Source organism: Columba livia, chromosome 4 (assembly GCF_036013475.1).
Source record: "Columba livia isolate bColLiv1 breed racing homer chromosome 4, bColLiv1.pat.W.v2, whole genome shotgun sequence".
NCBI lineage: Eukaryota > Metazoa > Chordata > Aves > Columbiformes > Columbidae > Columba > Columba livia.
This window is the reverse complement of record NC_088605.1, coordinates 8,462,679-8,534,767: the sequence shown is the minus strand read 5'-3', so window position 1 is coordinate 8,534,767 and position 72,089 is coordinate 8,462,679. Positions and strand designations below refer to the sequence as shown.

Below are 72,089 nucleotides of genomic sequence, written 5' to 3'. Positions count from 1 at the left end.
AAGAGCTGGCTAGTGACCAGAGGAGCAGAGGCAAGAGAAGATGAAAAATAAGGAGGGAGAAATATTGAACAGATCTTTTTTTTTTAATCTCAACATTTTTGACAGAAGCATAAGGATGGTTTTCATTTCATCCCAATTAGCTCAGCCTACCCCAGTGATGGAAAACTGGAAGCCACCCAAGTTTTTACCACAAGAATAATTCAGTAACATTAAAAAATATTTTTATTAATATCTTTTGTGTCTGTGTGTGTGTAACGTCTGGGCACAGATAAGTGTTAACGATCATTAATGTTTGGTTCTCTGCTGAAATAACTTAAACCACTCTCAATGTGGCCAAACAACCTGACCTCACTTTTCTATCCCCACCCCAGTTTTGGTACAAACAAGGTCATTATCACTGCCAGCAACTCAGGAAAACAAATCAAAACAAAAATGTAGGGAATAGATTAAAAACCACCTCCCTTTCATAGCTTGAAGCCACAAGAGCCTAAAGTAAGCTCATAAATAAGTCCCTGAGGGCCATTTTGATCTGTTCAAGTAACACAATGGCTTTGTGGTGACTTGTAGCTCTGTCCGGGTATCCTGTTTACCAGGAGATGGCTCTTTTCCTATTCAACAGGGCTAAGAATGGAAAGGAAATAATCCATATAGAAAAATAAGTGTGCTTTCAGCTGTCAAGTCCCCTACAGGCAAGACGATCTGGGTCCATCACCTGAACAGCATGGCTCAGAGGTATGGCCGAGGGCACATCACTGAAGGTACCTGGCCAGCAGTGATGTCTTACAGAAGAAAGGACACTACCTGATGGTAGATAACTCTCTTGTGAGAGTTTTGAGCAAGAGCCTCCAAACCAATCCTGTAAATTACGTTATGACTCCTTAAGCATCCATTAGAAATATTTTCTTCTGAAGACTGAATGAAGGGGGCAAGAAAAACAGGTGGGACTATTCCCACTTTTTAAATTTACTTGCCTAATTTAAATGTTCAAACTCAGAAGCTATTCCCCTTTATATTTAATGGAAACAGCAGTAGACTAATTTAAGATAAAGCTTAACTTAGGGCTCTAATTCCCATTTACAAAAGTGTCCATTGTTTGGCTGACTGTGCCTTTTAAGCCTGAAGGAGGTAGTCTGTATTCCCCACAGGGTAAAAATACTGTCAGTACCCTCCATAAAGATGGTCTTCATTATGTATGTTCAGACTTCAGTAGGACACACAATCTTTGGTGGCATTGCCACCAAGTGTTTTGACCTCATAAAAATTACCAACTTTAATTATATGGCAGTGTGTATCTTCCTTATTATTTTAATTTGCATAGGGACACTAGGAGAAGGAATTTAATCACAGGGATTTAATTATATATTCAATTAGTTTTCTAGAAGTCCTAGTAACAGTAGAAGTCATAACAATCCCAGCAGGTTTCGTAGTATAGTGTCATAAGCATAATACTAATTCTCTGAGACACTGTGGGAATTGACCTTCATGTGGTAGATTCTCATGACAGCTTTGTCAAGTGGGAATGATGACTCTCTCAGGAGGACCATACACTTTTCAGAAAGTGTATTTGCATCTTTAACATCAACACAAATGCAGATCTGGCTGCACGGTCGAGACTAATGACGGTGTTCATTTATTTAGTCCAACTGGCAAAGGATCGATTGTATTGCTACAATTTGAACACATTTGAATCCTCCTCACCCCAGACTGTCTCTCCTGCATTCAGGAGGCCATTTCATCAGTCTCCCATATGTCCTCTCCCAAATTTGTCAGCTCCACAGTAATATCTCAAATGGCACTGGACAAACTGTCCCCCTTAAATAGGTTGGATGAAATGTTCCTCTTCAGTGATTTTAAGCAAACTTCAGCTGGAGACTTTGGGTTCCTTTGCTTTTAGCCAGAAGATTGTGGGGAATAAAGCTTCTGTTTAGAAGTTAAGCACCACAGATGATAGCATACATGATTTGAATAGATATTTTGATAGAGAAACTCTTTAAACTAGATGCCCACCTAACAGTCTCTGCCTGCATATAATGTAAATGCTGCCCATGTCTCGTGGTTCAGCAGCTAAGTTCTCCTAAGTTCACCTGCACAGTGATTTCTTCCCTTCAGGACATAGATAAACCTCTTAACTTGGGGTGTCCAAGCTAAGCAGTATTTCCCAGTGGTTGGAGGACACATGCAGAAAACGTTGCATTTCCTGAAGCCTTGCAGACACACAGACACAATTCGTACCTCTCCCAAAGGAGTGTGAAGGACCAGTCATTGAGTTATTACACAGACCTGTTGTTGGGGCCCCTGAACGCATGCACTGGACTTAAGAGCAGGGGCAGAGCAGACTCTGCTTCCTACCGCTTATTTGTACAGAACAGGCACAATTTGCCCAGCAGGAATGCTTGTGTAAATGGTCATTTTACAGATAAACTAATGGTTTGGGGTTCTCCCCTTGTGTCCACAGCTGAATACATGAGCTATAGGTCTGTGAAGCTTTCAGTTTGGCCTGGGCTTCTTTTAGATGAAAACAAGATATACACAATAACTGCAACATAACAGTGACAGCACCATTCCAAAATAAACATCTTAGCAAAAGAGGCAGTAGTCAATCATTATGGCATAAACCACAGTCAAATAAAAGGGAAAGGCAAAGCAGCGGAAGTGTTTCCTTCCAAAGATTTTCCCTTCTACTCACAAGCCCTCAGAAGAAACTTTGAGGAAGCCCTGCAGTCTTTGTCAGCATGGCTTTACCAAGGGTAAGTCATGCTTGACCAACCTCATAGCCTTTTATGAAAATGTAACAAGGTGGATGGATGATGGCAGAGCAGTGGATGTGGTCTTGCTCCAGCAAGGGGATTGGACTAGATGATCTTTTGAGGTCCCTTCCAATCCCAAACATACTGTGATACTGTGATAACACAGGTTCGGTGTGTGAGAACATTGTCCTCATCTCTCTGCTTGTCAGCTTCTCCACTTTCTTCTTTTTCTCAATGTTTCAAGCACAGAATTGATTATGCAGAAATACATATTATCATCATCATCATCATCATCATCCTTCCTAAATCCTTGCACAGGACCCCTCCATTCCCCCTTGCAAGTGGGCTCATTATCTTGCACACAACTGGGTGGTGGCCTCTGGCTACAAGACCTCCTAACCCCCACGTACTGTGTTCATAAACAAAGCTCACCGGATGTTCAACATCCAGTTTGAATGAAACTTTGCCAAGTCTGTGAGGACTGAATGTTGAAATGAACTTCCATAAAGCGGGTCATATAATAAACTTCCATGAATTACTGTTGTAAGCTGCTATAAATTGCTCTGCTGCAGATTCCAAGCAGTGTTTTTACTGTCCTTTCACTAAAACTGTAGTAATCCTTATAAATAAGGACCAAATGAGACATGCTCTGCCTCCAAACCTTGCAGCCTTGATGCATGGTTTCTAGCTCACCTTCAGTCACATAGTGCAAAAAGTGAACCCACTGTTTGCAATATTGATTAAGGGAGTTTGTGTTAATCTCCTACACAAATAGGAAAAAATCCCTGGTTGTTTTAGAAAGTCAAGAAGAAAGTGGAAAAAATAGTCAATTGTTTTAAAAATGCAAAGACCTTGTCTTTAGACAGCAGTTGTTCACCTCCAGCAGGAGCCAAGAGTTCACAGCTTCTCTGAAAGCAAGTCCAACAGTGCAAGGGACTTTTACAACATCCAACTAGATTATAAAATCAGCTGTGATGTTACTTCTCCCTTAGCTCTCCCACCCTTAGATCAAGCCCAGACTCAAAGGACAGAGCAAATCTGAGAATTAAGTGAATACAGGTAGAAGTCACTTCCTTCTTTTTCTCTTTTCTCTCCTTGCCTTTCCCTACTTTTCTGTCCTAACCACCTCTCTCTGCCCATGAGCTTTGTGGTTGTGTACCACAGCTAACATGGCATCCTCCATCTACCTTATCAGGATGTCTTCTCCTCCAGAGCAGTAAACCAGAAACTTCAGCTTCCAATTTACTCCAATAACAAAATTAGCATTTTGTTGCCAGTATCTTTCACTTTGAAGTGCTTCTGCATGCTACAGGCTAATGGATGGGATATCCTGCACTCTGTTAACTAGGAGAGTGGTACATAGGCTTCAACAGAAGAACATGCCAATGAAGCCATAATGCTACCTGTTCAGCTGCCTGGAAGTCATGTAGCTTTTAATTATGGTCCCCAAATTACTTCAGTCTTTTGTCCCAAACTATTCTATGTAAATGTCCTCTCAAAGTAAAGCACGTAAGAGTTAAGCATGGCGATATGTAACTTTGAGACACTGATGTTCTTTCCTGAACTTGTCACTAAGTATCCAGCCCTGCAAAATTCCGAGTTCCCCCAGTTTTCCCTAATATCAAGAGAATTTGAGGGAATTTGGTGCTTTTTTGCAAGGACTAAGCAACCATCAAGACCAGGCTCTAATATCTGGAATAGATGTCCCAACCCAACTATGTGTCATAGCTTCTGATACAAAAAATTTTCCTGGACAAAAAAAAAGAGAAAATCTTAGTGCAGCCAAAACTCTGTTTATCATTTCCCTTTGCAAATTGCAGCCATACTTTGGTTATGCCTCCTGCAGCCTCCCTACCTTTTTTTTTTTTTTTCCCTTTGCTGGGTGACATTCAGTATCACCTGTTATAAGGGACATCATTCACTCTGTTTCTATTCATGAAACATCCTTCTGTCCCACATATGAGGCTAAAAAATTTTGCAAAAGCACAATCGCAAGCCATCAAGGAGTAAAAGAGATAGCTAGGAGCCAGGCAGGAGAGAGGACAGAATGTGTTCCATCAGCAGGTCCCATGGCAGCTGAGGTCCCTTTGAGGAACTCCATCATGTTTCATATCTTTTCCAGGCAATTAATTTTTAGGAGTTGAAGAAGGCTGCCAGGTCAAAAGGTTGTGAACACCAAAGTCCTCTGTTTGTCCTCTGCAACAGAGCAAGATTTTTCCCCAACACTGTGCCCATGGGCTCCAGCCTTCTTCCAGAGGAATCATCTCTACAGGAGAAGAGTTGCGTGACCTTGGGGCACGCTGCCAGCTCTTCATTCTGTGGAAGGCACTGGTCCCCAAGGGACCAGACAAACATTAGCAAACTCCTTCCGTGCTGACCACTCAACAGAAACCGCAAACAAGAACTAACTCTTCATTTATCCTCATTACACATGGGACAACTGCTGTTTTCCAGCCTATCAGACAAATGAATTCTTAGAATGAGTTTCATACACAAAACATTTAGACAGTAGATTATGTATGGACATATGAATCTTTTCTTATGAGTTTCTGTGGTGGCTGGCAGGAAAGCTGAAGCATTCTTCAGTTGATCAGAGAAATGTAAGGGTAGCTCATGCTGTCATTACAAATGAGTCTGCAAATGTTAAATGGCTGTTTAGGAAAGTGTTGCAGAAAAATACTGTGAAATAGAATACTTTTATTATTTCAGTATCTCTGCAAAAAAGGGATGACCATAGGCAATGATTAGGAACATCATAACCTATCCATGAGAAGGACTGGATCCAGCACTTAGCTCAGGTCTCAGAAAGCAGCAAACACAGGTGTAGGGATGCACTCAACAAAGACTTCGACACTGAGCACCAGCCATGCCAGGTGGATACATACTGCTTAGGAGATACCACCACCACAACAGGACTTGTAGGTGGGGAAGGAACAGAGAGTTGGGTTGTAACTGTAGTGGTCAATGACATCTTTGCTAACAGGATTGAACATATCATATCTATATTTTTCTAGATCTTAGTTATGTACACAGGCCTGTTTCAAAATCCACCGAAATAATTGGGACTTTCTCCATTGACACCATCAGGCTCCATATCTGCCCCATAAAGAGCTGTAGTAAGACTGCAACCATATGGAATTATTTCTGAGTCAAAGTAGTAATAGATATAATGAAAATATGTTGGCTTGTTTTAGCTGGTAAACATAGTCTTGGCAGGCTCAGCAAGAGACCAGATGCTAAGTGGCCTGGAAACTATCCTCTCATCCTTAGAGGTGCCTACTTCAGATCAGTGTGAAGACCAAGAAGATGGCAGTGTGGGTATGTCAGTGTTGCTACTGGCTGTTTTCTACCTGTCTTGTAGATGTATAGAGCTTCCCAAGTCTTGCAGTCTGAAAGCTAAAAATTCTCTGTATCCAAAGAAACCCATGGGAAAGGACATACTGAGCTAGATAAACTGCAGTTATGAAATACAAGTATTTAATTAAATCTTGTCTAGCTGTATTTTGTCCCTTCCCCCTCCCCCCCCAAAAAAAGTGCAACTTCAAAACTAATCTGGAACTGACTGCCTGTTTTTAAATTTACTAGAAAGTCTGTTGTCATCACTTCAGTTCATAGAAAGGAAAAATAAGAACAGCAAGAGCTTTTATCAGTTTCTATTTAAAACCAAACTGCTGCATTAAAACAAAACAAAACAAAACAACAACAACAACAACAACAACAACAGCAACAACAGAGATGGACCCAACTCCAAGTTTGCAGTTAACTGCAAGGAGGTCAGCCAGGCCAGTCACAGCGGAGAAAGGTGGGTCAGGTTAGCAGAGGGCAGGCAGGTTTCCCAGTGTCCTCCCATCACCTGGCCTGGCAGCCCTGGGATACCCCTCCTGATCTTGCCTTTGGCTGGATTAACTCCTCTGGCTCCAGCTGAGACAGGACATGATAGAACCATAGAATAGTTTGGGTTGGAAGGGACCTTCAAAGCTAATCCAGTCCAACCCCCTGCAATGAACAGGGACATCTTCACCCAGATCAGGTTGCTCAGAGCCCCAAATAGCTAACCCCTGAGTCTCTTTGTGATGCACATCCGTGTGATGGTGCATAAAACAGAGAAGACAAGAAAAAGGTGTTTTCTTGTCTGCAGACAAGAAAAAGGTGTTGGGCAGCTGGAGAATTACACCATGGCAAAGGCTCTGACAGATGTGATTTGGCTACAGAAGGCTGCCGCCACTGTCTTTGCTGCAAATGCCTTTTGGGGATCCTGATCGAAAGGTGAGTTACTCCTCTGGCCTCCATCCTTCCTATTTGGGAACCTTATTTATATTTCCAGTCTTCCTCTTAGCAGCTGTTTGTTCAAGACCTAGCAGAACAGCATCCAAGGCTTGTGAATAGAAGTATGATATACTTAAATAATTATAATGTCAAGAGAACAGCAGCATTGTGGCTGTTTTAGAAAGTCATTTATAAAATCTGCACTGTCCAGAGGATTTTCCCAACCATCTGCCTGACAGCTCAGATGGGGCAGCAGGGCCGGTGGCTGTAATTGTGGAAAGGCAGCTCCACCCCAGTTAACTTTTGCTGAGTAGCTCTCTGGAGGTCAACATTTTCTGTGTCTGGTTTCAGCCAACTGGTGAACGGTTAAAGGAAAATGTCAGCACACACCATTCCCCCACCAACGCACTGCTCAGCTTGGGGTGTGTCAGAAAACCCTGCTCACAGCTTCCTTTGAGACACTGCTTCATTTTGAGTCATTTATGGATGGACCGAGTTTATTCAGACTTCACTTGCTTCCATAAATATTGTCATGCAACAATGCATTATCCCCATTTCATGTGTGTGGTCAATAGATTGGTCAATAGATTGTTTATTCAGACCAAATGGTTCATGTGCAACAGGATTTTCTGAGGTCTTTGCTTGTCCCTTGCATGCAAAAATAGCAGTACACATCGTGCCAGTTCTGTTGTTCCTCTTTTTTTTTTCCTCTGTAAATAGCAATGGCATCAAGAAGAGCAAAAACAAGGTCCTTTTTAAACATCTCATCTGGATAGGAAGCATATATTCCTAGTGACTAGACACCTAATAGTGAATATTTATACTCACCACCTTTCCAAAAGGCTAGCATATAGCAAGTCACAATTTGTAAAGTAAATACAGAACAATATGGTAATTCAGCTTCTTCCCTATGACAGACTGCATGTGAGAGGAAATACATGTTTACCTAGATCCTGAGATTTCAAGATGCTTTTACAATATGGAAAATGTCTCCCAACATTCTGATTTTTTATGAAAAATGTAATTTTGGGGTCACATTAAAAAAAAAACTTTCAGCAAAGATTGTTTTCTATTAAAAGACATTTATCGAATGTAATTTAAAAATAAATAAATAAATAAATTGCCCACTCTATTTGGAAGCTCAAAACAAGATCAAGGCCTCTTCTTTAAGACACCACACAAACATGACAGCAGAAAGCTCATGGCCCAAGAGGGTGGTAATTTGAAAGAAGTAAATAGATAAGAAAGAAGCACCAGGACCATTTTCTGATAAAGAACTAAGATGCAACAGGCTTAATTCACTTACACAAGGTCACTCTGGAGAGAGAAGCACTAAACCTCAGTCTCCTGACTCCAAAGCCAATGCCTTAACCACAAGACAGTCCTTCGACACTAAAAGAAGGATTGTTTTTTTACTGTTGGAAGATGTTCTTTTTGTCCTACTGGTGTTTAAGAACTAAACGTTTTGTTAACCATTAATTTTGGATGAGTTCGCCATCTGAAATCTTATAGCACTTACAGTAGTTTTTGGAGATTTCCCTTGTTGGACCGTTCATACAAGTAGATATATCTTATTCCTTCTTTGGATTCTTTCTGTGTTTGTTTTGGCTACCAATACATTCTACTTGCAAGAAGAATACGGGAAACCGTTCCAAAAAATTAGCACACTTATGAGAGAGTTGAAAACATATCATGCCCTTGCAAAGAGTGAGTGACAGGGAGAATTTCTCTTTATAATTATTTTTCCTAAGCTCAGAAGAAGCAAAATATTTGAGAGAAAGAAAAACTTGTGTTTACCATTCCCCAGATTTGGCAAATTTGAAACAGGAGAGGGCTGCACGCACTTGTGTAAAGTGCCAGCCTCAGGGGCAGTACCAAAACTCATTCAATACTTGAAAAAATGACTTTCTTTAGTTGGAGGCCAAACACAACAGCAATGAGTTTCCCCATACACACACTCATTTTGCTTTCATCTGACAAACACAAGTCAGTGAATTTGCATTCTAACTATTTTTTCAGGGGAGTCAGTACTTCTTTTTACTTTGCTTATGGCAAAACACAGGAAAATATCCAGTGGAGGAGGGTCTATGCAACTCCAAAGTCCTACTTAAAGTAAAATTAATTTGTAGCCTGTATAGGCTTCATGTTGGATTTTTGGTTTATTCATTTTCTTCTTTTATGTCCATGGACATTATGACATAATGGGACCTTACTTAGAAGATCTATTTAATCTATTTTCCATTGGATATTTATTTTGTCCCGCCAGAGATCTTGGGGTGTCTGACACCAACACTTGTCTTCAAGTCAGCAATGTGCACCAGCTACAGTAGCTGGTTCATGAACATGTTGCCTTTGTAACCCAGAAGGCTGAAGGCAATGGCCAAATGGGGTTTGCCCCACAAAATCGCCAGCTGCCTTTTCAATTGTTTTATTAAATACACTGGGTCAAAACTACATTTTGCTGGGAACAGTCTGGAAACTTTGAGATGACTCAGCCTCTTGAGATGAGGTTGCAAAAAGAGGCTGAGACATGAATACACACAGTGATTCCCACCATCAGATGTCCCCTCACCCACAGAGCTACCCATGTCCTACAATGCCTTATACCTGACTACAGGAGCTGGGCCATAGAAAACCTTCCTCCTTTCTTCATCCTGACAGTTTAGGTCTTACAGCAGGACAAAACAGTCACTGATGAGTTCTATACAGCCTGTAGGGAATGGTCTTTGGCTCATGTCTCTTCTGCATTCAAGTTGTTTTAGAGGCATCAAAGCCAGACAAAGGTCTAAGCTTGGGAAGGTCTAAGCTTTTTCTGGTATCTCCTCAACACCCACCCACCCCTCTGCATAGCACATGGCTCTAAGTGCACTGCCTCTAAAGACAGCAAATCTGTTATTGACGTCAGCTTCCAGGCAGCCCTTCAATGACACTGAAGACAAAAACATCCAGTGCTTGTGGTCTAGTGTTTACCAAGGGTTTGCCCTTGAGTCCTTGACTTATTCCCACAGTAGTTCGGTTTTCCATGCGGTCGCCTATCCCAAGCATTATACAGCTCCAGTGCTGCTTTGCTCCTTGGGCAAACAAGATGAGGTGGGTTCAGCCTAGGATGGAAAAGGAACCAAACAGACCTGTTTTCAACCAGTGGAAATGTTGCCACCGTCCTTACATGCATAGTGGACCTAGAGAACCCCTTCCTTTTCTCAGGGTTGGGTATAGGACTGACAAGTCCAGAAGTTCAGGGTCAGGTTAGGTGGGATCAATCCCTCCACGAGGCATTAGCCATCCCTTCCTATTTTTATTTTCGATCTATAGGAGGCCAGTCATAACTTTTTTTCATACTCTAACTATGAAAGTTATTAGTGTAATATTCCAACCAGAAACACACTCCTTTAACAGTGCTTTTAATTAATTTCAGAATCTTTAAATCAAGTCCATATGAATGGTATATAGAGTTTGATCCTCAAATGCCCATGTGTATTAATTAAGTTCTTATTTTAATAAAAAGAATCCTCACATAAGCTATGGGAAATTGCAGAGTGTGCATGAACATGATCCTTGTACGCATGCTGTTTTTTCAAGTACATTTACCTTGCACGCACACTCATGCAAAATGAAGCTAATGGCCCCGGTTTACCCCTCAGGACTCTGCAGATGGCAGAGTCTAGTCATAACCAATTTCTTTGAGAAAGTACTAGAGGAGCATAAAGAAAAGATCTCTTGAAAAGGAGGAAGGATAAAAATGTAATCAAGGTAAACAATGTTATTCTGCGCTGCAGAAGGAGAGTAAGAGAAGAAAAGTGGAAATATCTCCAATTCAGTTTATTTGTAGGCTACTTTCTGTAGCCAGTGGGTCTCCTGCCATATGTTTCCAGGTCCCACACTGGATTATTCTACAAAAAGAAAGGTTCAAAAAGGAAAAAATGTATTTCAATCCAGAAGAAATTGCTAGAATAGAGAGCACAGATCGTGAAATACTGGTGAGATGACAACTGCGCTTATCAGCACATTATTTGGCTTTAGACTCCCACAGTTTTTGAAAAAGGGAAAGGGGTATTTTCCACCTCATTGTGACAAGTAGTAAGTTAAAATCAATGGGTTTATAAAAAATAAGCACATGTAGAACACTTCTTTTAAATTCCTGAGTGGTTTTTTTTTTGGGTTGGGGTTTTTCTTTTTAGTCACAATTGTGAATCTTTGAGATCCCTGAAGCACTACGTAGATCTGTTGCTAAATATATCAAAAGAACTATCTGCTTGATGTCTAGAGAAACAAACAGAAGGAAATTGGGTTTGAGTTCTTGACTATGGCACCCTCATACAGTCCAACTTATTTAGTCCTCATTTCATTTTGGAAGCAGGTACTTCACAATCAGCAAAAAGGCAGGTCCAGCTTTGAGGGAGGTAAATAGTTTGCAAAATTGCAAGCTTCACTTTTTCTTTATGTTTTATTATTCAATTTATGAATCCAAGTCCAGGTATTTGCAATGTGGTGGTTAACCTCTGCAACCCAGCTTTATGATTGTGAATTCTGTGCTGGACCATGAATCCATCATGTTTTATTGAGAAGGAGACAGTCTTGCATTTTAAAATGTGCAACAATGATCTTTGACTTTGTCCTTTTGATTTGGGTCAGCTAGCAAAACTGGAGGAGTGTTTATGATTAAGGGAACTTATAAATCAGAGAGAAAGGAGACAAATTCATTAGTTATTGGATATAGTGACTCTGAAGTTCTTTTTTCTTTCTTTTCTTTTCTTTTCTTTTCTTTTCTTTTCTTTTCTTTTCTTTCTTTTCTTTTCTTTTCTTTTCTTTTCTTTTCTTTTCTTTTCTTTTCTTTTCTTTTCTTTTCTTTTCTTTTCTTTTCTTTTCTTTTCTTTTCTTTTCTTTTCTTTTCTTTTTCTTTTCTTTTTCTTTTCTTTTCTTTTCTTTTCTTTTCTTTTCTTTTCTTTTCTTTTCTTTTCTTTTCTTTTCTTTTCTTTTCTTTTCTTTTCTTTTCTTCTCTTCTCTTCTCTTCTCTTCTCTTCTCTTCTCTTCTCTTCTCTTCTCTTTTCTTCTCTTTTCTTCTCTTTTCTTCTCTTTTCTTTTTAAAGTTTTCAAATAAAATCTATAAGGGTCTCTAAATAAAAAAATATCCAGAACAGATTCACCATGTAGGTTCTTTGAGATAAACTCCATATCTGATTTAACCACATTAACTTGAGCTGACATTTGTCTTTAGGAGAAAGCCAAGGCTTGGCTTTTTTGTTTCTACACTCACCTCAAACATCTTTCTTGTATTTGAGCTCTTCTACAGAAAGTAAACAGAAATAATAAACTAGACCATGATTGTATAAATCCTCTCTCCCTGTGGAAAAGTTCTCAGCTATTCCTGTACTATGCAGCCTTTAAATTTTCCAGTCAGTTTTGTTTGGCTAAAACAACTCTTTCAGAAAGTCATCCAGTTTTAATTGAAGACATTGAGAAATGAAGGAATCTATCAATCTTTCTATGGTTCATTGCAACAGTTAATCAACCTCACAGTTAAAATGTGCCTTATTTCTAGTTTGGAATTGCCTCGTTCTAGCTTCCTGCCCTGGATAGGCAGCACATTCCTCCTGAAGAAAAACAATGAATTACACACTCTTTCAACTTTTCTGATAAACTGAAATAAGGAATTGGAGTTCACTGAGGGCCTCACTGCACAGCATTTCCTGCTGTCATCAAATCATTTGAGTTTTGGTTTTGTTTTTTCCTACACTTGCTCTGATGTTTCAGGAAGATTTTGAAAGGGAAAACGTAAGAACTGGATGAGTTTCTCTCCCAGGCTGGGATGGAAATACAGCATTCCCTGGTGCCATGTGGAAGTTGAGTTATTTTCCATTGTCACTGTCTCCTTCCCCTTTCCATGCCATGTCTGAAGGTGGGGTCCATCCTCTGCAAATATTGACATTGTGTTTCTGCTCTCCATGGCATGGATTTTCCCTAATCTCTCTTGTGAATGATCCCAACTCTCCACTTTTCCTTGGAGTTTGTGAGACATCTCAACAAATCGCAGATAAATGACCTTAGCATAACCTGTTTCCCTCTGTTTTTTTAAGCACCACAATAGCTGTTTCTCTGGCATAACACTTTAAAAACCTTAGAAATGGGGACAGTCTCTGCTATCGTACTGTGGTGTTTTCTGTAAACAGCACTTGCTATTTTTGCAGCACTCAGGAGCCTCAGCCAAGCACCAAACCTCCACCTTCTCTCCTTGGGTTGGTGCAGTTTTTCAAGATGGAAATGGGGGCTGAGGAGACTGAGTCTGTAGTGGAAGCTCTTCCCTGACTCGAGAGCACCCCACATCTGGAAAAAGGAAAATGTAACTTGGTTGGCTGTTCCCAAAGATGTTCCTCAGCAGCAGATACTTCCTACACAGCCGCCGAGACTGCCAAGGTGGGATGAATCCCCCCACCTCACCAACTTTAGGTGTGTTTGTGATAGATGTCAACATCTTAGCTAGCCCCTTTAGAAGATGTCTGTATAGTCAGTGGACAAAAAGGTATTTTTATGGCATAGTTCATCAGGTCTTTATTGAACATTTATTTCACGATAATACGAATCACATCTTGTAAAAGATTCCTTATGTCCTTTGTCTATGAAGAATATTTCTGGACATTAACTCAGACATAGAGACCTTTACAGTCAAGCAAGGTTAATTCCACAAACTTCAACAGCCATAGATGAGCAAGTAATTTTGATTTTTTATTTTTATTTTCACTGAGAAATAGATTATTTACTAAGCAGATGTCTTTGTTTGAACACAGTAGTAGGCATAGATGTCACTCTGATTTCTTTGCAAGTGCTAATAGTGGTGGGAGAAAAGGGAAAGAAACCTTCAAACCTGTGCTGTATCTAATCACAGGAGTTCCCTGTCATATCTGGGGCATGTCTTAACAGAGTATCATGTTTTAGGGCTTACATGGACTCAGGTATTGGAACATATGTTACAGCTTTGTAAAGGGTAATTTGATATGGTGTCAACCCTGTGTTATCATGTGCCTCACTGGCATGTTAAGCCTCAATCATGTAAAGCTATTGAGGAGCGAGACAAAATCAATATAGCTGTACAGTGATGAAGGTACCAAGCCAGAAACCATGAGCTATCAACATCTACTTTACAGCGAACTAATACAGCAGAATGTGTGCGCGTGTGTGCCCAGATATTTTAAATACTCGAAGAAAACTGGACATTATGCCAATTAAAACCACAACCAGAAGAAAAGAAAATTATATTTTTATAAATATATATATAGTCATGGCTTTTACATTATTCAGTTGGGCACAGAAACTGAGAGAACCTCAACCAGCCTTTGCTGTCTGGAGCAAAAGCTGCTGGCTCTGAGTTCACTGTAAGTTCACTTCTGCTGCTTGGGTACAGCAAGGCTGAGAACATGGTCAATGGCTCAGGGGAGGCAGAAATGGATTTTCCATCCAACTGACCCCTGGCAAAGTCTGGGCTGGGAATTAGGCTGTACCTACTGCAGAAACTAAAGTTGACAAACAAAAATTACAAATAACCTTCTGCCTCTGCTGGGGAACCCCAGGAAAGGATCGTCTCCCTGGTCAAGAAAGGAAACAGGTAGGATGGAGCACAGCACCGAAAACAGGGGTCACTAGGAAACCCTCAACATGCAAGGTTTGACACACTCCCACCAAAAGTCTATGTCACAAATTGAGGGGGCTGATATGAGAGCAGCCCAGATGGGTATGTCTTCCTTTGGGTATGAAGGAAACCAGTAACAGCTGCTCTATGTGGACAGACAGACCCCAGTAACACAATTCTCCAGGTTGGTGTTTACCTAGGAAGCACCCTGCACTGTATCTTACCTTGATACAGTGCCACCAATTCACCTGTTTGGTGAATGCCAAACTCTAATAAAGAGTTGGGGGAGGCTTAGATTGGGTATTAGGAAAAATTTATTCAGAGAAAACGTTGTGAAGCACTGGAACAGGCTGCCCAGGGAAGTGGTGGAGTCACCATTCCTGGAGGTATTTAGAAGTTGTATAGATTAGGTTCTCAGTGACATGGTTTAGTGCCAGAGTTAAGTTAATGGTTGGACTCAATGATCTAGAGGGTCTCTTCTAACCAAAATGGTTTTATGATTCTATGATACTAATGTTAAGTATGTACCACATAGGAGTCCACACGTGTATCTGTTTCCTCAATATTCAAAGGAGAAATAAAGTGCGATTAATTTTCCTAAACAGTCTTGACTTGTGCAAGATGTCCTAGGGCATTAAAGACATCTGAATAAGCCTGGCATATATCACACAGAGGTGTGTCCTGCTAATTTTGTCTTTGTCTCATACAAGCAAATATACATACCCATGAAATCCCTGACCAAACCCAACTCACCCTTCCAACACTTGGATGGTGAGACATCACTCAGAATGTGAAACCAAAGGTTCAGTTCTTGTCCTTGACTGAGAAGGATTAAATCCAAATTACCTCCTCCTCTGAACGGTGTCCTAATTTCTAGTTGCTAGCCAATTTAAATGAGAAGCAGTGTCTTTTTATCCAGTAGGAGTTCTGCCACTATGTACAAAAATGAAAGATTTCTGTGAATACGTGGGAATGAGTAAACATGACATTATAACCTAAGGGCTCTATGTGGGAGAGCAAGGCCATGGTGCTGACCTTGCTGAAAAGACTGTTTCTGTGTTTTGCAAAAAATAATGTTAAATATTTGAACACAACATCAAGCAAGTCTTGGAGCACTTACCCCACAGTCAGGCTCATCCATGTCTCATAAATATTTTTCTTCTTCCGATAATCCACAGAGTGAGAAACCTTCAGCTGTTGTCTCTCCAGAAAAAGCTACAGCCTTGTGGCTATAGAATGGACTTAAACGCCATGAAGAGAGTTCTAAGGCTTGGGCACTAATGAAGTGTTCATCACCCTGACAGCATGATCATCTGAAACAAAAGAGGAATTCTTGAAAGAAAGGACATAGGAGTCCCTTTGTCGGAGGAATTGAGGCTCTGAATCTCAGAGGACAGATGGAAACTTCCTAGGATTCTGGACTCAGGTGCCTAAACCCTATAAAAGAGTGATGTTTAAGGTACATTCCTGCGGGTAACTCAGGATCTCTGTCTGGCAGCATGGGTTATAGGCAATGGCTGTGATTCCTTCCCTCTAGAGAAATACATAAAGCTCAGTTTGGTGTCTATATCCCTCAGCAGCCAGATTTGGACTTCAGGAGTAAAAGCAATTGCTTAATCCTTAGGTTTATGTGTATTAAAGAAGCCTGTAATAGGGGCCATAACTACAACACAAATTAACTTTGCCTTCCTTCCTTGGAAAGACCTGTGAACTTTTTGGTATAGACAGCTCTGTGACACTGTACAAAATATTTTTTCTCAGAAAAGAACCCACTTGTCATGCTTTTTCATTGACCACTCAACCCTTACTCCCTCTAACCTGTTCCTGAAAATAAGCTTCTTATTAGTAACAAAGAAGTGGAAATTAAATCTGGAAGGTAATTTCTTCCTGTATCCTGCATAGGAAAAATTAGCTTTAAACAACACACATTATTTCTCCTGGTTCTTATGAGAGAAAGTGGAGTGCGGATAGAAAAAGCCAGAGCACCAGCCTTGCTGAACACGTATTGCTGAGCAATTTCACTCGGTGGTACTCTGACCATTGTATCCTTGGCAATCACAGCCCTCTCCATTAAGGATATGGATGCCATAGCCTGGGAAGCTGGGAGATTTCAACGCCTGATCAAGTGGCCAGAGAGGCAGCATTGTCATACTCAGACAGGGCTGAGTTAAATGTACCCCCACTCAGTATTTTGGCAACTTCTGATCTGCTGGATAATCTTGTAGATTGGTCAAGGGATCCAAGGGAAAAATCTGTTCAAGTCCAAAATGTGGAAGAAAAAAAAAAAAAAGGAAAAAGAAAAAAATGAGAGCTGTCTCAGATTTTGAACCGATTGCCTAATACTAGCGTAAACATAGCAAACAACACCCCAGAACTGTTTGAGAGGTTCTCCAGCCTCTGATCCTGCCCTCCACCACAGGCTGGTGTTGGAGTAATAGAACAGTATTTGTATTTGTGAAGTGGTATGAACAAACATGGCCCATTTCCATTCCCTTTTCTCCTCTTTGTTCCCACGCTAATCACCAAACGAGCAGCAATTAATCCATAGTTCATCATGACAAAGGCAAAGGCCATTTTTATTACACACTTAGTACTATTTTTTCAGGAAGAAAGTGGTCTGGAGCATCTTTCCAGTCCCAGCATCAGACATGAAGAAGCTTCCTTGTGTGCCCTGTGTAGGTGAGCGTATTTTACAGCTGCTAGACCGTGCTCAGACTCATGGCAGAAAGCAAGTTTATCCAGTCTGGGACTAGGGAGACACAAGGTTCATGTAAAGCTACTTTTGGCCCAGCTCTCCCCTACACTCAGATTACTTTGGTAAAAGCTGGGATCAAGCCCATCCTGAAGACACACTTTATAAACTAGGAGGTCAATCTGGGAGTTAAAAGTTTGAGAAATTTTCATGAACAACTGTGTGCCCTAAAACAAACATGTCACTTCATCTGTGTGTGTTAGAAGCACAAGTTCCTGTCCTGTTTGCACAGGCCAGCAGAGGTTTTCACAGCTAAAGATTTTCATTGTGTAAGAATGGTCTCTGATCTCCTTGGAACAATTGTTCTTCGGCATCTCTTCAATTGCTCCTCTATCATCCTGCAGGATGGAAATGGGAACTCAGAGAACAACATTGCAGCATTTGTGTCTCTACCAAATGTTGTATAGAAAAGAATTTTTTCAAAAGATTACTCAAATTTTAACACATGTGGCTGAACAGAGCTGCACAATCTGTGTTTTCTTTAAAAAAATGAAAAAAAGTAACCCAGATTTTCACAGACAATTTATTTTGCCATAAACTTTTAGATGCATGAGCTATCTCTAACTGAATCAGTCCAACAAAGGTTTTATCAGCCCTGATGCTTTATTGATGAAACCCTGTACAAAAACAAGGCAAAACCTTGGTCCAGAGGTAGAGCAGATTCGGGTTTAAGTCTGAAACCCCTGGAAAATCAAGGCTGCTCTTAAGTTTGGCTGAACTAATGCCTAAATATAAAATACTGCATACTAAACCTTCTTTTCTCATTCTCAATGGCAATCACAGTGTGTTCTGAATGTCAGATCAAGCCAGAGTTAGGAAAATCAGTGTTTTATTATATAACTTTTGCACAATGCTTTTTACAAGGATGCCTTGTGGGCCTTTCCACTCTCTAACGATGGAACAAATTTGTGGCTGCTCACTACAGAAAATGTGGTAAGAGAGTCACTCTTCCTTGCCTCTGCTTCCACTGTGTATTAGCTGCCTATATAAATAAACTCTTGCAGCAGCAACTGCACAATGAGGTTGATAGGAAGCAAACACAGTAGGAAGAATGGCAATTATTGTATATTTTCTTAACAAAATGCAATAAGAATACTAACCTCCAGGGATGACATTTCCTTTAGGGCTAAATATCAACTGGGTCTTGACTCTTAGTTTCTTTGCTCTTCCACACAGGTCAAATTGCCAAAAAAGGCTGTCTTTATCAGTCATTTATCCTTAAACTATCACCCATTGCTCAGCCTTTCTCAAATACAGACAGCTGCTCTTCAGTGGAAAACTAAAAATACTGGCCCTGAAATAGTTTGAGCATGTTTGAACTCAATTTGCCTGGAACTAGGTTGTCATTTCACTTTTCTGTACAAAAAGGACAAGTTCACTGCTACAGAGAAAGACTCTGGAACAGCTTTCAGCATGAGGGTGACTTTCCACCACACACACAGAAACAGTGGATTTTGCACAGATATAGTGTGTAGAAAAGTCAGAAATATACCCACAAAACCAGTCAACTCTTCAACATTTTTTTAAAATTTGAAACAAATGCATAAATTATTTGGGGGAAACCAAAAGGAAAGAAATGCACCGAAGTTTCTTCTACACACTTGAAATAATGTAAAACAAGTAGTAGCATGCCTAAGAAGTTTATTTTTCAGTGAGAAGAAAGCCAGGAGGCAGCATCTCAGGCTGTTTTCTCCTATGCATCTTCAAAGTCTTCAGAGCATAAACCTGAAAACCAGTTAGTAGACTAGGGCAAAACAACAGCTTTTGGGGAACCAACAACACCCACATCCAGTTAATGTGATTGTATGATCTATTTCATGGTTTGCAATTAATTGCAATTGGGGCACGGTAAAAAAAGCTGAAGCCTAAAGTGGTTTTTCAAATTCATAAGGAAGTATTTTTCTTTGAATAATAATGTTGTTATAAAGTTATGATCTTTCTCTTTTTTAACTAAACCCTTTATTTTCTTTCAAATTGCTGTTACTTGTGGCCAGGGGCTGTTTGGTGCTCTCATCTTGTGGGAAATTGCTGGCTGGAAGCAGGATCTTTTCTGTAATTACCACTTTCACTGAAGCAGTTCTGGGCACTCCAGAAATACCTTCAAGTATTTGGTCATAGGCATTAAAAGTTGGAGGGACAGATAATAGCTGGTGGTTATTCCTAAATGTTAGAAAAGTGTAAGCTTATTTAAAAACTTCTTTTTAAATATCTCAGTATGTCTCACATTTCCAGAACCAAGTGAGTTTGCTCTCTCGCTTGTGCATAACACAGAAGGGTACTGACCTTTACTGCTTCATAAATAGTGATGGTCAACCTCAAAAAAAGTCAGGTAAAGATTATTAGTCTCTACTTTCCATCATAAAACCTTGCCTGTGCAGATTCCTTGAGCTTTTTATACATGAATGAAGCTTTCCAGGGTGCCCCAGGGTCAACAGGCCACCACTCCTTGCAGCTGTCTAAAAGTGAGGAATCCAGCCATTAAGGGTCAACCCTTCCCACCTTCAGGTCCAAACTGAGAACTGACTTTGTCAATAATCTGAGGCAAAACAAGGAGTTTAGGAGGACAAATGCTCAGATCTGTGATAGCAATGGAGACTCAGGAAGACAAATGAAAGTCCAGACTTCGCATTCATAAGCAGCAGCTCCCAAAGAGAGAATGTTTTGAGTTGCCCACCATGTGATTGGGGTGGGAAGGGTTGCACGTACAAACCTTCAGTGTTAGAAAGAGTTGCAAAGACTGAACCTTCTGTGCTTTGGGTTTCTCTTTCCTTCCCACATGCTGATTTTCGTGAAGTCTGTAGAAACATTATTATCTCTGAGATTCCCACTGCTTTGTCAAATTTGGTGGAAATAAGCTTAGCAGTTACTGGAAAGGCTAAACCGACAAGCAGATAGCAGCAGATACAATTCACACTTCCCTACAAAACCACACTAAAAGCGTATATTTGTCATTTGCTGAACACCAGAAAAGAGCTGAGCCCTGCAAAACGGAGAGAAGAAACCACAGCAACCACCAAAGAGCTTCACACTTTTCTCTGGACCGCTCAGAGTAGCCACTTCTCAGTGATGATTCAGGGGTTAAGGTCCCAACCAACACAGGAACAGCAGCAGAGACAGGACAATTGTGTGGGAACAACCAGAAAATTAAAGGTCCAAAGTCCTTCAGCTCAGTCCTTAGACCTAACAGGAAATTTTCCAAAACCTGACTTTATTCTCATGAATAGAAGCAAATGGGAGAAGTTAAGTGTTTAATATTAAGAATAACATTAATTCTTTGCTGAAGTGGTGCCCCTGTAACGTCAAATTGTGGACCCTGGTGGGAGGAGCAGAGAAATACTACTGGTTTGCGCTAAGCAAATTTGGCCACCATTAGTAATGGATGCATAAAAGCTGGCAGGTATCCTGGACATTTGGTACTATTTTCTTGAGTTTAACTGTCTTTTAAACAAGAGATTTTTCTTCATTAGATAAAGCAAATTGCTGTTTGCCTGGGTATTCCCTTAAGTAGTAGTCAGTGTAGAGCTATTTTCCATTTCTGGTTATTAGAGACAAGCAGGAATAGGCAGCAGATAAGAGTCCTCTTCCAGCCACCTTCTAGCTTCACAAAGTATATAAAATGTGTGGTCACAAGCAAAAATATTTTTTCTAATTCCAGGTTTACTAGAATTGAAAAGAAGCCATAAATATTTTGACAGTTTTAACCTGCAATTGTGTCTTTTTTTCCTTGTCTCAAGCAAAGGCTGCCCTCTCACAAAGTCTGCAAACCCTTGTTTTCCCTGGTGTTAGGAAACACTGAAACATTGCCACAAACAACACTTTTTTTTGGGGGGGTGTCTCAATTTTTCAATCTGTGGATCAGCGCTGTTCCTCTGCTGCTGTTGCTCCTTTAAGAGCCTTTGTCCTTGGAAATCAAGTTTGTGAAGCTTAATTCAACTTCTTCAAAGTCTGAAGTGGTGATGCACCAATTAACCAAGCAGCACTAATTGCAAGATGGTGCCAGGGCACTCAAGGGTGAACTGGGGAATGACATGCCATGAATTAAGACTGTGCTTTCATTCTTTGAGTTGCTGTTAGGTAGAATCGGAAAAAAAAACAGTGAAGGGCATCACAGAGGTTAATGAAAAAGGCTAATAGCATGTTTCTCCTCTTATTTGGAAGGCTTAATTGCTCTTTAAAAATAATAACAATAATAATACATGTTTAACATTCTGCATGAAATTGCACAGATTCCATAGGGGCCTGGTTTGCTTCTCCTGTAATCTGTTTATCATTATTCTCTTCAACAAGATGCAGTTAGGACCATATCTCACTGGGACTGGATCACAAATTATTTTCTAGCAGGAGTATCTTTACAGAAAAAAAACCACAACATTTTCCGAGGAGACACATCTATAAATACCATTTTAAATTCCACTGTCTATCAATGAAATTGAGGTAAGCGCTTTTAATCCATCTACTCAAAAAAACCTTTATTTAGTTTGAGACTCATCTATTAGGAAAAATAAAATGTAACTCAAAACCCTGACCTTCCAGAGAAGAATGCACTTGGATTGTCCCCAAATTATCTTTTTCAGATATTTTGCTGCATAGAAAAATGTTCTTTTCCTTGTCTTGGTTTGTCTTGCCTTGCCTGTTGTATCAGAATATTTTCCTCCTGTGACAGCAACATTTGCCTTTGGAGTTTGGATTTGTTTCCAAGCAAAGTGGGCTTTCTGATGCTACTGAATTTAAAAGCTTCTCAGCCTGACTTCTGAGGGTCCAACACCATATCTCGGCTGGGTCGGAGGACCTGAGCACATGGTATGGCTATAGAAGAATTAAAGCAGGGTGAATTCTTGCTTAGCTTTCAGAGGGCCCAGCTTAAAAAGTCTTGATGCAAGCTTTGTGCAAACTAGTTAGAAACTTGCCTTCTGGTCCTGACCTGAAGGCAGAAGAAACAGCAGAAAAATTGCTTGACTCTAGAGACGCTCAAAGTGACGGGAATCTTGTGTCATTAACGTCCTCACCTCTTGATCCTACATGTGTGAGGTTTTCACAATATTAATCCCAACTTCTGCAACCTTGATGAGTTCCACTTTGGGAACAGACATAAAACCCTCAGGAATCTCACACGTAACTTTGAGTGCTTACATTCTCTCAGAAGGGTATTTAGTGTGAAAGTGAGACCCTCATCCAGATCCTCACACATGGACAGAGGGCAGAATAAATATAAGTTCACGGTGACATGGGAGATTCCAGTTTATGTATCCTTTTTGCCTTCGTTGAGAGCGATCTCTCCCATTAAAAAGGGATGCGCCACTCAAGTAACATTTACCAAACGGGTTCCTTATGCACTGGTGTGTCATGAGCAACAATACAAAGGGCATGAACCCACTTCGAAGCAACCCATTGACATCCTCAAATTACAGGCAATGGTGAGGAAATAGCAAATTGCTAATTGAGATGACTGTGTTTAAACATGCTGATAGCCGAAGGGGCTAATGCACTGGTTGCCTCTGGGACTCGAAAGATAGCTGTCTCCCTGCCTGGGAGATCACAGTGCTCCAAAATGCCCTTCCTTCCTATGGAGATGAAAGGTAGCCTAGATGCACAGCTAATTTATCAAGTATACAGTGCTCAAATATAGTCCATTTATCTCCTTCTAAGTGTTTTGCTTCTCCCACCACTCAGCTCAGCAAGATAATGTCTGTGGTCAGGGGGATGCTATGGTAGGTGCAAGAAAGCGTTCAATTACCCCTTGTGAATAATTTCCTATCACATCATATTTCTGCCCATAGATCCAAAGTTGCATTTTTATAAAATATCTCAGAAATCAATAGGATTTGCACACTTAAAATATTTCAGTGCTTAGGAAACCCCTATAGAATGCATCCGATTTTCTTCTCCTGCCATACTCCTTCATCTCCCACCTTGATGCCAGTGGGGCTCCTGCTGGTGCACACAGAGGTGAGGGAAGGATCCAGGGTTATGCTCTGTGTGTGCATAAAAGGGGAGGTGGATCAACACATCAGGCTACAGTACATGACTACCAAGTTTCTTTGGCCTCCTGGGTGGTGTGCATCGCAAAGCTGGAAGTCTGTATTTTTTGTCCACTGCTAAACTTGCATCATCAAAGTAGGGTTTATTTCATATTTGCTACTAGGAATGTGCAACTGGCTACTCTGCACCCTGGTGAAAAGTGTGCTTGCTTGTCCATGTGTCCAAACCCTTACAGAGCTTGCATTCACAGCCTCACATGGCTGCCTTTGCACATCATCTTACACAAAGTCTACACACATCTGTAACCACAACTATCCAAATAAATTCATGTTCCCAACCAAATGTGCATGAGAATAAAAAACAAACACCCTGCTCACACAGAGCACAGAAAAGCAAAGAAAGATGGTCAGGAATGAGATAACATCTTGCTCTATGCATGATGGACAACAGGAATAAAAAGCAGTACACAGCTTTTCCCTTTCTAGCAACATTTTATGTGTTGAAGATGGCCCAGGACTGGACACAGTGCCTTAAGAGAGGTTTTGCCAATGTTAAGTGGAATGGAAGGATTCCTTCATGGATATTTCATACTCATATGCACCTTCATGCCCTCCATGCCTTTACGACAGCCTGACGCTGCTGACTCTGACCATCTTGTGGGTCTCCACAGACCCTAGATCCTCTGCTGTCTAATCAGTTGCTCTTGTATTTATTTGGATGTATTGGATAGGTATTTATACCTATGCCTAAGTAGGATTTCTTGTCCTTCTTGAGTTGCTTTCTTACATTCTCAGTCTCTGCCTCCAATTTGTAAAGATAATTTTAAATTCCAACACTGTCTCCAAAGTAAATTTAAATGTTTTCTTCCAAGCACCTCTAATCTTTGTGTTCTCTCAGCATTTAAAATATCTGTCTCTAATCTGTTGCCTCAGGAGGCCACTTAGTACATCCTCCAATTTGAGTGCAAGCCATTTTTATTACTTGTTTTCCAAGTAAATATTTCCAATCCATTTTTGCCCACTATTTTCATCTCGACTATGCTCCTTTGATTTTCCAGTGAGAATGACATATTCTGGCACAAGATAGACAGGCTACTTCTCCCTCACCCAGAAACCCTGTTGCCCTTTTATCAAGGGGAATAACCTCTGGAACCTGAATGGTAATTGAACAAAAGCAGCTGCTATTGTTCGTTTTCAACGTAATGTCTACACCTCAGCACAAGCACTAAAGTCACCATGAAATATATCTCAATGGAGTACTGGGGAACTTCCAGTCAAAAAGTTTGGTTTGGTTTGTTTCTTTTAACAGAAATGAAACAAACAAACAAACAAACAAAAACACAAACATGAAACAAAACCACCCTAAACCAAAACGTACCAAATCACAGGCTTCTGTGGACTTCAAATTATACCCTGAGAGTGCTTTTGTCTCACCCTGTTCTCAAGCAAGCCAGAGAACACAGAAGGGTTTAGTTATCCAGGACAAAAGAGGCAAGTGGTGGTCCCTTGAATTACCAGGTGCCTATACCATTGTGTTGTCCTCCTTTAGTTGTACACCACCTTTTTGGCTCATTGCAGGCAAGATATCCTTCTGCATCTGGTCTCCATAAGATAGTAGGCGTCAGAAGGAGGTGAGGTCTGCTGTGGCTTCTTATTTGGAGCCCTTGTTGCTTGGTAGTACAAACAGTGGGTTATTAAAAGAGCCAAATGCTGTTATTTCCACTGGGCTTGTAACACAATCTCCAGTTGGCTTCAGTTTGGTTACATTGGTTTACACACAGAGCCACATGCATTTAAATATAATATTATTAAGCTTACTTAAGTTTATTCTGAGGTATGACTGGAACCCAGTTTACTCTGGCTGGGTCGGGGAGCCTGTGTCGGGTTTGGAAGTGTGATGTCCTGCCATGTGCACCAGCGCTGCTGCAGAGCTGGAGAAATCTGCTTCGAATTAGCAGCCCAGATTAATTTATTGTGCTTGGCCTGGTCCTGCTACCCAGTGACCCTGAGCACGATTATTCTCAAAGAGATAATATGGTCCGATAAAATATAAGAACCTTCAGAAAAGGGGAAGAAGTATCAGCCATCAGGGGCCAATTACAGACCACGGTGTATTTCCTTCGTTTTTTGGATGTTTGTCATACGTAGGCTGCAAAGCAGCCTTCTGCACCTGTATTTTGGCTGGCAATAACCTCTTCTTCTTCCCACACACCAGTAATCTGCTGGCAGGGCATGCACAGCAACCATTGCCCAATCAAGGTGCATACAGGCAAATTCATGTGAAACGCTCCCCTCCGCCTCCCCGCAGCTCTGGAAGCAAAGATGGGCTTTCTGTGGGGTATGGACTGAGCCAGAGTTGGAGCAAAAACTTTGCAATCATTTTCCAAAGGGTATCTAGATATAGCACCCAGCTGGAAAATGGCCCTTTGTGTCAATTTGCTGAGTAAAGAGATTGCTTTGCGATGTGCTAAGCACATGTAATTTCGATTATTGCATTATGATATAGGAGGCTTTTTATTCCATGGTAGAAATCCACAAACAATCGCTACCTTGTAATTGGATCTATGTTGTGTATAGAACTTCTCCCCCAAACCAGATTCATTGCCCTTGCTTCCAGCAGCTACAGGATGATCCCTCATAGTGTTTTTTCCATAGACAAAAATCAATCTATTGGAAAGCTGCTAATAAGCCATGGTTATTAGCAGGGAATTCTGCACAGCATTAGTTTTTCTGATATTGCAAGTGAACAGTGAAGATAAGGTAAAGGCTGAGGACAAGAAGACTGAAGAGAAACTATTTTCTAGGCACCTCTTTTCATGGCTAAGAGGTGGCATGTTGCAGAGCCTCCAAATACTATTCTTACACAGATCATCTCTTAACATGGCAGCAAAAGATGCTGAGGATATCAGTTAACAAATTGTTGAAACACTGTTATTTAAGTTTTATTTTAACCTGACCATATTTTGCTCCAATTCTGTTTAGCTTATTTCAAAAAAATGTAGTTGTGAAACATTTTTGTTTCAATCCCAAAAAAGTTCCTGCTATTATAGAAAGTTTCCATTTTGGTTTTGGTTCCTGGCTTTTCTCTGGCTTTTACCCTCTTTCTCCTCACCCCATAAAAATGGAAACATTTTTCATTTAGATTCAGTACAACTCCAAACAAAGCATTTCATATGGTTTTCAATCCACACGAAATCACATTTTTCATTAAAAACTGTTTTGCCAAACAATCAGAAGGCTCCCAAGGAAAATTCAAATTAATTTCATTCTTTTCCCTGTGTGTTTCAGTCACAGTTTGGTGAGGAGGGGAAATGAATGAAAAAAATTTAATAGCAGAAACCCCCTATGGGGTCAGAAAAACTGCATTTCTCTGGTGGTCTCTGAGCCCCATGGTCCACCAGCTCACACCGCGACCTGATTAATCTCTTTAGGTTCCTTGTCAATATTTTGCTTTACTTGGAGAAGAAAGAAGAAACTGAGATGCCTGCGCCCTTCTCTGTAACACCCTTCTCTGTAACACCCTTCTCTGTTTGGGACCCAGTGAGCTTCAAACCAGCAAGAAAAGGAGCACATCCCTCAGATCCATTGTATTTAGGCATCTGCTCTTCTTTCTCAGTTGACTTTGGAGGGATATTGTTCGCCACTGTTGGCAAACAATCACACACACCTTTAGTTGTCTACATGTAGACACCTACATGTAGGTAGCTACAGCGAGCTGAAGACTCAGATAAGTTGCCCACCCATCCACATCCAGCTCTGTCTGAAATACTAAAGGAGATCCTTCCTGGGACAGGGGTATCTCACAGGCCAGGTCGCACTGGAGAGATCCTGAATGAATAACTCAGATGACATCCTGACATTCAGGCAGCTGATACTGAGACAGTCCCATACTCATCCTCATTACCTGAGATCTGACAGATCTGTAGCACTCTTAGCAGCACGGCCAGAGGAGAGCATTTCACTGCAATCTGCAATACCCCATTTCCCTGAAAATAAGACCTACCCTGAAAATAAGCTCTAGCATGATTTTTCAGGATTTTTGAGGTTATTCAAAATATAAGCGCTACTTCAAAAATAAGCCCTAGTTACAGTTAATTAAAAAAAAAATAAAAATAAAAAAAAGGCAATTTAAATAGTGTCCAGGCAGCTATACATGTAAAAAAGTAATACGTTTTGGAGCAAAAATTTATATAAGACCTTGTCTTATTTTTGGGGAAACAGGGTAGCAATGTTGGTGCCTCCAAAATGCGGGAGGAGCTGTGTGTTCCCACAGACCACTTGGATAATGTATATATTTTCTTCTTATGCTTTGCTAGCGTGATATGCGAGAGGAAGTGCTGGCTTGAGCTAGAAGATGCAATCTTGGCTCTCGGTACTCCTGCTCCCTGTATAAAGGTTACACAAATAAGGACCTGGGAAATATAGCCCTTCTGTGAACACTGCTAATTGCTAGCATCTATCAGCTGGAGATAGCTGACATGCTCTACCAAGAGAGATTGCTTCAGCAGCATGAAACAAACCACTCCTGCTCTTGTTAACGCATGCAATTTTCTTGTCGAGTGTTTTGTCATTGCCGTAGTCTCACAGGCACCTCTGTTTGCCCAGCCTTACTGCCTCCAAGTCAGAAAAAGTCTCAACCAAGAGATGTGGGGTAGGATCCCTATGGGAGAGCTCATAAACCCAAGGAGTAACAGGTGTCAACCTTGTCTGTACACCTCCTCTCACAGTCCTGGGGTGGAGGAAGAGCCCAGTCCTCAGTTACCTTTGGACGTTCACGACCTGTTTTATCAGTCACAGAATCACAGAATAGCTTGGGTTGGAAGGGACCTTCAAAGCTCATCCAGTGCCACCTCTGCCATGAGCAGGGACATCTTCACCAGATCAGGTTGCTCAGAGCCCTGTCCATCCTGGTCTAGGATGTCTCTAGGGATGCTGCATCCACCACCTCTCTTGCAACCTTGGCCAGGATTTCACCACCCTCACTATAAAACATTTCTTCCTCATGTCTAGTCTGAATCTCTCCCCCTTTAGTTTAAAACCATCACCCCAGTGTGACCTTGTGTGTTGTTTTAAGGCCAAATCCAAATAAATGCCCCAGTTCCCATTGCCTTCGGGACCCTTTGTGTACTACGGCCTCATTTCCTCCAGCTCTATGCCGGGCTTTTCCTTCCAGTTTCACACCAGAAGAACGGCGTTTCCCCATTTTCCCTTATTTTAATGCTAATAGGCTGGCAGTAAAAGCAAGGGACTCTGCCAGCGAGGGGAGGACAGCCAGCACTGTCCCTGTGTGTCCCTGTGCACCAGCCCGGGGAGGGCAGAGCAGAAGGGGCTGGTTTCAGTCTGCCGGCACAGCTACATGGAGATGACTTGATGCTTCTGCCAACAGCAGCACAGGCTGATGCTTAAGGAAAAATGCTCTCACCCCCTCAAAAAAACAGGCAATGCAATGTCCCAGAGGGTCTGGGGAAGGAAAGAGTGAGGGGATCTCTCCTGTCGTTGTGTTCTCTGAGTGTCAGTTTGAGCTCCATTGCATTCACCAGGAAGTTGTGGAAATAATGGGGAATAATGGGAGTCCTGGACTGTGGACAAAAAGTCCTTGAAATAATGGGAGCCCCAGCATGTGGACAGTGGCTGGGGCACCCTAGGACAGCAATGATTCAAACACAAAGAGCTATTGATTTTGAATAAATTTCCCAGGACCAAGTAGTTCCAGGTACACAAGGCCCCCAAAATCCTCAGAGAAAATTCCGAGTGACAAACCGCCAGTGTTTACAGGACACCAGCTCCCCAGCCCTGCGTGCACCAACCCTGCATGCTATCTGCTCCTGGGTTTGGGGCTGCAGACCCTGCCCCAGATGGGACAGCCTCCCAGAGGAGATGACTGTCTCTGGAATTAGAGCTTTCTTCTTCTTTTGTTTTTGTGGGTTTTTTTTTCTTTAATCTCATGGAAAATATTCACAGCTCACCACTACCCCAGAGCTGAGGCAACCTTGTCCAAGGCCGCGTCTCAAAGCCGATGGGGTGGCATGGGCTGCGAGGATGGCGCTGCCAAGCCTGCTTTGGAAGCAGCCCTTGTCGGTTTTCACTTTTTAGCTCTTCTATTGAAATCCCTTAAAACACTGAGAAAAAGACCCTTTCTCATGGTAGATTCTCTTGGCAGCCTGGGAGACCCGGGAGCTCAGCCCATGGGTGCCAGTGGGCTGCTGGAAGGACCACCACAGACCATGGCAGGTCCACGGGCGAGGACCAGCCCTGAGGACAGGGCAAGCATGGGGGATGCCTCAGAACCTACCCAGGGGGTTCAGTCTTCCTCTTTAAACATCTCCAACTCCAGGCTGAGAGGATGTCCCTTACCACCCGTGTACTTAACAGCAGGATCTGCTAGGATAAAACCCACAGAAACTGTCCCCTGCATTCAACACCTTCTCCTGCCTAATTACAACAGGCATTTATACTGATATCACTGGCAGCCTGATGCTTGACAGCTTTGTTACTGGAGCAGCTGAATTAGGAGAAGGCCAACTTGCACTACTCTGCTATAAAATGATCTTGTTTTCAGGGTTTGTCTGTTCTGTTCCCTTTCTTCTAACACTAATAACTCATTTTTTTCTTTTTTAGGCTCAATCAACACTTAAATGACCAATTCAGTATTGGCAATCAAAAACGGTGTGTTCTATCCCTGCTTCGAGTCCTCGATTGTGGCACCTGCTGGGACCAGACTCTCCCAAACCTGTGTGACCAAGTACAGGACCGCAAGATGCGCAGGCTCAGACTAAGCTCCTTAAACCGTCCCAGCTCCATCATGCTTGAATTTAAAACACCCACAGCCTTGCAGGTTAGAGGCCAAAGAGCCTCCATCTGCCAAAACAGGGTGGCACTTCACAAGATCCAGCTAGCAAGAAAATGTATTCAGGACTCTGAATTGTTTTATGAAGAGCAGAAAATGATGTTGTGCTCATTTACAAAATCAGGTAGCCAAATTAATGAATCTGCTGTAATTTTAGGAAAATGCAGGCACCATTCAGACGGAGAAGCAATCAATACATGGATTGCATGAAGTTACACATTGATTAGAAATACTAGAGGAGATGTATTTGCATTTACAAGCAGTAAAGGCACTAAGTAAAGCCAAAACGTGCCTCTGCATGGATAAATGACAGTGTAGCCTAATGTCAACACAACAGGCAATGAACTACATCCTTTTCTGCATTGCATGGATAGGAAGCGAGCTCTTGCCAACATTTCTTTTGGTTTCAGGGTAGTTAGCAAGGGTAGAGAAAAACCAAACAGTAATAAAATGAGTTGTTGCAACCTGCCCTTTCTACTCCAGTGATTTCCTGTTTTTGTAAACAGGAAACATCGTGCAACTTGGCAAGGACTCGATGTGATAATGCTGAAGAGGGATCAGACAGACAACTATGAAACCACTATGGTGTCTGCTGAGGAAAACCTACAAGCTGTCAAGAAAGCCGCTGAATGTTTCACGATACAATCCATCAGCTATCTAAGACAAATGCCTGTGTTTATATATGGATTTCTTTTTTTCATTGTAATTCCATGCCATCTCAGTTTTACAGTAAGACACCTGGCCAGTGTGAACACGCAGGTTAATTTAAAGGTAATATATTATTCTATATAATAAAAACAAGTTGTCTGTTTTTTTTTAGTGAAGTCGTCTAAGCCCGTTCCCATGGGCTCCCCACCTCCCAGGGAGAAGTTGCAATCTGCTCTGTTTCATCATCACTTTTGTGGCATTTCCTACTGAGATGAGTGGCACCGAGACAATTTCCAGACGTGGTTATTTGTTCTCCTTGACCTGAGTGACTGCTGTTTTCCAAGCCATTTGCAGTGTCAGTCCTGGGATTTGACACTTAGACTTCTCCAGTTGGGGATCAAAATGCTGTATCTTTCCTTCAGGCTTCTTATTAATTTTCTGGAGGCAGTTACAATGGAGCTATTCCAAGATTTTTTCACTACTAACACTTAATTCCACAAATCAGGTCAGTTTCACTAATTTCACATAATTCGATAAGCCAGTTTATAAGCTAAAAACTTTTTCGCAGACCTCTCACCCAGATTCTGTACAAAACTTATAACAATAACGACTACTTCTAGGTTTGTCTTTTTCCCCATACCGAAGGAAGATTTAACACTTTCTGTTCCCATCTGTGTCTGCAACCTGCACAAGCAGACCGAGACCATCCTACAGCTCCAAGTATTTCCTCCCTTTAAATTCTTTCCGTTGTTTATTTGTCATTTCCCCTCCCAAAGTAAACAGTTCCATGAAAACTTAAGCAATCTTAAATGCGTTGTTTGCAGTGACCTAATGTCTGACAAACATATGAACTCAGAGCTCATTGGGCAATAATTTCCTATTGTTCATATACAATCTCAGCCTAAAAATGGGATGTGTGCCCCCAAAGTTACCTCCTATTGTGGTTAAGCAATGCGTGGTCAGCATCCTTCCTTAAGCAGCTGTCATCTGTAAGCTCAAGAACAATCTCAGATGACCTGAGTTGTTCATGTCACCAGATCTTCTGGATTACCAGGAGAAGAAGACCTACAGCCTAAATAAGGTACCATGACATTATCTGAAAGAGTCTGGAGCAGTTCTGAAATCTTGCCCCACCAGAGGGCTGTTGAGCCACCCTGGCTCTCTAAGGAAGCTTGCACCTACCTATGCCTGGTCATACTGCACCCCAGCCGAGGCCTCTAAATTGCCAGATAAAAGCCCTTTGCACATCAGATAAGGTACTCCGCTTGTATCACTACTGGTCTGCTGATGTTCCATCAGGGCTGTATCCCATGGAAGATCTAATCCTCTACTCCATCCTTTGCAGACAAGGCTTTCAGATGGAGCAGAGTGAGGTGGTGACCCTGAAAGAAAGCATCGTGAATCAGAAGATTTTATTGACTTAGTCACTAAAAAACATTTACCCAGGGGAAAAGAATGTTCTGAAAAGAAAGTCAGGAGGTCAATGGTCTTCCCACCACCTTCGTCTCTCATTTTCATCCAAAGATACTGTTGCAGTACACCAAGGCCATGGTAGAGGAGCAGAGAAAGGTGAGGAAGCCTCCTGTTGTTGACAGCATGAAAATTCAAGCCAGTACTCTTTGCTGCCACTTCCTCCCAAATTCCCACATTTCTCCTTCTCTCTGTTCTTGAAGAGGCAATCTTGTGTTTGCAAAGTGCCAAGGGAGCTCAGTCTCAGAGGAAAAGAGCAGTAAGCACATCTCATGGTGCCGGCAGCCTCTGAAGACAAACCGCATCCCCTGCGGCAGGAGTTGAGCCGAAAGCAAATGTCTCGGTGCTGTGGCATGTCGGCACGTTGAGCTGGGAGGTGTTTTGCTTCAGGTCAGGAGATGAGCTTTCCCAGTACTGTTTGAACAAACACACCTACTCAGTGCCAGGTGTGCTTCCTCATAAACACTTCTTCTGGATGTACCCCAACAGTCACCCGCTTGATTGACAGCCCTGTTACAGCCATAAGGGTTTGGTGGAGCTGATAAGGATCTCTGGGCATTTCACCAAAGTGTAAGGAAAAAGCCCAAGTGAGTCAGCAGAAAGGTACAATTCTACATAGGGCCTCTGGACATGATATGTTGGACTCTCACCCACTGAATGAGTAGGAGTGTTTTCTTATTGTCTCTAATGAGTTTTGGATCAAGGTTCTATCACAAGGAAAAGAAAATAAATAATGTCAATTATAAAGCATTCTCCTCCCCCTAGCTTCATTTTTTACCGTGATTTAAGAGTGCCCGAGGGAAAATATTTAATCCAAAACCCATTTTGGATTTGTATTTTAGGAACGTACAGTAAAGTTATTAGATGTGGCATGTTTTCAGCTTCTAGCAATTCAAAGGCAGATTTTCAAAGGTAGAGTGAAGCTGGACACATTAATTCCTTTAGCCGATGCAGGAGGAATACCTGCATGTCCTGTGCACCTCTATACAGAGTCAACAGGTGTAAGAGAAAAGTAAAACCATTATCCCACAATATGCATGAGAATACACTTACAGCACAGAATTATCAGTGACAATTACTTAATTCTCTGGAAGTTAACTCAGAGAAATTTCAACACAGGAATATCAAGGATGGGAATATTGAAAATCATCATGTTTCCCAAGAAGTTGCCACATACTTGCAGTTTCAATCCACTCAAAATTATTGTGATAAATGAATTTTAAATATAGCCATCTGGTATAACTGTATAGCCGAAACAAATGACTCGGTGTGCTCCCAAAACAGCAAGGTCAGCAGCCTATTGGGTGCTGCAAAGTTTTATGATGTAAAGAAAATTGAAAACAAAAGCAAGCTGAAGATCAAAGCTGACCCTGAGGCTGATGGACTCTAGCATCCATATGAAACAGGACTCCAAAGGACCTGGGGGGGTCATCTGGCCCATCTGCCTTCTCCAGAACAGGGTCTGACTCCCCTGCACTGTCCCACAGAGAAGAAACCTCTTAAAACACTTTGCAAGTGTTCAGTCATAAAGAACTCTTTTTTCCTCTGGTAGAACTGCTTTAATGGAATATAACACTCCAGACCCCAAAGTGTTCCTGGTTACATGTGCAAAAACAAAGCTTTGTGCGGAGAGAACACTGCCACACTCCCGCTGCTCATCCAACCCATATGCATCCAAATTGCGCTCAGGTTTGCATCCAGCAACATGGGAGACAGAGAGGAACACCACCAATGGCCCCAGGTCAGGGTGGAAAGATCAAGTGAGGCAAGTAAGAAATGAGATGACAAATACTAAAAGACACTGAAATGTTGCTATTGGAATGGTGGAATTATTTAGGAATTCACAGTGACACAGTATCATCAGCTGAAATGAGGAAACACAAAATTTTTGATGACCCTGATTTAAAGCTCAGGGCTGAAAAATTCTGCTGCTGATCTCAGCTGGATTTGGGTGAAGCCCTACAACAGGTGTCCTGAGCTTAAGTTAACAGGGGAAGTCAAACTGCACAAGGCTGAGATCAGTATGACAAAAAATGCCAGTTACAGCATGCCACATCTTTCCCATCCTGAACTTCAGTGGTTCTGGCCTCACTAACATGCTGCAGCCTATAAGCTAGGACACATTTGTGTATTAGCTTAATTTTAGCAACACGCTTCATATGGTGGCCCTCAGCAGGAGCAGAGCAAATTAAAGCCTCACTGAAACCAGGGACAAAGATCCCATTGACTTCCCTGTCATCTGCCTGAGACCACAGTTCATCACCAGCTGTGGAATTCCACAGGATCTCCTGGACTCATACAGATAATCTCTTCTTATCATTTTCGTTATCTCTGTCTTTTTTCTTCCACACTGACACATGCTATATTGACAAAGGAAAAGAGCTAGGGAGTGTATATTTTTAAATGCCCTACAGGGACAGGCTGTATTTTTATGTGGAGTTTATGTGGTTTGGATCAAAAATCAATGAGGCAAGTGGTTTTGAAATCAGAAAAATTACTATGTTGCCTTAAAAAGTGTATCTTTCCCTTCTTTAAAAATGTGCATGTTTCTCTTCCTTGTTTTCCAGTTTTTCTCTTCTGAGGGTATAAGAAGAACTGACTTGAGATTTCTAGCCAATATAAAGATATATTGTCCCATAAAGAGAATATTTATCTTGATTTTTTTCATTTGGTCTATATTTGCCTCCTGGGTCAATACGGATGAGCACTGACCTCAACCACAAGTCAGTATGGGTTTATGCTGGCAACTCACTATAATATGCTTTGAATTAACTACTGAAGCAGGTTTGTTTGTTTGTTTGTTTTCCCTGCAATGCAAATTTGGAGCGAGGTGTGGGTAAATCAGAACAATGAAGTTAGAGATTGAAATCACTTCAAAACCAGATGAAAATATGTCATGTCAGAAACAACCTCAAATCACTTCACTACCTGTCAACACTTTTGCAGGTAGAGACACTATTTTGGGAGGGTGCAATCATAATTCAGCCCAGTAAAGGAAGATATTCCCTATTTCTTGGCATCAGTTATTGTCATTACACATAGTGGCGGGGTGGGGACACTATCAGGTTCAAGGGTTGTCCCTTTCCGCTGCAGAGAGGTGGAGCAGAGGTGCATGTAGGGACCTGACTGCTCTATGGTTGGCATTTTTGCATCAACACTGAGGTAACACAGCCCATCCCAGTGGAGGAAAAGCAGGCTACACTGAATGAGGTGGCTGGAATTTGAACAAAAGCTCTTACATTTTCTCACTGGTGGGAAGAGCATTGGTGTGAAGTGGGCTATGACACAGCTCCGGGCTTGCTGACCCCTGTAGACCTCTTAGTCCTATGTTCCAGAGTCATCATCACTACCATGCAAGCCAGGACCTGTGTTTCACTGAACTTACAGTACAGTCTGGATCAGAGGGAGCTCTTGGGATCGCTACCATCAGTTGCTCCACAGTGGTAGAATCAAACTCAAAATCCATGACAGTAGATAAATAGAATCAAAGTTGGGATTTCTAATATCAGCTCTTTTGGTTTATGCCTTCAGGCACTTTTTGGTTATTTTTTCAAAACTTTTCTCAGGCAGCCTGGGCAATTTTTTAATGAATGTTGAGACATTCATGCAATTGTTTGCCCCTCTTTGCTGAAGTTTTAAAAGAAACACTGAATGTTGCATGATTCAGAAGAAAGGCACTAGAACTGGCAAGACCAGAACTTCAGACACATTAGTTGCCCTATCAGTTATATGGAATTTATCGGTAAGATCAGGGCACAACAAGCAGCCACAGACTATGACAAGCAGGAGCTGGCAGTGAAAACAGACTCAACATAAAATCCCAGGAGAAGTGATATGACACAAACACTCCGTTTGTGGTTGTAAACACACAGTAATCACTGCCATTAGCATCATAACAGTTTCCAGCCCCAGGAGGACTGGAGCAATTAATTTCTCCCCAAAACTTCAGCCTGCCCCTGCCAAACACCCCTAGCTGTACAGAGCCCCTGAAAGATACAATCAGAACAGGCCCTTATTGTATCCCAGGGCTGAAAGGCCAATTCCTGTTTGAGAGATGAAAAGCAATTAATCTTGAATGACTGTTTGTACAGTAACTCTCCCCCTTCCCACCTCCTGGCTCTGATAAGTGGCTTTGTGCTGAGCGGACAGGAGCACCTTTCACGCAGCCCATCAGCCTCTGAGTCCCTCCTGGCGGCTCTTGGTCTGGGAAAAAGAGTCATTTAGCATTAAATCTGCAGTGTCTGCACGGTGTTTGCCTTCCCGCTCGCGGGGAAGGGTGAAGGCACGAAGGCAAGGGGCTGGCAGCAGCTGCTGATGCTGGCGACGACCTCTGCCGCTGCACTGACATGGCCAGCAAAACATGTCACTTCTTGCAGTGAAGGGCTCCTGGCTCCTTTTCAAGCCCCTGGCATTGCTGACAGCGATTCAGATACCGAAGCGATCACCAAGACCAAGAGTCAGTGCTGAGATCAGCAGGCTTCCCTCTGTGCATGTGTGCATACATTTATATTTTAGCACTACAGAATCACAGAATGGTTTGGGTTGGAAGGGACCGCAGGAGATCATCTAGTCCAACCCACCTGCTAAGGCAGGTTAGCTGCATTTGTTCTCACTTGGGACCAAAAACTACCTATAGACACACACACACAGATACTGAGTGAAGGATCTATCAGATGGGTTAGAAGAATAAAATTCTCTCCAAAAGCAAGGACAAGGAATAATGGCTTCAGACTAAAAGAGGGCAGGTCCAAGCTAGGCACGATGAAGAAATTTTTTACACTGAGGATGGTGAAACCCTGGCCCAGGTTGCCCAGAGAGGTGGTGGATGCCCCATCCCTGGAGACATCCCAGGCCAGGCTGGACAGGGCTCTGAGCAACCTGATCTGGGTGAAGATGTCCCTGCTCATGGCAGGGGTGGCACTGGATGAGCTTCGAAGGTTCCTTCCAACCTAAACTATTCCATGATTCTGTGAAAAGTAGATGAGTCCTTTGGGCCTCTCGTCATCATCGGGCACTATCTTCTACATTTTGCATGCTGGTGTTTATACCCTGTTTTGAATGGGTCAGTCACCATTGGCCCAGACCTGACCCACTCTTTCATACTGCTCCAAGACCAAATATGAAATTCTCCTTCTTTCTGTCTCTCCAGTTCCATGTTATCCTTGCTCAGGATGTCAGGTGTCTGGGGACACAAGCACGGATCTGTCTTAATGTGTGATACCAGTCTGGCCTCTTGGTACCTAGTAACAGCCTTTCATAAATCAAGACAGGGAATCATGTTAAAAATATACTTTTTAAGTCTTTGACTTTCATCACCCTGTTTCTAAGACTTGGGCCAAGGAAGAAAATGTCTGGAACTGGCCTCTGTGTTTCTCACACCTGGGAGCAAGAAAACGAGTTAGAACTAGGGATTTCAGAGCTCAGATCTTCTGCAAATATTTCTCATTTTCTGAATTCTCTGCATTTTATCCCAAAGGCCTGACCCATGTCCCCAAATCCTCATTCACACAGTCCCTAGCTAGCATTCCCACCAAGTCCTCCACTCATGTAATGGGAGGGTACAACATATTCTTGTCAATGGGCCATCCCACTCCTTAGGGCAGCCAGAGGTCGGGCAGAGTATGTTATTTGGTGGCTACCACATCCATTTCCATGGAGCCAAGGCCTGGGAACTGCAAAGCACCAATTTGGTGCCCAAAATTTCCCATGACTTCCACATGCACTTGGTAGATGTCAGAGTTAGGCCCTCAAATACTTAGAGGAAAGGAGAAAATTTCTATTGATTTTGCCAGAATTTAAGTAGTGTTATGAGTCCCCAGAAGAAAAATCTAACATTGAATAGTCATGAGGACCGAGGACAGTAGAGCTAGTCTTACCGAAAGCTTTTTAACGCACTGATTTGACTGTATCTAAAATACTTTAAATGTAATAAAAAATATATAACCTTGATAGGTGAGTTCTTTCTGGCCAAAGAAAATGACCCAAGTCAGCAGCATCCAACTAACAAACCCTTTTGCCTGCATATGTTGCAAATTCTTCACCCTTTAGCAATGACAAATCTTGACAGGCTTGTGGATATTGTCACCTGTACTGAGAAGAAATTTCTAGAAAATGGTCATTTTTCTACTGATTACATCTAAAGAGATTTGAGTGTGAGCTTGCTATTCCTGGAAGATTATATTTCCAGTTATCATTTTCTCTCCAGATTTCTTCCCTCTGTATGAAGGAAAGCCAGGCACACGAAGGTGGGAAGTCCCAGACAACACTCCTCTGTGGCCTAACTGTCCCAGAAAATGTATTTAGAAAGGAATCAACAGCCAGCCACTGATAGGAATTGGGCTGCCTCCAAACGAATTTATTTCCAACTAGTTCATCATATGGTGTGGTAGTGTTCTAAAACCAGTTATTTTTCATGCCCTTAGACTGAGCCCTTTCAAAAAATATACATGCCGTCAGATCTGCATTACCTCTTCCTGCAGCAGCCGGGGACTCTAAATCTCTTGGGTTTTGTGCCTGGAGATGGCATCAGCCTTAGCAAGGGTGTGATCTATGATTTCAGGATCTCATTGGTGAACAGCCTGGGAACATGAAGCAGAGGGGAGGTTCCTCTCCCCTTCCTGCTGATTTCCATTGAAGAGTATCAAATACCCATCAAAAACATGTCCCCTCCTGCACAACATGCTTCACAGGCTATGACTTCCAGCGTACACTCCCACCTACATTTTTGTTTTATTTACACTACCTTTTCAGCAAACCATTACAAATTCACAGAAACAAGAGATCCAGAAGGCCAGAAAGTCACGTATGTAAACCTCCTTTCAGGGTCGAATTGCTTCCTACGATATTTTCACCATGGCTTTCTTATCTCTGATTTCTAACTCCTACAGCACCGCTCTAGGGTCTGCTTCAGCAGAGTCTCTTCCATGCTGTGCTGCCAAACACAAGCTGAAGGCACTGGAATTCAAGTAGCTCCAGACAGGGAGGAATGGGCAAACCTGGGGGGAATGGATTCTGCTTACCTTAGCAGCTGTACATTTTAGGTCCCAAGTGACCCAGGCTTCCTGTGTATCTCCTATGGGGAGAGAGGACAAGGTGGTCTTGAAGTCTGTCCAGCTAAGAGAAGTAACTGTCATCATTGACTATGCAGACACATTTTCACCCAGTTTAGAAGGATTAGTCCCTAATATGCCTAAGGCAGGTGGACTGCATTCCCCCACCAGCATTTCAAGTGAATGCAGAATTAATTATACATGTGGATCCTCCCAGCCAACAAATTTTATCAGGAATCACAAATTCCCATTTTACTTCTGCCCCCCAGATATCGACAGGAATCTTTCCATCAGGTCCAGCAGATCTTGAGTGTTTATATCCCCATAAAAATCATATTTCTCTATGATTTTGAACGGGAATATCTATCGCTGTCAGCTCTCCAAAATTTTTACTACCATCTGCAAGCCCCTGCAAATCCCAGCCACAAATACCTCTCACAACTTCTGTCTACGCATCAGTGAAACCTACAGCTTGTAAAGAGCAGATGCAGCTCCATAAAGGCAGGTGAGACATCTGAGCTGTGCCCAGGGGCTCTGCCATTTCCAAAATGCCTGGTTTCCCTTTCCAAGAACTCGCCCCCTCTGCACACTCCCTCCACGTGGGATGGTTTCGGGGTGGAAGGCTTCCAGCTCCCGCAGAAAACAAAGGGCAGGCACATCTGGCAGAGGAGCTGCAAAGACGTTCATAAATCATGACTGATCATGATGTTGCTGTGACGTGCCACAAGGATCCCTTTGAAGTGCTGTACCCAGCTATAATTTAATAAACCTGGCACCTCTTCTGCTGCTGTGAGTGGAGTGAGGGCTGTTTGGGCATCCTGCAACAATCACGCTCCTTGTTTTCCCTCTCTTTGGATGAACTTCCCACAAGGCAGAAAAGACACTCTCCCCACCTACCACCACAAAAACATATGGGGTATCAAAAGAAATCAAGACATCAGCCACGTTAATAAACATGGGGACTTTCTGGCATCGCTGTAACCTTCTCAGACACTCACTTTTTTGTGGTGCTCTGGCAGCCTTAGAGACAAACTATGCTTGCTCACTGCTCAAAAAATCAATGGCTTGTTCTGCAAAACGCTGAAAAGAATGAAAGATGTCAGTATGACATTCCCACCAGGACTTCCAAGATGCAGCTGTCTCTGGATAGTCCAAAAGGTTGAAGGAGTGAAGTGGCCCATGTTCACCACAGATTTTTTTAGACTTGATCTACAGCACAAGAAAAAAAGAGGCTGAATAAATTTGAAGCTTCATTTTTGCACAAGTATTAGGCACCATCTGCTTGTCTTTTGTCACCTAATGTCAACACGGCTGAGAGGGGATCTCATCAATGTTTATAAATATCTCAAACATGGGTGTCAAGAGTATAGACCAGATTCCTTTCAGTGGTGCCCAATGATAGGATAAGGGTCAACAGGCACAGACTGAAGCACAGGAGATTGCGTCTGAATATGAGGAGAAACTTCTTTCCTTTGTTGCGCCAGAGCCCTGGCCCAGGCTGCCCAGAGAGGTTGTGGAGTCTCCTTCTCTGGAGACATTTAAATCCACCTGGACACATTCCTGTGTGATCTGCTCTGGTGAACCTGCTTTAGTAGGTGGGTTGGACTGCATGATCTCCATAGGTCCCTTCCAACCCTAACCAGTTTGTGATCCTGTGATTTCTCTTTAAATGGAGCTGACGTCTCAGTTTTCTACCCCAAACACATTGTATACAAGGCTGATCAAATACGGAGACAAATTCCGTGAAAAAATACCCAGGTTCCTGGGGTTTTGCAGAAGGAAATTCAAAATTCCAGTGATAAATATTATCCATATTGGGAAATCAGAAATATTTCAATCACCTGCCACACCAAAAAACTTTTCTTTACCTGAAAATGAAATATTTTTGTTGTGTATACCGGTGAGAAGAGTGAGTAAACGAGTAAACGAAGAATTAATGACATAACGGGAGGTAAATAAAGGTCAGGGAATAAAAAAATGGGTAAATAAAGGTGATTCTTGTGATTCAGGCATTGAAATGGGCACCAACAGGTCTGGTGCAATGCCCAACTGTGCTGAAGGTTTACTGAGTAACTCAGGGACTCCATCCTTTGTAGACTTTAGAAACACATTTTATGCTCCCTTTCCTTACAGAACTAACATGAGTAAAATAATTTATTTATCGTAAAATGATTAGGTCTTGCAAAAGAAAGACACAATAATTTCCTAGGGCTGGATGTTGATATTGACATAATCAAGATGGCCATGAGAACATGTTTTTTCCATGGGAAACAGTGTCTTATCATTTTTTTTTTGACCCAGTTTAGCAAGGGCTGGGATGTTGCACTCTCTCCCTGGCTTTATATCTGTTTCCAGTGGTCTACAAAACAGAACTGAAATTCAAAGGGTCAGTTCTCCTCTTCACCTCCACCACATCTCTGCTGGTATAACCCTGCTGACTTCAGAGATGGTGCTCGACATTGCAACTGTAGCAGAGAGAACTGAAAACGGACCAAATTTGAGTTGAAACAAACAGCTGTGATTATTCTCTTTGCAGTTCTTGCCTTTCTCTGAGCAGTAACACAGTACATGTTGTAGGCAGTGACTCCAAGACCTTCCCATCACACATGAGGTTTCCACTCCATTTAGCTCCCTGACTTATTTATAGTTTTGTTCAGAGTCTGTTAAGCAAATATATATGGATAAACGATATTTTCCTCTGCACCCACAGTTGCATTTGGGTCATTGCTGCCTTGTGTCTTGCCCAAGACAAGAACATTAAAAATACATATACACTAAGAATGGCTGCTCTGTTCAGAGATAAGGGCAGCTGTGTCACTGCTCCAGATTTCCAGGTTTTATAGACCACGTGGGCTGTGGTTGAGATCAAAGATATAGATATATTTTCCCACAGAAAGCCCATAATGGGATGTTTCTATAGTGATGGAAAAGATAATTCTATAAGAAAAATTACAAAGTGGAAATTCTGCAGGTTGAATCCAACCCTTCCACTCACTCGGCTGCTGTGGGAGAGATGTAGGTACAGGTCTGCTGAGTGACACCATAAGAACTGCTCAGCCATATGGTCTAATTGTGTCTTTTTTGTGTACTTTTCATGTATAAATTACTTTCAGAACTCCTGTCAAGAATAAGCAGCGCACTACACTGTAGTGGTGCCAATTCTCATCATGTCATTATGTTTTGTCACAACTGGCACTCTTCCTAAACATCAGCTCTTTGACTCGGCCGATTAAGCGAGGATCTCGGCTTTCACTAAAGACTCACGTCTCTGGGTTTCAGTCTTGCAGATCAAAGCTGGCAAACGTGACCTGAACAGACCTCTTCAGGGCCCAAAAAAGGAACACAAGCAGAAAAATAAGGTTTTTTCAGAGTGACATATTTTCTGCGCCCATCTCATTGGGGTAGGAGAGGCAGCCCATGGGCTCTGCATGCCTGAGAGGACAGTGCTGCTGCAGTCACGGGAAAATGCCCCATTTGGGCAGTGTGCAAGGCTGCAATTGCACGTGCACTCACACACCACCCACGATTTCAGTGTCCACATCACCTTCACTTTTTCAGCCGCTTTTCAGCTCTTAACTGCCGCCGAGGAAGTATTTTCCATTGCAATGCTTTTTAGCTGAAAATACTGATTCCAAGCAACTGGATGATTTGGAAATGTTTTCTTAACGTGTTGCATTCACAAAGCTATTAAAAATCTGGATTAGACACAAAAATACTTTCTTTTGATGTTTTTAAAAGATACTTTTATACAGTTTTTGTTTTCAATGCTTTACAAAAGATGGGGTGTTTTGTCCTTTGGAGCTGCCTATCTAAATGGACTGCAAAGAGAGCATCTCTAACTTTAAACAAATTAAGTTAGAAGCAATTATCTTCATTCTGTAGCTATAGTACGGATTCCTAAAGACATTTTAAAACCTGAACCACAATACTAGGTGCAAGCCAGAGCTACTGCTTTTTTGCAATATTTTCTGAGGGCAAAATGAAAAATTCATTTGAGTCACTTGAATGAAATCTCAACACTTTTGTGTGTCTGCCGAATAGAAAAATCATTTCATCACACAGCCCCTCTCTTTTCATGGCTATTGGTTCTGTACCACTTTCCACACGCTTAAACAGTACTAGGTAAGATGGCTTTGATGTAAACAGATTATGAGCTCCGTTTTAGTTGACAGACAAACCTGACATCAGCGTGTCTTTTCCAGACCCCGTGACTTGCAGGAAATAGGCCAGAAGTATTTTGACCAACTCAAGGTGGTTTTGGACTGTGCAATGCACCTCTAAACAGTTTGTTGAGAAGTAATAGTCTCAAGTCTGAGCAGAAATGGTGCAATTGGAAAACTTGCAGGATATATCACAGTATCACAGTATGTTTGGGATTGGAAGGGACCTCAAAAGATCATCTAGTCCAATCCTCCAATATATATCCCACACAAGGAGACCTGTCAGCTAAAGAGAGACTTAAAGTTTGCTGTGAGTCTTGAAGTGAAGCAGTTGATCGTGGATGGCCAGGGGGCACTGGTCATATCCAGTACTGTCAGGTGGATGGAGATCAGCCCATGTTCCCTTCACTGCACACAAGCAGATTAGCCTGAAAAACCAAAGGCATCACCCTTCACAGGACTTGTCCACAATATGAACAAGGACATAGGTTTCTGTGCCTGGACTCAGATATTTCACTCCAGAGGTTGCCGTGAATGTTATGGACACAAGGGAGCCTGCACTGAATTTCTCTGGAGCCAGACGTTGCTCCCTGGCCTGGGTACCACTGACAGTAGAGATTAATCTTTTTTTGAGAGGCTGACATCTGTCTTCATGTTGCATTAAAATATTCCCTCCCTTTCCACCACTCGGTAAATGGAGAAACCTTTGAGGGGAGGAATAGCATTCAGGATTAATTACACAGTGTCAGTTGGTTTGGGGTTTTTATTTCCAATTATGTAATTTTTAAAACCCCAAACAAATTATTTTTTTATGAACACCAAAAATCATGTTTTGTTGAGTTTCATTTTGATAATATGAGAATTTATCTTTCCTCCAGCACAGGATTTTTAAAAATACCTGTGTGACTTAGTGAAGTACTTACATTTCAACAGGATTATATTTCCCAATGAGAACGCTGCGTTGGCATTTGTCCAGCCAGCTCTAATTACTTCTGCTTTATGTGACTAAGAAAGAAGTCAAGCCTGTGCATCCTATCTGTGATGTCTGTCATTACCAAACTTTAATCCCGTGTAGCTTTCTACTGTTTATTATTTATTTGGAGCCTATGCTGAATAAATAGTAGTGAAACGTTCTGCGGAAGAAACGTGTTTTCTTTGGCATCGCTCGTTGTGTTTTACTATTCAAAGCATCCAACACTGTATCTGTTGTTTGTTCTACTTGAAAGCTATATTACCTGACTAATTACTTCTGCTGTGTATTAGGTATGTCATTGCTCCTGAAATGAAATGCCAGGCTATGAGCTATAACAGAAATCCTAACACGGCCTGTGGTGCTGTGAGGTTCATCTGCTATCATCTGCTAAGTTAAGATTTTTAGGGTCTGAGATGGATAGTGTGTAGTTTCCTTTGCCTTTTACCTCCTTGTTAAATCATGCATAGAAACAACCTTCCTTCCAGTGCCTCTGTGAAATGAAATATTAATCAGTTAATGATTTGCAAACTGCTTCTGAACTTTCAGTAAGGCCTGAGCTTTTTTTTGAAGCATAAAAAGAGGGGAAGCAGAACTCAGCCCAGTTTCTGCTCAGAGTTTGTTGTTTGATGCAGCCTCACGTCTCTGTACCTCAGTTTCCAAATCTCTAAAACTAGGATATGTGTTAGATCAAGGCCAGAAGAAGGGAAAAAATACTTAATAGAGCTTTTCCTGGCTCTTTCCACAGTAGAAACTTCATTATTTCAGTGAGATGGCAATATTTGAAGCATATCTAATACTCACTGACCTCATAAGACTTCATGAACTTCAGCCCATTGATGTCAATATGCTGCTCCATTAGCTGTGAAATAGCTGCTGGATGTACATTTCAAACCACAAACAGATTGATCATAAATAAATGTTTACATCACATAAAAGGCAATTTAAGGATACTTCCTATTGTCTTATCTCTGTGCAGTAAAGCAGTTTCTCAAGCTGGAGGTCAGAATCCTAAGGAGGTTGGAAGATGGGGAAAGAAAGATAGCAAAGGATTAGCAAAGTCATAACATGGCGGCTTATCTGCATTTTTAAGCATTTAATTGAGTATTAGCTGTGTTAATCATTTAAAAAAATCCTTTTAGGAAAAGAAAATGAGAAAATAAATAGTAATCACTCAAACCTGCTGCTCAGAGAAGTGAGACAGCTGAATTAATCAGCTGCTGGTCTCTGCAGCAATCAAATTGTAAGAGACAAGCTGGGTGGTGCTGGAAGCTTCTGAGTTCAGGAGTGGTATATGGAGGGTCAGCAATAAGTAGGTGCTCACTTTCCTTCTTAATAAAAGAACAATTAAGCACCACATAAAAATAGCAGGTTCAAACATCATAACAGTGTTATTTGATAAACTGTGATACCCCTTGACAGTGGATGCCCGGGATATCAGATAATTACCTGGATTCAAACAGCCTCTAGGCAAATTCATGGAAGAGGAAACAACACGGAGCTGTTAAATACATGAAATATCACCAGTAGTTTAGCCTAAAATCACTGACAGGAAAGAAAAAATTCTCAAGAAGCAGCATCACACCTGCCATCTTCATATGCTCTTCCCAAATCATTAAGGTTCTGAGCGGATGCTCTCTCTGACACTCTCTTCCAATAAATAACAATGTTTTTTTCACCAGAAGCAACTCCATGCTTCCCAAATGTGAGGCTGAGGGTTTATACCTACAGACAAGGATTACCCAGATAGTGTCCTTCACCCTGCATATACTGCTACTGGTAATTAGACGTATTTAGTAGTTCTCGGGTAATGTAAAGACATTCATACCTGCAGACAAAACAGCTGCTGCTGCTCTGGAGGCAATGAGCAAGATAATGAGAGCAGCAAAAGGGGGAGCTGATGTTGCTAACAAGTAGAGTGCATCTGAGTGGAGTTTAGACACAAGCCTATTTGCATTCAGAAAGGCTGTGTGAAGGTGGATGTGTGTATGGCGAGAGGATGGAGCAGGGTCTGCTTGCAAAAAATTAACAAACCAACCAAAGAACCAATGAAGGTATGATATCATGGAGGAGTTATCACAGCACAGGCCTGGAGAAAAGGAGAATGAGGGGAGACCATATCACTACCTACAACTACCTGAAAGGAGGTCGTAGTATGGAGGGTGTTGGTCTCTTCTCCCAAGCAACAAGTGGTAGGATGAGAGGGAATGGCCTCAAGTTGCACCAGGGGAGGTTTAGATTGGATATTAGGAAAGATTTCTTCATGGAAAGGGTTGTCAGGCACTGGAACAGGCTGCCCAGGGCAGTGGTGGAGTCACTATCCCTGGAGGTGTTTAAAAGACATTTAGACGAGGTTCATAGGAACATGCTTTAGTACTAGAGTTAGGTTATGGCTGGACTCGATCCTGAGGGTCTCTTCCAACTGAAATGATTCTATGAAGTGGGGAGGCCTGTTTGCAGGGTTGTTTTTATTTCAGGACAAATCTACAGGAGCTGCTGATCACCATGATGTGCTTGGGTGGCTGCACACCCTCGCTGGGGTGAAATGGCTGGTGCAGTGGGTGCTGGACCAGGATTCAGCACAGGGGTATTTAATTCCTGAATTTAACACGGGTCTTTGGTTTTGTGTCACTGAGTTTCTTAGCCTTTGGTGGTCACAATTTCCATCTGAGAATATGAGTCTAACAGTGTATGATATGGTGTCCTGACTATTGAGGCTGCATGTTCTTTGTGATGAGTTTTGGCTGTCACAGTATCTCTCTGTAGTGCCCAGCACAGCGCAGGCTAAAATTTATCTGGCATAGCCAGACACTGTTACAATAATAAAGCAAATTTCCTACCATAGATAGCTCCTTATGCTTGTGGGTTGTTTGTGGTTTTTGCTAGGTTTTCTTTTTTTTAATTGCCTCGTACGCACTGCTTTCATTTTCATCATGGGAGATGCAATTGGATTGATTTTTATGTGAACACTCCTGTAAAACGCAGCATCTAAATGAATGCTAGGCAAATTATACCTTTTCCTTGTCTATGTTTTGAGTATTTCTGTTCCCACTTGAAAACCTTCTCCTCCCACACAGGAAATAAGGTTTTTCAGCTGCTTAGAGGCTCAGACTTCTCAAGAGCTGTGCACCTGGCTAAGTTATAGTTTCCATATAACACATACATTTCCAGCATCTCCCCAGGGCCTTTTCCTTGTGGTCATCAGAGATCTTGTAAGAAACGTACATGTGCATGGTCTGAGCTGCCAAGAGACCGAGCAGCAGGGGATAGATTGTAATAGAAATTATAGCACCCTTTCAGGAGACCACAGTCTGATTTTGAGGTTACAGTGGGCTAAATTAGAAGGTGGTCCTGTGAAATAACTCCCTGTGAAATGAATGTACAAGTCGAAGAATGAAAATTTAAGCTCCACAATGGTGTAGGCTAATGGGCTTAAGAAAAATGTGGTAACCTATTTGTCCTTGTGCCTCTATATGGGAATTCTCTGCAATTTCATCAATCAAACTACTGATGGTATCCCAAACTCCTCTGTAGACAGCAACTTTTGCCAATCAAGCGTTATGTTCATCCTACAGCCAGCTCATTAACAGTTTGTTTCTCTTGTTTGTTTGTTTTGTTTTGTCTCAGGGGAAATTGCCTTGAGCTGATCTGATCTTAATCTCCTGTAGGATCAACTTTCTTTGCTCCAGTAAGGCTGCTCCTGATGGATGTGTGGTAAGGGAATGCAGAACCAGCTCCTACGTGGGCTGGGTGAAATTCCAGGTTCTTGGCAGCTGAGAGATTTATAATCAAGGGAAGCAAAAAGTTAGAAACCACGTGTTGGAACAAGAAGTAAACATCCTGGGTTGTATCCGATCACATAGACCTTGTGGGGGTCTGGTCCATGAGGGACTTGGAATCCGGGACAAAAAATGAGCCCTTAAGTCCACAAAACACTGACATTCTCCACCTATTAAATTAAACAGGAAATTAGTGTTGAGGGGAACTTGCAGAGTCATTAATAACTTTTCTGTTTTGTGGGAAACCAAGTGGATATCCATCTCCCTCACTGTGCACTGTTCTCCTGCTCACGTGAAAGCTTTCATGCCGTGGTCATGTCAAGAGCTCAGCACGTACGTTCCTGTCTAGTGTTGTCTAGAGCATGATAAGATGGTCTGGTAGGTGTTAGAGTAATTATTTTTGAGGAAAATAGTAAATGGCAGCCTGTTCTCCCCACAAGGGTTTCTGTCTGTATTTGCAGACAGGCGCTGGAAAGTGACTTCGTAAAGAAGATGCAGAAAGTTGCTGCCTCTGTGTTTCTTTCATGAATCCCATGTCAAGAGCTGGGCCCTTCCACCCCTGCTCTTGGAGCAGCACTTTGCTCTGGAAGCTGTCCTCAGATTTCAATGGTGTTATTCATGCAGAGTAAGAGAGTGACATCTGGCCTTATGTTTTACAAGTTTTGGGGTTTTTTTGCTTTGCCCAAGCATGCAAACAGCCCAAATACTGAGAAATCACCCTCTTACAGCAAAAGTAATTCTGCAGTTTCTGCTAAAATGGCCATGTTATAAATTACGCTTGCTCATTCTGAAACAGTCTCTGCGATGTTAATGCAGATGTTAATGATTCATATAGTTACCTGGAGGAGAAAGGTGGATGAGTCTATTCTCTTTGGCCAGGGAATGAACACAAATTTCTATTCCTTGTGGTAAAGCTGGCCAAACTGAGCCCAAAGAGACTGGATAACACTGGAGATATGGTTATAGTTCTGCTAGTGAATGGAGATGGTGGGTGTCATGACATTATCCAAGGTATTTGTCTACTTATGTACAACTGTAAAACCATTCCCTAGCAAGAAAAATAATTATTGAAATCATCCTGCTTCTCTGACCAGAAAAACATTATAAGGCTTGTGAACCTGACCTGTGGAGCAGAAAAAACTGATAGCAAGAGTCCCAATATAACGATACATGTCATTATGAAGACATTTTTCCCCAAGTATCTTAGAGATGGAAATCGTATGAAAGGAAGTTCAGCTCCATTCTTTCCTTTAGTTACACAACTCCAGTGACTTAAAGTCAGCTCTTAGCTCTGGGAAAGTGCCTGCTTTAAACAGGTCTAGCAGAGCCTTATTAATGTTCCATTCATGCTCATTTTCTTCATGCAAACTGTCACTATTAGTCAGCAACTGCTGCAGACACGGGAATTCATCGAGTTCAAGTAGGCAGAAAAAAAAAGAGTTTGTTATATCAAACCTGGCTCTTTGAAGCTCTGTGAAATGAGGTTGTTGCCACCTCAGGGAGCTCAGAGCAGCGACATCAACATCCTAAAGCACAGCAGAGGCTGCCAAAGCGCCGTGGCTGGCTGCTTGCTGAGGTCCTGCCACACAAGTGTTGCTCCTGGCCACAGCAAGGTAACGTCATGTCCTCCAGGTCCACCGTGGTGCAGAGCCATCAGCACTGCTGTCCACAGCTCCTAATCCCTTCCTGGCCCCAGCAGGTCACCTGCAGCCTCCGGGCCAGAGGGCTTGACCCTGCCTCATAGCAACAGAGACATTTAACTGGGCAGACCTTCCCTTGAGTTAAACTGACATGGAAAGATGGGAAACACACAACTGCAGAGGTTCGCTGTGAGCATCTCTCTTATGAGGAAAGGCTGAGGGAGCCAGGGCTCTTTAGTTTGGAGGAGACTGAGGGGTGACCTTATTAATGTTTACAAATATATAAAGGGTGAGTTTCACGAGGACGGAGCCAGGCTCTTCTTGGTGACAACCAATGGTAAGACAAGGGGTAATGGGTTCAAAATGGAACACAAGAAGTTCCAATTAAATATGAGAAGAAGCTGCTTCTCAGTGAGGGTGACAGACACTGGAACAGGCTGCCCAGGGGGGTTGTGGAATCTCCTTGCCTGGAGACATTCAAACCTGCCTGGACATGTTCCTGTGTAACCTCATCTGGGTGTTCCTGCTCCGGCAGGGGGATTGGACTGGATGAGCTTTTGAGGTCCCTTCCAACCCCTCACATTCTGTGATTACCAGCCCACCCTGGTTCTGGCGTGTCTCTCTCCTGCTCAGTGACCATAGTTGGAGCTCTGCAAACAGCCTCCATCACCAGGAAAAGGATTTAAAAAAACACTACTTTATTCCAAACCTGTGGGAGATTTGAGGGGTTTTCTTGAAGTTGATGTGTGGATGGGTTTCTATTAGATGGAGATTTGTTATTAAACCAGCCAGGCCCAAAAGAATTTCAAAGCCACCTTGGAAAGCTGAAAACACAACATAAATCAACAGACCTATTAGCAGTGAGACTCGGGCGCATGGACCTTAGGTTTCCTTGCCCTGATGACTAAACATACCAACACAATAGTATCCTAATAGATAGGTCCCTCCAAATATAAGTAGGGTTTGTCAGCTGGAAGAAAAACTAACATATCTCTCCCTCTCAAGCCACCCAGCTGACTGATTGGTTCAGCAGCAGTTATAAAACTCTGACAGAAGTACAAAGGACCAAGCAGCAAAGTGGTGTGATGAACTGGCTTTAACGTACAGATGCTCATCTCTGTCTGCATTTATGGAGTATCATCTGGGCCAGGGCAAAGCACATCAGCCAGGGGCAGAGGCAGTGTCAGGTGGTCACAGTACTAACTCTTTACAGCACTGCTCAGGAAAAGAGGCAACGTGGGATTGATTAGAGTATAAATTGTCCAGCAGAACTGGCCAGGAAGAGGAGCAATAGCAGACGGGTCCCTAAATTCATCACTGAATCCCTGCTGCTATGCAGAGCTCATCTCTTGGTTGCTGCCAACATTTCTGCAGACAGCAGGATCTGTGCAAGACTTTACAGGTGTCTGTCCTCCAGAGCCAGCAGGACACACTGTCATCTGGACAGCACAGCTGTAAGTATTAATATCTCACCCAACAAACTGTGCATCAATTAGCCCCCTACACAAAGGATAATCTTGCTTCTTACTAGGTTCCCAAGGCAAGAGGGGGAACATTATTTGGATGGGAATCCCATGGAGTAAACCTCAGAAACTGTAGAAAATAGCAAGAGGAACCTTCTTTCCAAATCAGTGCTCCTGCAGTCGCCCTGCACAGTATCAACTTGGAGACCAGAACACTGCTAGAAATGGCAACTTTTCTGGGAGATTTAAAACTGAAGTTCCTTCTGACAGCTTAATCCCTTGCATGCATATAGCACTTCACATGCCCAAATATTAACTGATTCATGGTTAATTAACTTGTGGTTATAAATTTCCCCTGGCATTTTTTTCAAGACTCAGGATGTAAATGTTAAACCAAGTGTCCAAGGCAAATTGCAGCACTGTAAGAAAAATAATGGGGCAGATCATCACCTGGTTAGTGCTGCTACATAGATTTACTCGAGCCCCAACAGTTCTTGAATTCATTAAAGCAAACTGCTGTGAATGAACTGCAGAGCTCCTTCCTATACATAACTCCAGTAATTAACTCCCTGTTAAGGCAGGGGACATGGTATAAAAGAACGTGTTCATGTTTTTTCAGATTAGTATTATGGCATAGTGATGAAGGAGCTAAAGAAGACCAGGGATCTCAACCCAGTGGAATTAAAGGGGTGTTGCAAAGGAGGCCATTCCATATGAAGGCTGATGTTCATACCACAACCCAGCCCTTTGCTTGAGCAGGATGCAGAGGGAAAATTGCACCTGAAAAGAAACACTACAGGATAGCTCACTCACTTCTGTGCATCACCAAGAGCTACTGAAACATTTCACTGAGGGTTGGGTCAACTCCCTGATGGCCTCTGAGGGGGAATGTGCACTTACTGAGCTGCTTCCCTGGGAGGACAGTGAGCACACCCCCCACCTCTTCTGCCTTGCTATGTGTCAAGGTTGTTGGAGACCCTCAGGAGTTTTCCAGAGAGTTAGTTTCCCTTTGAGAAGTGCAAATTCAGTGAAACCAAAATGATTCATGAGAATTTCCAATCCATTCTTTTTGACCAATAGGGAAAAGGTTTTGGAAATATTAGGCAACTACATACACTCATCTACCCTTCTGGATCTCTGTATAATATATCAGCCCCATTTTGGCTCATACTCTAACACAATTAAGCCTAATAGTTAATGAACCTGATAAATACTTTCCAACAGTTCAGTGGTTTCTCTTCCAAGCATAACTGGTGGAGGGCTCTGATAGGTACATCTAGCTTCCCCAGGCAACTAGCCCCTCTGTAGAGTGCTGGTACACTAAACTTAAATAATTATGTGCAACCACAGCACTGTTGAATTCAATCCTCAGGAACAGTTTCCTTTCTTTGCTATGATATTAGAACAACACTGGAGCTAAGGCACACTTTGGGTAACCACCTTGACATTGGGACATGGCACTGGCTTCATGCCGATTTGGATCATGGCAGAGGAGTTCGATGAGTTGTCAAGGTACCACACAGAACTTGAGACTCCCTCAGCATAGACTGACTTTGAAGAATCACACCAATTGTTTCACCAGGCCATGTAGCAGTCTGGATACTGTTGTTGTTCTTAATTCTGTTTTATTCCCTTTGTACAGTACGTTTTGCACAGTATTTCAGTTTAATATCTCTTCTTAAAGTAGCTCCCTTCATTCATGCCACCAGTTTGGAGATCTCTGGGAAGCCCTTGCTTACTGAGAACTGCTTACTGGGGATGACAGTAAGGATGGATATACAGGAATGAGAGGGCCTTAGACCTGCATAAACTACTGCAAAAACAAAGAAATGTTCTTAACAAGAGTGGAAAGACTGGCAGTGTGTATCTGAGATAGGAAGTGCATGGAGTCTGGCTAAAAAGCATCTTCCATGCTCAGGTAGTTGGGAGTGAGTGAGAATGTTATTGATCCATCAGCACAAGATGCCGTTCAGGGACTATTATCTTGGTATAAAGATGCTTCGAGGCAGAGATGTCTGCTTGCTGAGGGAGGAAATTGCCTGTTTAAGAGCTGCTCTCTACCACTCCTTTTATGAAGATCTCATCAACACCAGATCTAGCAAAACAGACCACATGGACACTGCTCATCTGCTTTGTCTGCAACAGTTTAAATATCCATTCAAAGTGAGCTGAACTAACCATGCTAAGTCCGCATCAAAACAAACAAAGGATTTTCATATACTGATTTGCACCAGATTTGCTAACGGAAACACTTGCCAAGGGGCAAGAGGTCTTCAAAATTATAGTGTTGCCATGCATGCACCCTAAATTTGCATTTAGACCTTGTGCTAGTTGCTGTTAAAAAAAAATACGACAACACCTACTGCAGACAGTCTCTAATTCAAGTATGTTCTAAGTCTAAAGAAAGAGGCAACAGGGAGATGCAGATAGAGGGGGAAACATGAGACATTATGAAGTGGTGCAGTAGAAAGGAATCTCAGTGTGCTAGTACTCATCTTCTTTGGAAGAACTGTTGCAAAAGTGAGTTTTAAGGAGGCGTTTCAGAGACAGCTACAAAAGGCTGGGCACCAGAGCCACCTCCCCACTGGGAGGAGGAAGATGGCAACTCTGCAGCTTGGACAATACTGCCAGAGCTGATATGGATTCCCTTTTTGTGTGGAGACAAAGCACAAAGAGATATGGTACAAAATAATGAATGGTACAGAGAAAGCAAATAGGTTACACACACTTATCCTGTCTCAAAGTGCAAATGCATGAGAATAAGCCAAAGGAAAACAAACACCACTAAAGGAGAAAAGCTTATCTTTTTATATATGGACATCATTAACCTGATGAACTTAGTGTTGTGTGGTTTCACTGAGTTGAGACACTAACAGAATTGAGGAAAAAAAAAGGATTCTGACATTTTTACTGAGCAATGGAGCATCCATGGTGCTGCTCAGAAAGGAAATTATATTAACTAAGTATCAGATAAGACATATCAGGAAGAAATTATTAATAATCCTCAGGGCAGTTTCTTCCATAAGCAGCTGTCTAGTCTCACGTAGAAGAAAAATGCCTTTTCGTGTACATGGTTGAAGTTTGATACCTTTAATATCTAATAAGGTATAAACAGGAATGGAAACATCCGCTGCAGTTAAAACACTTAATGGAGCATGCTTGTGTGGATTCTTATGTGTCTAATAAAGCCTGACATCCCAGTGCAGCCTATCAGTAAGGGCATTAACAGAGTCTCTCTTCTCCATCTAATGGCTTATGTATGTTTATAAGAACTCAATACGCTTGAAATCTCCACCTTTCTGTTATGTTTAGTTGGAATTGGCTTGTGAGTTCAAAACCAATTAGGGAACACACCTGCTATGTAAATGTATACGTGCACGCATACATACTGTGCGATGGCACAAGTCTCATTCTGTTATGACACCAGGCTGAAAAGAAGCGCGGACATGGCAACATCATCTCTTTGACCTCTTCCCAAAATTGGGACCTGAATTCACACCAGCATCTTATACCTGTGTTCCAGGGGGGCATCCATAGCCGTGCTCAGGACTGTGACCAGGATGGCAGGCAGGGTCCATCAGATGGCTTCTGATATTCTGAACCACGGGTATGGGGACATGAGAGACAAGCTCACCTCACTCCATCCACACCTGAGTATTTCTTTATAAAGAGCAGTTTCGGGGTGAGGGATTGCTGTTGTCTCCCAGCTCCCCAAGGAGAATATTTTGGCCCCATATGCTTGAAGAACATGCTCTGGAGGACACAGAGCTCAACTGCCAAACCCCCAGCCTCAGGTGGGCACCGGCACTCTCCAAGCAACCCCTCTTTTCCTGCTGCACAGACAAACCTTCACGGCCACCAGAACCTTTCAACTTGTTTCCCCACTGCTTTCACAACAGGGCTCACCAGCCTCCACTACAATCTACGCTGGAGCCATCACTCAGTGATTTGTGATGTACTGAAACATAGTTTACATTGCAAAAACTCTAATATGTCCCTGGAAAGCAATTAAGAGCGAGTTGCGTATGAGTGTTACGGGTTTTGCTCCACGAGCAGATGTCCTCTTGGCGGATGTACCGCCGACCTCTCGCTCCCGCAAGCTTTGCTCCACCTCAGAGCCACAGCAAGGAGAGGGACTATCTTGCTCCTGATCAGCCAGGCTGATTTTTATGAGGCTTTTCTCCGGAAATAAGAAGTATGGCAAAGAGAGGTGATCTTCCCCCGCGGCTGCTGGTGTGGATTATGGAGCTGGCAGCAGCAGGAACGCATTAAGGAAAGCTCCCAGCAACGGGTAAGTTTTAAAATGAAAGCTGGCTCGGTGTTAATGCACAAGTAATGTGTCCCAGCTGTCTTTAATAAAGCAGCCAGCTGAAACTCAGCATCATAATAAACGGAGCAGGGATTTCACAAACATCCTGGCTGCTCAGAAATAGAAGGTCTTCTTTTTCTTTCTTTTTTTTTAAGTTTGTTTTTTTTTGTTTTGCTTTGTTTTGTTTTTTCTCTCTCAGAGATTGATTAAACATTTCCTGTTTTCAGCTTTCCAGAAAGGCCTTCAGAAGTTCCCCCCTGCTGCCTTTGTGCTGGCAGCCTAATTTTTCAAGACCTTCTCCTGGTCCTGGTGTGACACAGAGACAGAAGGATTTCTGTGGACCTGGTGCCTGGGTAAGAAACACCTCTGCTGTGGCTACAGCATGTCAGGTTAGATGCCACCTCTGCAGGCATGAGGTGGCACCATGCTGACAGCAATCCCAAACACCAAGTAGTCTCACAAGACCCTACATAGGAGCCTTATGAGCCATCGCATCCTGTTTGTGGGCAAGGTGCGGAGGAAGTTGTCTACATCTGGGAAATAAACCTTAGAGCATCAGTGATTTCTGCTTTTGCCACTGATTCATGCAGAGTCACCCAAAGGCTAGACCATCAAAGCTGATTAAAGGTTCAATAACTCACAAAGGAAAAAGTCTCCAAAGCTGAACCTGCCAAAGCAGCTGGGCTGGGTTTCATCCCGTTGAACTCAGGTCAGTCTTCAGACTCTGTCCCAGACAGTGGAGCAAAATAGGCACCTTTGGGAACAATTCACCTGAATTAATTTGAGTTTTTTTTTTTTCAAAATAAAATTTAACACATCCTAGAAGCACACAGACCTGACTGTGTACCTCTCTTGTGTCTACAGCCAAACCTTGCATCCATCCCATGGCTACATCCAGCCCAAGTCTGGAGGAAGAGTCTCCTGACCATGTCAATTGTTTTGATCATCCAGGGCTTCAACTACAACTCTTTCCACAAACTCCTCTGAATGAAGGATCTGGAAGAAATAATGTGATTTTTCTCAGCATTTTTTCCCAACCTCTAGAGACCAATCAGAGCTTGAAATCCACAATGAGGCATGAAAGCTGCCTTGAAATTTTCACATGCTCCTGCTCCTGCCTAGCAAGCAAGCAAGCAGTACACCTGACCTGAGGTACAGAGGCACTTTGCCAGCCAATATAATCAAGTTTCACCAATTAACTTTCAGTAGTGGAGGGTTTGGCTAGAAGTATTCAACTTTAATCCCAGATAATGTGTGAGACAACTTTCAGTGTGCTCATTTCAAAATGTTTAATGGGCTTCTGTGTTTTCTATAGGTCTGTAATATCTCCCATAAACATATAAATCATCTCTGTGGTACAGAAAAGAGAAAATGCTCAAAATGCTGACTGGCAGAAGTAGAAACACCTCCTCATCCTCTCCTGGTTTCAGTGATATATCAGTTCAAGCTTTGCCTATTGTTTAGAAGTGCATATGATTTCTGCAACGTTGTCTTGAAAGCCAACTAGGGACCCCTTCATGTTTTGGAATTTGACTTCTTCTTGCCTTAATTTTCCACATCTGAGAAGGGTGTTACAAGGATAAGTTAATATTGCAAGGTGGTGATTGATGAGCAGATCTTTCAAAACACAAAGTACCACCTGATGCTGAGGATTTTCAAGGGAGTTTGGAGACTGGCATTGAAGGTCAAGGAAAGTGTAGGTGCCCCATCACTGGAAATATTCAAGGCCAGGCTGCTCATGGCAGGGGGGTTGGACTAGGTGAGCTTCGAAGGTCTCTTCCAACCTGAACTATTCTATGATTCCTAAGGAGCTGGTCTGAACCTGACCTCTCTAGATCATAAAATGATCCTACAAACCAATATGAAATATAAATATTCTCTAATGTTCAATTTTGCTAACAGGCTGGTGAATGGTGAAGGCTTTGGTTGATGCTTCTGGCTACTCATAAATCTCTGCAGGATTTCTAAAATTCTGAGGGATGTTCCAAGAAAACAGATTAATTTTCTTTCCCCCGCAGTCTTATTTTACTTTGAATCCTCAGCATTTTCTTTTCCTAAAACAAGATATCAAAATATCTTGCATGGAATTATTTAATACATACTGTGAAACACCTTGCCAAAAAACATTCACTTCAAACAGTATTTGTTTGGAGTACCTGAGTTTTCATTCAGCCTCAGGAATTCTGCTTAGCACAACTCCATGATATTTTAAAATGGAAACAAAACAACATTAACATTTATCAGTGACATGCAGTGGCTTTTTTAGATTTTGTATATTGATCTTGGGTAACTGAAAATAAGCTGCTCTCTCTCTTTTTTTTCCTCTTCTATACAATCATCTTCTTTATTATCCTCTTACAAGTTTTCAGAAAGGTTACCTTCAGGTTGTGAACAGACTGATGATAGAGTGTAAGCATGTAGCTCTCCTCAGTAACACATACCTTGCTTATTTCTAAAATAACCAGCAGTTAAATATTTCATATTTTCAGGATTTTTTCCAAACACTAGCATGGCCATACCACAGAAGTGATTTAGAGTAGCTCATACTCTTCATGGTTTTGTAGTCCATGCAATATACTGACCCACAAATGTAGAAAAAAATCTATTTCAACAACCATCTAAAAATATGTTCCCTAAAAAGTATCTACCCAAGAATGACTTTGTATCAAAAATGTTATATTATTTAAGGGGAGAAAAAAAATCCTTCAAGAAACTTTTCCATTTCAAAATGTGAAAACAATGTCCTTTCTCGGGGTTTGAGCTGCTTTAATTTGAGGACTAAAGAAAATAAACATTTTTCCTGCTGAAAAAGCATGGGGGGAAAAAGAGTGAACTCACTTTTTGTCTCTACCTTATTGCTCTCACTCCACCAGGATAAAAAAAGACAAAACCAAAGTGAAATGTAAAGCAAAGAATTAGAAATCATCCTCTCAGTTTCCACCAGGTATAAGTTATCTTCCCAAATGTGAGAGAATTTCTGATGAAAGCAAGTCCTGGACAAAAATGACTTAGCCTTAAAATCAAACAAGCAAAAACAAAACAAACAAACCAAAAAACGCTGTCTCAGAAGGAAGGTTAGATTTTGCTGAGCCCAAACTTTCTCTTTCAGAGATTTGCTCTCCGAACTGCCACTGAACTCCCATCTCAAACTCCAGGCAAAGTAAAACATTACAGTACACTCTACAAAATCAGCCTGCTTGAGACAGGTGGACAATTTGACCTTTGGAACAGTTGGGTCTTTTCATTTTCTGTTTCTAAAGCCTGGAATTAAATGCTGGTCTCAACGAAATAACCTTGAAAGAGGCCTTCAGATAGCACAACCTGTGTCTGCTGTACAGTAATGCTCGCGGGCCCAAAAAGCGAACAAGCCTCTATTGTTTTTTGGTGCTGCCCCTTCCCCCAAGATTGTTGGTCTGACACACACAAAGCCTGGAAAAAGGAAAGGGGCTGTTATTATCCTCCTTCACATCTCCATTTTATGGGCTGAGAACCAGGGCAGAAGGTCCCATGACTTATTCTTGGACGCACACCCAAAGTCTGTGCCAGCAATGGTATTTAACCCAGCTCTTTGTCCCAAGCCAATGTTTTATCAATAAGATCCATTTTCTCACTCCGTAGATTTTTTTTTTTTCACAATCAAATACACATTTTTAGACTGTCCTTGCTCTTTTGCTATGGCACATCATCCCCTTCAGCCTTTTCTTGGCATCTTCCCAGACAAAGCGGCCATCACTTGTTAGCAGCTTTGTCCCCTCTGGGAACATTGCTATTGTCATGATGCTCCACCGAGATCAGTCGTTCCAACTAAGATGGAGGCTTAGTTGTTTTAAACATCACCTAAAATTAAATTTCTATTAAAATAAAAAATAAACACACACACAACTTTTCATCAAGTGAAAACTCTTCTAACAGAGCTGACAGATGATCAGCTTTACGTGCAGCACATCCTTAGCTGTGGATGAGCAACTGCTGCTCACACAAGTCAGCATTTCTGGGAACAGGGAGATAATTCTCCCTGTCACCAAACCATAGCTCTTGGAAAAAGTGCTATTTGTGATTAGGACAGAGAGGTCCCGTTCCAGGATGGAGACAACACTGGTAAAGGCACATCCAGTTAGTTCAAAGCACTGCTAAGCATAGCAGTATCATTCTGCAATGGAGACCTGGTTTGACAGAGCCAGAGATTAAGCCAGTGTCTCCAAAACCTGTACTAAATAAAGACAGAAACAAGTGATGGGACTGCTTTCTCAAGCCCCATGACGATTATAACATGGTATTTATCACAGGAGAGGTTGCTAATTTATAACTCCGTTCATACTTAGTAACAGTCAAACATACTTTTTTCCAGTTTCTTCAGCAGTCTAATTGGGAAAGCTCATATTTATTTTCAGGAGATTAAAGAATGGGATGTCCATATTAAGTGATTGTTTGGAAACTTCTACATTCATTGGTGTGTCTTGTCACACTTAATCTTGAAATCTGTTCTTCATAATAGCCATGCTAACATCAATTGGATAGAAACTGGTTTGGGTCCTGCCATAGGGGCTGTGCTGTGATTATATCAGTAAACAAGACCATCTTTTGTGAGATTTTCTAATATTTGTTTTTGTTCTACAACTGAGAAAAACCAAACTTTCTAAGTTTGTCTCACTCACAGGAAGAAAAAGGTATGACAGGCCATCTTGGACCACAAAAACCTTCCGAATAAGAAACACAGTTCTGACAAAGCAGCTTTCACCAACCTAAAGAAAAGGAAGACTCAAAGAAGTACAGTGAAAGAAGAGCTGCTTGGAAAACTTCAAACCAGCTGCAGAGGTGAGACTCTCCAAGAACAGTGCAGGGAAGGACAGTGCTGTCACTGCATCATCATGCCAGTGGCACTTGTGACCTCTGGGCCAGTTTATCGGGGTATGGAGGAAAGCCCACCTCCATCAGCAGGGGCAGAAGGCAAGGAAAAGGCAAATTCCCTTAATGCCAATCATATTTAGTCAGAGGCATGGTCTCCTCCAGGGGAAACAGTTGCTGACACTGTACTAGCAACATCCATAACAGGGACAGGGTCTAGCTTCAATGCCAAGGACAAAGAGCTTCAAGTAGACCATCCTGTACACTCTCGGACTGACTTCCCCTGAAGTGTCTTGCTACAATGGCTTTTATTTTTGTTTGTTTGCATACTTTTGCATTTCCTAAGATCTGGGCCAAAAGTGGGAGGAAGGAGACATTACACACAATGCTGGCCTCTCAGCATTTCCAACCGGCAGCACAAGAGAAGGCAGAAAAACTCAGAAGAAGCCTGGTTTTTCAGAACAGAAGTGTTTGAATAAATACTGACTTCTTTGAGGCTTAATCACTCCGATGCAAAATGGGGAAAACAGGAATGGAAAGTGCCTCTAAGATCACCGAGGCTCATTGCCTGCCAGGATAGAATTATGCCTCTTCTCTGTTCTTTCCAGTCCTGGTATAAAATTCCTTACCAAGGAACCTGCACTCTCATTTTGATGGGGCAGCAGAAGTCCTCATCCTGTCGAGGAGGGTAGCTGCTCAAAGTAGGAGGTTTTATGACTTTGGGGCAGTAAATAGCACCGACAGTCCAGCCCCAGAGACCTCTCGCAGGGTCATTCTCTTCTGGAAAGGGACACAAGTTTTATTTGTATATTTATCTTCATGTTATACCCAAGTGAAGACAGTACCCATTGAACCAAGCTGTCTTCTCTATTCCTTCATCATTTCCACCTATTTTCTATTCCGTCTGCATGTTGCTCAGAAATGCTCATCATGTCCTCATGGGGAAAGATTAACACCTCGCTTTACTAGCAGTTGCCCTAAAATTCCCTTTCCAAATTTTTTCTCATTGCTCCTCCATGTACCTTCACAGCTCCTGAGGGAAGCTGTAAAGAGAAAAATGTTCTTTTTCTTCCAGCACACAGCCAAAATTAACATTTTCCTTTGTCTATATTACTGATTGTCCACAATTTAGGTCAGATTCTCAGCCAACACAAAGCTAACAAATTCATACTCTCTATCACTTTGTTGCAGCTGAGAAGAGATGTAAAATGGGTCTCAGCAAAGAAATAAGCCTCTAGTTTTGGATTATCCTGACTGCACAGACCAGCCACTTTCAATGCTGCTAGCAGAAACCATTTCTCAGGTAAGACAGGCAAGGAGCCTGTCCAATGCAGGAAACCAGGCATTGTATATGTTTGATACAATCTCTAGACATCTAAGGTAAAACCAGATGCTATTGTAGCCAGCCTAAAAAACTCTAGGGTTAAAAGGACAAGCAATCAGTCTCTCAGAAATGTTGGTTTTGTTCTTTATTTTTTTCTTTTTGTAAGAGTCCTTGTGGCTACATTTATCCTTACAAACTATAAGGCTGTTGACATCTACCAAAAGCATTTCCTGCCCTTCTGTCTCAAACACATACATTTCTGCCTGGAATGGAAACCCTGTGATGAACATGAGTTGCCCTGCAGCAGAGGCACTGAGGGACATAAAAGATGTATAAGCAACATGGAAGCCAAGAAACATGATGGATAAAACAGGCTGGATTTTCATAGCTGGTGGCCATAACGACACATGATAGAACGTGTAATAAGTAGGTGTTTCCAAGAGGATGTGAGGTTATGAATCCAGCAATATCGGTAAGTGGCGTCTGCTCTTCAGTTTGACCACATAATAGCTAAACTGCCGTATTTTCCACGCTGCTCAGCTAAACAGCTTAAATTGGACCCTCTCGAAGGCTGAAAGGAATCAATTTCATCCTAAACAATTCCAAAGCCAACCTGACCAAAGCCTTTAATTCTTGCCAGTTAAAGTCAAAAGCTTTACAATGCCGGTTATTGTTTAATATCCACCAGAGGAGTGAAGTGCGATGGCCTCGTTCCCCTTGACTTCCCACTACAGAGGTGGCCAGCAGCTGATAACAGGCATTATTCAGAATTGAGGAGGTCCCTGGGTCAGTCCTCTGTTACCAACTTGGTTTTGGTGCAGCTCTGCACCCTTCTCACTACCTGGAAGCTACTAACTCCCTGGTTTGCACTCCCCTTCCAGGGGCCACTCCACAGAGCGTATTGCTGACCGGTTCCTGGTATGTTCTTTCATCTGATGAAAGAGCTTATTTAACAGAAATTTGAACATTTCTGCTCTGCCAGGCACTGGCTGAAAGTATGTTAGTAGATGCTTTGTCATGAGCAAATCCAGACCAGAGTTTCCCTCCAGGTTCCTCGAGTTCCAGTTATGAGGTCCTCAATTTTCAGCCAGGTAGGTAAAAATCATTCACATTTTACAGACGGGGAAATTGTGGTGGAGCAAAGAGTGTAAGAAATGCACCCAAGATCAACAGTGATATTTTTTTGTGGTGGAGTGAAGAGTTGAGCTCAGATCTCCTGCCACCCCGTGGGGTGCTTTCACCACACCACCCTCATTTCTTTGCAAGCCTGCTAGAGCTGAGTTAGTGGACAACACTTCAAACTCAGTGGCACCAGTCAACCCACAGAGAGCAGAAGGGTGCTCAGGGTCAGCAGCTGGATTGCTAAAATGCAGAAGTGAGACACATCACACACATCTCCTGCAGAAAGACCAACATACGGTCAGGGCTGAAGCATCCCACCACCATCTACGGCATAAAAAGCTAAAATTTGGCTGCAAAGAAAACTACACAGACTGCTGGTGGAAACCACTTGCAAACAGCCCTGTCATCCAGCCCAGGACCTGACAGATCAGACCACCCACTCCAGTGCAGGCATTCGGCGCCTTGTACCTGGTGATGAGAAGGGGAGGAATTAATTTCACCTAATTTCAGATGCCTACAAGGCAGAGCTGGCCACCCTAGTGCTCTTCAATAGGTGATTTTTAAGGAGACACTCATCTGACATACTTCAGAGGTCTGTTTTAAGATAAGCAGAATTATACACTGGATATAAAAAAAAAAATAGAAAAGGCAGATGCAGAGTCCAGCTCAGAGGGAAATACCTACACTCCATGCATCTACTTTTGATCACATGTAGCTCACCCAACTTGACAAATGGGAATAAATTCAAATTTCAGTAGAATTCTCTCAAAAACCTGTGAAGTGATGCTTAGTCCAGAATGGTTTTCTTTTATTTTAAATATATATATATCTATACATATATATATATATGTATATACCATATGTATGTAAATATAGTGGAGTCTCATTTGGCCACAAGACAGAGCTGATACTTGGGATCATGAGGAATGTTTCCTTTATGAAAGATGGTCATTATTTCAGTGTTTTTGACGCGGTCCTGTTTATCTGCAGAAGAAGTTAATGTTCTCATTTTCCTCTGGGCATAGCAGGAATCAAAGAGTAAAGAAGAGCCTCTCTCGGTCTTCTTGGTCACTTTTTCTGGTCGACTCTATGCTCAAAACACCCTTGTTGTGGTCATCTGGGGTTACACTCACAGATGATCTGTGGCAGCTCCAGGATTTGTGCTGCCATCTCCTCGCTCCTTCTCTGGTGTTTCTGGCACATTTGCTTTTACACACACAAAATTCAACCAAAACAATACCCTGACCCCAGGTTTTCCTTCTGCTGCCGGTGGAACACCTCAGGCAGTACAGCTGGGTTTCTGAAGAGCCTTGGTACAAGTTCTGTTTTGGGAAACAGCTGCTGTTACTTGAACTCAGACCTATTTGTCTGAAGTGGTCGATGGCCATAATGGCCAGCAATTCAATGATATTTTGCAGAAGTGGTCAGGCATGGGTGAAACAAGTAGCAGAAATTGTCTTCTTCAGCTCTTGCTCTCCTCCTGAATGGTTCTTGAAGAGACACAACTTTTAGTCACAGTCCATTTTGTCAGACTTTGACTGTGTGGGCTGAAATGTTATGCTCCGGACATCTGCTGCAGGCTAAATGTTTCAAGTCAATTTGAAACAAAATGTTTCAGGAGATTTTGTGTACAAGGCAGGGGAAAAATACATTATTTTGCCCAGGTTAAGCAAGCTGTTCCTTGAACAGCAAGACTGAGGAAATGTGGTTTGACCTCAACGTGCAGCCTTTGGCTGCTAACATGAACCCCCTGCAATCCGCCCACATTTGTCTATTGTTTTCTGCTCCGCCCCACCAGAGAAGCAACAAAACACACCATGGTTTGTCCTGAACCTTGTGCTTGCAGACAGACTAGACATGATGAAGTTTGGCATGTTCTCCCTATTATCAAGACACTTAAGTGCATCTCTATCCTCTACTCAGCCACCAAGTTTCACAGGAACTTTTTTGTACTGGAGATCTTGCCCTTTCTCTCAAAACTGGTTTGCAATTAGCCAAGTGAAATAAAAAAATGAGGACAGGTGGGCAGAGACAATGATCACATAATCCTTCTTTTCACCTGGGTTAAAATCATTAGTGGACCTTTATTAGTGGTGTTACCAGCTCTGCTTACAGGCTGTTTCATAGCATGTCTGTGTATTAATATGTACCTAAATACAGAGGGGAAATGAAAAGTAATATAAGACCTAATCCAAAGACTCTTAGGCCAAGAGCAATTCTTCTTATGCCTCTGTGAAGCTTTAAATTAGGCCCAGAAAGAGGAATAAGACTTTGCAGGTACCTCTAATTTGGAATTTATTTCAAAGTAACCAAACAATAAAAATAAAAAACAAACTACATTTTCTACAAAGACTGTTTCCAGGCTCATCCTTGTTTCTTGGATACAACCACTCTGTGCAACTTCTCTGTGCAACATGACAGAATTCCAGCAAATTATCTCTATTAGCATGATGAGTTGCATTAAAGTGAGCAGTCGTGCACTGGGGCAATGTGGGGAGGGTGCGGAGGTGAATGCATTTAGAGCAGCTACAAACAAAAATGTTAAAGGACTGTAATAGATTCCATGTTTACAGCTTTACTGGCACTAGCAAGGGACTGGAAGGATGTTTTTGGCAGTGGCAGATGATTTCTGAGGAAAATTACTGTATTGCCTTCCAAGTTTAATGGTTTTAAGGAGTCCAGCCCAGGTGTTCATTGCAGGGGATTGATCTGACACATGTAACACAAGCAACTTCCAGCATTCTGCTCCACACATTCACCTGGTGACTTGGGGCAGGGCAAAAGAGCCAGCAATTTGGTGTTCATTTGCATATGGCAATGTTACACTGGACGCAACAAATGAGCGCTGATGGGCCGAGGGAGTGTCAGAGAAGATCTCAGATTAGCTTCGAGGTGGGGACCCACTTTGACATTGTTGATGTTTGCAGTAGGGTGGTAGGAGCAAAGCAGGTGTAAGATGCCCTGAATTAGAGAGAAAGCAAGGATTTTCTTGCTTATGATTCCTTGATATTCAGGTTTCACCAGATAAAAAGCTCTTCCTGTGCTCTTCACCTGAGCACCTGTAGGTGATTCAAAAGGAAACTCCTTCCCACTTAATCTCTGAACTTGGCCTAAATTCTTATTATTTCCTTACAAATTTGTTTTGAGCAGCAGCAGAAAAGAGGATATTGCTACCCAAGGACTTATAATGCAACATCATCCGGTGCTAAGGCCAGCAAAACCCTTCTTCTTTAGTCACCTGGCTGCATCAGGTCTTTTGCAGCAGTGTATGAAAATGAAAAAGTCAATGAGAGTTTATGAACTTGTATGAAGAAATATTTTTAAAAATGAAACACCTGGTAGCTTAGAAAAGTTAGTGGTTACCACCCAGGCCAGAAGAGATATTCCCATGAAAGACATCAGTTAAATGATGTCTTTTGGGCACTCACAGGGGAGGCACCAGTGCAAGAATAATTTTTGACCATTTCTCTGATGTAGGTCTTCGGTTTCTGTTGAAGAATGTAGATGAAGTACCGTAGAAAAAATGTGTATTGACCACTCTTCCCTTTGCATGAGTTGTCAGGGATGCCAAGAAGACAACAAATCCCAGTGGGTCATCCAACTCTGTTAATGAGTCACAGCGTCACAGTATGCAAACCCATTACCCTGCACACATTTTGGTTGATGAAATACCAGCAAATTAGTTCAGAAACTCTTGGAGAACAGAGCTGCAGTATTATTATCAATTCGCCTTCCACCAACCCTTTTGCCATCACAAGAAGGGACACACAGGCAGGCCTTTTCATATGCCCCAAAGTGTCTGAGATGCTTATCAAAATGAACAATTCGTCCTCCCAGTGTTGCATGAAGAAGTCCCTGCTCCTTAGCGACTGCATAAACATCCTGAATACAAGAACATGCATGTAATTACCGTCAGCCCTGAGGTTAGCATAAATCAAAGTGAGAAGTCAGCTGCCAGTGGCACTTCAGAGGCAATGCCCACGTCCCGAATGGAACTGAGCTAAAGCAATAACCCCATCCAAGTCCCTGAATGGGCCATGGCTTGTAAGGGGCTGGCACAAAGCTACATTATGCCACAAACTGCACCTGCTTCTAGAGCTGCTGCAGCAGTAGCAAACAGAGATGCCACCTGGCAAGACGACATTTCCTGAACCCTGCAATGACGGGGCAAAAAAAAGATTCCCAACAAACAGATGGTGCCTACAGAAATGGGAGCTATATGGAAACAACAAAGGGCATTACAGCAACGACAAATACACTGCTCTCAGCCCTCTCTAAACTGTCACGCACATCCTTAGTGGGTGGTAAAGACGGGTCTAAATTCAGGTGCCTTCTCTCCCTGGAGAAAGGGATCTTGTTTTTCAAGTTCATTGCTCCTCAAACTGTATGAAAAAGATTAGAATCACAAAGACCCACTGAGCAGTGTCTGTCCCTCGGCATAAAGACAGCAAAAAATAAAACCCAAGGACTGACAGTGCTAGAAACAGGCCATCTGCAAAGGGATGTAAATGTGACTGTGCCCCGAAGTCATGGCTTAAGGTCTTGGAAAGCAGAAACACGCTGACTGAAAGCACACAATCAGTGCCAAGAAGAATATAAAGTATGGGAATACAAGAAGTGGGGAGGTGGTTGAATTTGCAAGAGGAAAACAAAAGTTTGTTTATTTCAATGAACTCCATGCAAGACTTGGAAATAACAAACAATCAGAGGTGCCTCTGCCATGGGTTATTGGTTCTGTCAGTGTCCGGCTCCAGTTGCAGCCACCAGTTACAGAATAAATGGCCTGAAAGGAGAATTACTTCCTGATTCACGATAGTTATGCCCTGAAACATAAGAGTTTGTGTCTTCCCATAACTCTTGTTTATCTAGTCTTTAAAGTGTTATGATTGTGATGCTGGATAGTCCTGTCATCTACTGAAATAACTCATCCTTATTTCCATACAGCCAATTATTTCTTGAGTCATGACCCTCAAGATTTCACAATAGAGATGAATTATTAATTGTGTATCAAGGATCTGAAAGAGCTTTGCAAATCATGGACAAGATCCTGTCTCCCTTGGCAGAAGATGCCCCAAGCTCACACTAATGGAGCCTCCAAAGTAGCAATCTCCTTGCAGGCTGAAGTTACCTTCCCATGGCGGGGAGCAGGCGAAGGAGAGACATTGCTCTCTAGGTCCCCAGGACACAACTGGAAAATCTCACATGTCTAAAATCATCCACAGAAAAGTCAGTATTAGCTCAGAGATAGCAAGATACTCCAGAAAAGACTACCTTCACAAGGAAGCAGCCCATTACTTCTTAACCCTTGTTAGTGTCTTTGCCCTACAGTCCCATGTGTTTTCCCCGTCCCACACCACACACCTGCAGCCATGACCCCAGGAGCTTTACTCTGATAAAGCAGAGGCAGACACAGCTCAGCTCTGTTCACCTTTTGATCCAGTTTCCTGAGCTCCAGATCATTTGGTAATATGCAAAGGGTTGTCTTCCTTTTTTTGTCTTATGTTCTAGAGAAGGAAAACATTCAAAAGGAAAATCTGGAGCAGCCTGGCCAGTTTCAAGGGCTGCAGGTCATGTATTTGTTGTGGTGTTCACTGTTCAGAGGGGTCAGTCTCCACACCTCAGACTCTTTCTTTGCTGACATCCCCTTAGTGCAGCAATCAGAGAGGAGAAAGCAGACCAGCTCCCCTTCCCATGGTCCATGACACATCATTTTGCATCCTGGAACGTTATGGTTTTGCCCAGGAAGTGCCAAACTGGGGATAACACTGCCAAAAGAATTCTGCAGAACTGTCAAGCTGAATGCTGGTGAGTGAGGCAGGGAGCACAGTGCTCTGGCAATAGCTGCATGACATGCAGGGATGGGACAGTAAATTCCTGAAGTCCAGGATTCTGCTGTCACTTTGTGCTGTGCTGGTGATTTGTGGTCACTCCATTTCCAGCCCATTCTGGCCACTGGGCACTCACTTTGGATGTGTCTTGTCTGATTTCTGGCTCTGTACTAACCACACGTGTGTCTTCCCTGAAACAAAAAAAAAAGGTGAAACATCTATGCCACCGCCTCCACAGGCGTTAGCTAACCCCAAAGGCATGAACATAAAGGTGCAAAGACCTGACCTAGATATTTTCTCTCTTTTTTGTTTTGTTTTGTTCTGTTTTCTCCGTGGCTTCCCCTTTTGTGCTATGGTTCCTCCACTTCCATATGTCCAAACATCACTAAGAAACCTTTCAGCCCTACCTTTTAGCTTCTGCCTTACCCATGAAACCATTTAGGCATGCTTCATCCAAACCTCACTGGTGTTACCAGTGGTCTCCTTTGGGGTAGATGATCCTGGTACCCCATTAAAGAGACCATAAGGATCAGTGTGCTACTTACACATCCTGCTTCCATGCGGCATGCCACAAGTCATGCATGATAAATAGACCTATGTGTATCCTTATGTATGTTTTCCTCATCGCGTTTTCTTTTAAGAGGAGCATCCATATATTGATCTTCTCCTTCCTCCCACATGCCACATGCAAAGTCTTTCCACTAAGCATTCACACAGACCTAAGTCAGCAATCACATACTTGGGCCACAGCCTGGGAGAAACAGGAGAAGGAGAGGAGAGGAGAGGAGAGGAGAGGAGAGGAGAGGAGAGGAGAGGAGAGGAGAGGAGAGGAGAGGAGAGGAGAGGAGAGGAGAGGAGAGGAGAGGAGAGGAGAGGAGAGGAGAGGAGAGGAGAGGAGAGGAGAGGAGAGGAGAGGAGAGGAGAGGAGAGGAGAGGAGAGGAGAGGAGAGGAGAGGAGAGGAGAGGAGAGGAGAGGAGAAGCTTCAAGCAAGGACTTGAAATGACAAAAAAATCAATCCAGTTCATGTTGGGGTGGGGGGGGGGAAATAATCAGACTTAAAGACAGAAGAGTTGGCACAAGGGCAAAGGCGAAATTATCACAGTCCCAAAAATGGATCCAGTCACAATGCCAGATGCAAAACAGGAATATTTTAGATCCAGAGCAGAGCTTTCCAGCTCCTATCTATTTCTGGGATAATCAGTACCATGGGGGAAAGGGAAATAGAAACATTATAAAGTTTATCTAAGGGTTGGAAACACACCCAGCATTTGACATGAGAAAATAAAATGTGCTGTCTTCTAGCATGTGTACTGCAGGAATGGCCACAGGCCCGGACTGGGATCAAGGTCTATCATACGAGTGCACATGGAGAGAATGAAGTGAAAATACTCTCTCACAATCTGCTCTGATAGCGCCTGAACCAAATATACAAAGATTGATGGCTTGGTGATGGTTTGGTTTTTTTCCCCCACAAACAACTCAGAAATGAATGAAAGGCCTCCTACGATCCATAAAACAAAATTCAGCAAATATTTCTATTTTGCCATCTTTATTCAAAGCACATCACAAAAGATAAAAGGCTGGTCTAAAATATTATTGAGCTCAAGTGAAATGTGCCTATTTACTACCATTGGAGAATCAGGTGTCTGAAACTTGTTGATCTGCTCCAAAGATGATGCTTGTTAGGAAAAAGTGTCCTGTTAGAGTTTTGGGCAAGAAGAAAAATTTGCACTTCATGTAATCAAAACAACAGAGCCAGAGAGTGAGAGAGGGGAAGAAGATCAGAGAGAAAATCAGATAGACCAGGAGTTCAGGGGTGGCTAATGACTCTGGATGTCTCATTTCTAAAGACCTCAGCTTAAAGATCATCCCAGATGTGAACCAGTAGTTTCACCACTGGGAGCAGCAGCAGGGGAGTGGATAGCAAACCTGAGAGTCAACACGGTTGGCACCAACTCCTGGCTCTGCTGTATGGTCTTAACTTTAAATTCACTGCCTCTGCTTTTCACTTCACAGCCCAAGCTGTCTTGACTATACAGCATGAACTCTCTGAAGAAGGAATTGCCTCCCGTTCTGGATAGGACAACTCCTACTTCAATTTAATCATTGATAACATACATGTCACTCCAGCTCCCTTCGAGGTTGGTGAAGAGAAAGAGGTTTTCTCAGGAGATTGGCTCTAGGTGACTATTTCATGATGTACCACTCTCCATTGACTATATTGTCTGTACTGTTTCCATTGCCAATAGCACCGCTTTAGTCACCCACATTGTAAAATTCAAGCCTTGGCCAGATATATCCCATCCTATATGTCTCTGTCTCTATTTCAAGCAGCCCAGATTCCAGCCAGGATCTCTGTACACAGCAATAACACAACTAATGTTAGATAGATCTGAACACACTAAGGCACTGGCCTCACAGCCACCAGTTATTTCGGGACTCAGCTCCTGACTTGTGCCAGAGTTAGGAAACCACGGAGAATCAGGGATGTAAATGCCTCTGTGGATTGAGATCCAAATATCCAGCTTACTGGAAGTATAACAGCAATGAACTTTATCCACCTTCCAAGACCTTCAGCAGAGTTGTTGTGGTTTCATAGTCCCTCTAACATCCACTGCTACTGATTTGCTGACCTCAGGGGTCCTGGGATGCAGCCCACATTTGGGGCAGGATGAGAATTGGTACTATGGCCTTTTTCTCATTCCCAAGGACCAGCCTATAATCAGAAACTGGCAAACCTCAGAAAGTTTGGCGTGCCATCCAAAAAAGTTCATATGAAAACTTCAGGGGCAGGAACTGGGCCTCAAAGCTGCTGAGAGCAAACAGTGGTTCATACCATAGCAGGACAGAAAGTGTTAGCAACAATAGGCATTTTGTGGTGTTTCGCTTTGAGCCCTAACTGAAGCCAAGGAGCGAACACCATCTGCAGATGTATTTTAGAGTGCAATGGACCTTTTTTTTTCTACATACTGGAGGGGAAAAAAAGGCTGGGAAAAGGCTCTGAGTTGTCACTTGCATCTATTCAAATATAGCTAGTCAGTCACTAATGACAACCTACATTGAGACATGTCCAAAACGCAAACCAGCCTTTTGATGGAGGTTTTAGAAAGTCTGAATAATAAGGGTTTAGGTTTGGTTTTTTTTTCCTCTCCTCTTCTTTCTTTTCCCCTTAGTTCTTCAGCGACCTCAGATCAGAAGCAGGAGTGCCAAAATACGAGGGGAACTGCCCATCCTGCCAGGTTCCCTCAAAGCAATGAATACCGTTATTCT

The 72,089-nt window shown here is 42.4% G+C and overlaps 1 long non-coding RNA gene across 1 annotated transcript; it reads left to right on the top strand.

The window, feature by feature from the left end:
* Positions 1–54,892: 54,892 nt before the first annotated feature.
* LOC110358997 (uncharacterized) lies at positions 54,893–58,507 on the top strand. Its single transcript, XR_002413856.2, has 3 exons — positions 54,893–55,681; positions 55,927–56,052; positions 56,564–58,507. It is a non-coding gene; the product is annotated as an uncharacterized LOC110358997 (long non-coding RNA).
* The last annotated feature ends 13,582 nt before the right edge of the window (positions 58,508–72,089 follow it).